The 60,948-nt window shown below is 53.2% G+C and overlaps 1 protein-coding gene and 1 long non-coding RNA gene across 3 annotated transcripts; one reads left to right on the forward strand and one right to left on the reverse strand.

The window, feature by feature from the left end:
• The first annotated feature begins 22,617 nt into the window (after positions 1–22,617).
• On the forward strand, positions 22,618–35,477 carry LOC119157336. Its single transcript, XR_005107496.1, has 3 exons — positions 22,618–22,777; positions 24,343–28,340; positions 33,918–35,477. It is a non-coding gene; the product is annotated as an uncharacterized LOC119157336 (long non-coding RNA).
• On the reverse strand, positions 25,636–55,158 carry LOC119157333 (Krueppel-like factor 5). Of its 2 annotated transcripts, XM_037408170.1 has the most exons (5): positions 54,988–55,158; positions 39,952–39,999; positions 36,066–36,969; positions 33,041–33,100; positions 25,636–29,582 (listed from the first exon to the last, which is right to left on the reverse strand). In XM_037408170.1, the coding sequence occupies exons 1-5, from the start codon at positions 55,150–55,152 to the stop codon at positions 29,404–29,406; spliced, it is 1,356 nt and encodes a 451-aa protein (XP_037264067.1). In that variant the 5' UTR covers positions 55,153–55,158; the 3' UTR covers positions 25,636–29,403. The 2 variants fall into 2 exon arrangements, 1 of the variants encoding a protein (XP_037264067.1); XR_005107495.1 differs by lacking the exons at positions 33,041–33,100; positions 36,066–36,969; positions 39,952–39,999; positions 54,988–55,158 and adding an exon at positions 30,034–33,011 and having other exon boundaries at positions 29,494–29,582.
• Between the last annotated feature and the right edge of the window lie 5,790 nt (positions 55,159–60,948).

The following is a 60,948-nucleotide window of genomic DNA, read 5'->3' on the forward strand; positions in this document are numbered from 1 at the left end:
TAATGCCAGATAGAGACCATTGTCACAGGAGAATGGGTCCCCCGCTGATGCATCAGCACCAAGGCAAAGCTGAGACACTTATTTTCCAAGCAGGAGATGCTCATCTTGTGACAGAGCTTCTTGTTTAATGACACTAAATGATTGATGCCACAGATGCAATCATTTGCTTCGTTGGACATTGCAGGAGCTGCGGCGATATACACCAAAACCCATTACTGAACTGCTCCATCCTCATCGTCTCTCTCGCACTACAGGACTCCTGCCTTGAACAGGCATCACCCCATCTATAAAACAACTCATCCAAAATGCATCTTGAGTCAGTATCGAGAGGGTACCTGACTGACTAAGCTTTATTTTATCTTTTAAAATGCTCCACTGGTCTGCTTCTCTTCTTTTTGCAGGGTGGCAATGTGTCCCTTGGAAGGTCTTGCACTCAAAGCAAGATGGTGGGAACTCCAAAACAACAGGCTTGTGCGTGGGGACTGCTCCTTGTGCAGAAGCATTGCACAAAACAATAAAACCTTCCTGCCCTGGGGGAGCAAAAAGCCCCCAAAAACTAATTTCTGCTGTGTAAATGTTGACAGAATGGGGGTTTTCCCTCTGTTTGGCTATGATGGTCTCTTTTTGGAGGACGTAAACTTTGAATCTGAGTAGATTTGCATATGTTGAAGGGCTTGTTTTCTGTAGGGAACGGCTTGGTTCTGACTGGACTCCAGACCTGCCCTGTCCTCACAAAGGTGCCCAACGCCCTTGGCTGGGGGCTGCCTACCCTGCAGAGCGTTAACAGCGTGTAATAATGCTAGAGAAGCAGGCAAGGGACTGGATATATATTTGTTATAGCAACACTGCAGCAGGGCAATCTGGTTTTAGACTTGCTTAAGCACCGTGTGTCGGGAAGCAGGCAGGAGTTTGGGCGAATTATGAGGGGTTTGAGTCTTTTCTCCCCATGGGTGCTGCTGTGATGCTGCTTTGGATAAGGACCCTGTGGGAGCCAGTGAGGCTCATATGCTGGTGTAGTGGGGTACAAGGTGCTCCACGCATCCCTGGATGCAGCCATGGGGATGCTGGGCTCAGTCCTATGTCTTCAGGTGCTTTTCCCTCCCTGTGAACCTCTCTGCAGGGGATACATCAGCAATGGAAGGAGGGAGGGAGGCCAGGACAACTTCCATCCAAACCCCTGCACCCAAGCCTCGCCAAGAGGCTGCACGGCCCTTCCCCTTGCCCTGGAGTGGTCTCTGTGCCCACAGAAACACAGACCCATTGCCGAAGCCTGGCAGCCCTTCCTCCTTCTCCTTCCTCCACCCTTCTGGAGATGACAGATCACAGTCTGGGTCACAGGTACAAGAAAAGAGCTGAGGCAACCCCTGGTCAAGGCTCAAAGCTTTGAGTTTCTTGAGGGCAGCAGGCAGCGAAGTGTCAGACTGGCCAGCCCTCTGTACCCCTGTTCTTTGCCCTTCTCAGCACCCAGACACATTGGCAGCTCTAATCCCCCAGCAGCTGAACGTCCTGCCTGGAGCTGTACAGCTGTGCCTTGCTCCCTCCATCCCTGATTTTGTAGCCCCAGCCATGAGGTGGCACTGGGTGTGCTGAGCCTGCAGGAAGGAATGGGCTCTCGGAGGATGTCTGAGCACAGAAAAAAATGAAAGAAAACAGAATATCCCCCTGAGCTAGCAACCCTTTGCATTGAGGTGCACTGGGCTATTTGGTGCCTGCCCGAGATCACAGGTTTAATGGGTCTGAGAGATAAGGATGGACCTCAGAGGCTTTGGGCTTGGTCTCCAGCCCACAGCTCCTCACGATGAGCTAGTCTGTCCATTCAAACCCCACCAAGCACCTCTGACAATATTCCAGAGCTAGAGCAGAGGCAGGTGATAAATACGATGTCTCACGTGAGCCTGGGTCCATAAAGCCTCTGTTCAGTTGTCACTTTCTGCACTCCTCCTCCCATTTTTGCTGCCAAGTCTGGAGGAGCATTAAACTATCACAAGGAAAGCTGAGAGCTAGAAGCTGCCTTGCCAGGGGTAGAGCTGTGGCTTCATTTAGATGAGCATCACCTGCTGCACAGAGCGCAGAGGGCTGAAATGAGCTGATGGATTCGCTGATGACAGAAGAGCTCTTGGTACTTTGTCTGCTAGAGGAAGCACTGGGAAGAGGGGCTTCAAGAGCTGTGGCATCCTTGCTTTGCCTCTTCCCTTAGCCAGAGACATGGGAAGTGCTGGAGGTTTGGCTGATGCAGAAATCCCATTTACTGTGAAAAAAAAATCCTTGGAATCTGCATTTCCACCGAGTATTTCTGGAATTGCTTTTTATTATTTCCAGTAAGCACAAATTATATTTTTAATATAACACAAGCCACGCACTGCCATCGGCACAGCACTGCACTCCCGTCAATACCAGCTAACTGGGGAAGCAACTTCCCCTGATAAAACAGCGCAGGCTGAGACACGCTGCAGTTCTTATGCAATGGGCCAAACTTTTTGCGTTGCCATTTAAAGTGATCAATGAGCCTGACGCATCCTTGTAATTAGATTTGGTTGCTGATATCTAAGCTTATACTAAATTAGACTAATCTCTTGCTTTCAGAAGCAGATGCGAGTTATCTACCATTGACGGCTCCTGAGTGCAGGAGGAACCAGCGGTTCCCAGAATGCTGATCTTGTGGTGCTTGTTTTGACGGAGTGATTCCCCGCAGGGAGCCGCCTCTCTGGGGTCTTGCAGTGTTTCTCTTTCCCCTGAAAACTCACAGATTTACAGTTCATGTGGTGCACAGCAAAGTACCAAGTACTCTGGGGGAGTTGCCAGCGGACCTGGCCAAAGGTGGCACGGCATGGGTTCTTCCCCTCTAGCTGTCTCAGCTGAGATCCAGCCCCTGGGTGTCCAGGGCTTGGGAAATTGCATTTTTGCTGTGGCTGTAGGTGCAGCATCCTGGAGATGCAGGTTAGTGACAGGTCAGTGATAAAGAGGGTTAACGGATTGCCAAGTGATCTTGCCATTGAGTTATTCTGAGAGTATCAAGTTTTATCTCCCTCTACTTTTGGGCTTATCCCTGCAGCGGTGCATGGGTGTTATCACCCACCAGCTCTCACCACATGCTTTCTGCTCTGCAGCAGATGTGATGCTTTCTTCCGTGGGGTTATTGCTGTGGGGTTGCTCTTTTTGGTCTCTCTGCTCTAGCCACCTCTTTACAGCAGGCTCCAAGAAACTGGGAACTCCAGGGAAGAAACTCTGCCAGAGGCTAGAGGACCTGCAGCCAGAGATGGGAAAGGCACAAGAGAAATCATCTTTCAGGATGGAGCTGAGGGTGGGCTCATAGTCTGCACCTCTGCTTGTAAGTAAATCAGCCGGGGTTCACCCCCGAGCCCTGGGGTCCTTGCCTGGGGCAGCGTTTGCATCTTCTGCTGGTTCCCCCCAGACAGGGCATCCTCAGCCACACTGACTTTTGGGAAGACACCCTGTTGGGATATGGGCTATCCTTTGGGAACGTGTCTTGCTGGGATAGCAGTCCCCAGAAAGGTAGCACAGCTCTGATCTGCCCCAGAGCGAACAAAACCAGCTCAGGCTCCGGAGGCAGGCAGGGAGGGGTGGCCATCAGCAGCAACATTCATTGCTATGTTTTTCAAGGTGTGTTATGTGATTTCCACAAACAAAAGCAGAACCCGGAATGGTTTAGAGAACAAAATAACATCTTCCTAGAGCAGTCAGAATTTCCCCTGCTGCGCTGTAAAGCAAACAATGTTTGGGTCGCAGCATTCACTCTCCACTAGCTTCATCTGTCAAAGGAAGAATCTTTTCTGACCCGGAGGCAATAACAAAAGGAAAAAGCCTTGGGAAGAGTTTACAAAATGTTTTGGAATAGCAGGAGAAAGGGCTGAGCTGGAAAGCCTCCCCAAGTCCTGCCAGCTCCATCTGGAGATGGGAGTCTGGTGAAAGGGACCAGAAGCTGGCCTGGGTGCCTAGCCCAGGACCAGGAGCTGGGGACACGCAGCTGGCTCCCAGCTGGATTTTGTGCTCCTCAGGGATGGGTGATGCCTCTGGCTGCTGGAAATTTTCTCCAAAAAGGAAGAGGAGGGAAAGAGACTGCAAACTGAGGTCAAATCTGACAAATAGCTCCAGTGCAAAACATGAGGGGAACCTTTCTGAAAGTGTCAGGACATCTTTTGTTGACGTTTCTTTAAGTGTTTCCATTTGATCTCTTAATGATACTTCATGATTTCTTGGCTTCAGGGCAACATTTTCTTCCTTTAAAATGACATCTGCTCTTTTTTCTTTTTAAAGAGCTCCATAAAGTGCAGAACTCCAGTAACCTCAGCACAGTGCTTTGCTTTGGGCCACGTGAAGCGCTCTGGGATGACACAGTGGTTTCCTCCTCCTGCTGTTGCCAAACAACACCACTCCCTAAATTCTGCTTGATCGACCCAAGCCTTCTCTCTTTCCTTGTGCCTTGGCTGAGGGGTCATGCTACTGCAAACTGAGGCTTCCCAGGGGGTGGGCAGGGTGTGAAAGCTGGACCACCTTCCCTCTGAAGTGATGTACTGCTTCCCATCATGGCACAGCCAGGGCATTCCCAGCAGCTTTCCCTTGCCCTGGTTTGCCAAGCCTTGGGATTTAATTATGAACCTGGAGCTGCCTTCAAGCACAGCTGGAAGCTTGTTTGGTCCCTGCAGCTCATCACGGTTTGCATGGTCTGTGGGGCTGAAGGAGCCCAGGGGTCCTAACCCGGCAGCTCCTCTCCCTCAGGGTGTGCACAGCAGGTCTACTCCGGCAGAGTATTGCCTGCTCTCGGTGTGTAGCCAGAGATAAAAAAAGTGAGAGGGAAGGAAAAGGGGGATGTGAACTGCAGGATCGTGGAGAGGCAGGATCATCCCAGCATCCCTGCCAAAAGCAGGGTCAGGAGAAACCACAAACCATCTCTGTGATTGCAACAGGGAGAAGGAAAAATACCCCAGATAATGTTCCTTCCCTGGATACATCATCTTCCCAGCGCAGAGTTGGGGAGGTGCAAGCAGGAATGGTGAAGTTCCACCAGCGGCACACATCCCCCTTCCACAGTCTCACCCATGGGTGCTGTGGGGTGCTGGGTTGCTCCCCACGGGCAGCTCTCCCTTTCTGCTTGTTTAACTGAAAACAGATCACCAAATTTGACCCAAATCTTCCTTCTCAGAAATGCAGGTATTTGTGCCTGGAAGCACTTTGCTCTCCTTGCTCCCTCTTACAGCCCCATCCTGCCCTCCCATCTGCGGTGACCGCTCATTGCAGGGTCCCCAGCATCCTCGTTAGCACCCTGGTGCATGCTGACCCACCTCCCCTGCGCACAGAGACCTCGAGAAAAGCCACCTTAATGATGCTGCTGCCGCTTTCCCCAGCAGACTCAGCCTCCACACTCTCGGGCTCCTGGGGGAGCTCCCACCTGCGGGTGCCCTGGGCAGGGTTAATTGCAGCAGGAGCCCCGGCAGCTTTCCGAGGAGGCCTTTCCAGCAGGGTGTCAGCACAGTGGAAATCAAAACCTTTCCCTGTCTTGGTTGCTTTCCATAGAGCTCAATTATTCACAGGATGGCTGCCCTGCTGCTCCTGCAGCACGGATGGATGAGGTACCATGCAGCAGACACTGCTGCAAAAAACAGTTTAGTGTTTAATTGAATTTACAATTTCCAGCCTGGATGGGTCTGTGCAAAAAGCTCCTTTCACAGCATTTCTTTGTAAAAAGAAGTGCAGGGCAGGTGAAAGGTTAAGTATTGTATATACTTGGATGATGACAAGGGACCAGAACAGGGAAGAGCCTTTTCTCCTGCCTCAATTAGACAATTCAGGTCACAGAAAACTGTCTCATTTCAGGACGTGCTACATGGATGCTCTTGGTCCTCAGAGAACATGCCCACCCTTCCCAGCTCAGCAAAACTGCACCAAATGGGGAAAAGAGGGTCCCTTAAGCCTGAGGATGCTTGAATATTTCAGTCTCCAGGACATCTGCAGAGATACACGGAGTTTGCCCAGACCTCTTGTCCTAAATTTCTCTTTTGTGGCCAGACACTCCCAAAGGAGCTGACACCCTCCCTCACCCAGCTCTGTCTGCATCATGGGAAGAACACTGTTATTTTATCAGCACATAGGTGATATCACGTTAAGTTAGAGAAATATTGGCTAAGGGAAAGGCTGGCAATGTGTCCAGTGCTGTCAGAGATCTAGGAAAGATACGGACCACCGCAGGTGTGCCCTGGGGTTAACTGGTATTCCTTGAAGTTATTAAATCTGAAAAAATACCTGTCAGGTGGCGTGTTGTGATTAGAGCTCTGCCCTCCTGGGGCGATAGGGATCTGTCAAGTGCTTATAGATTTGGAAATTCAAGAGCTTCTTCTGCTTCAGTTTAAAGCAGTCATGTACAGGTTCATCAGCAGAAGCTGTCTCCACCAGCACTGCCAGAAGTGGAGGTGCAGGTGAGCGGGGTAAGGGTGCTGGGCACGACTCCCTGTGCCAGGCAGAAGGTGAAGGCGCAGTGCAATGTGGCATTTCCCAGTCGAGAAGTTGAGGTTTTGGATGAATAGCAGCAGCAGGTAGGGGACAGGAGGTGCCGAAATGCTCTGGGATCAAAGCCAAGCCGGGCAAGGGCTCTGCATCATTCCCCAGCAGCGCACTGGTGCTGGGGGAGCCATAAATGCCACTCGTGCGAGCCGCAGTCCCTGATTTATGAACCTCACATCCCTTCGTCCAAGCGACTCTCCTTTTTGCACAAGAAAGCAGCCGCCTGGCCACCCGGGAAGGCAGTGGCTGGGTGCCACTGCTCCCACCGGCTCGACTCAGGGGACCCTCACCCAAAGCATCCCCCCCAGCTGGGTCCTGCCTGCCCCTCACTGCTGCCAGGGTCCCCGAGCAGCAGGTCTGGCTCCGTGCTGCATCCCAGACACGCTGTCTGGCCGCGGGGATTAGGCAGACTGGCCCCGTGGGTACCCCGACTGACCCCTCCACCTCCAGCCTCAGGCACGCTGCCAGAGCAGCTGACCGCCCCCACTGAGGAAAAGCCCTAATGACTGCTCGTACCAAATCATTTATTATTTATTACACTAGTAGCATCCTAAAATGCATGAGCAGCACCTTGCGGCTCTGCTCCGGACCAAGAGCCAATTGAGACTGCACTGCCCAGCTCTGCTTTATTATAGAAATCTTCTCAGGCGTGTTTATTCAATGAGGCTGAATGGTATCTGCTCCTGGGGCATTTAATTTGTCCCTGTTTAACAGCAATCGTCCTGGGCTCTTTCTTGCTTTCAGGGCTGTTCTTGCTGAGTAACCCTGCCGGATAGGCTGGCTGAGCTCTGCAAATGCTGTCCTGCCTTGGCGTTTTCTGAGTGAGTGCAGAGAGCAATGCAACAGCGCGTTGCAGTGCAGATAAGAGCGAGCTACCTGCAAGCTGGTGCAGGGGACTCTGCCCTTTATTTCCTACAGGCCAGCAAACAGAGACAGACTCCCCCCTGCTACCCCCCTCTTTCTTTTTTTTTTTTTTATATGCAGTCTGCAAGTTATGTCTCAATAAATACCAGGCAAGTGACAGTGGCTGTGGTTCAACTTAAAGAGAGCAAAGGTTTCTAACTACTGTGGGGACACAACCGCTCTGTAGGGAGCTGCCTGAGTTCCCGTGTGATGCCAGCAGCCTCTCATGGCAGATGTGATACACCCCGGTGTCAGCAGTTCATGGGGAGAAGGGAGCTGGAGCTGGTGCAGTTGAAATATTGGGATGAAGAAGCAAAATGTATTCCCAGGACCGCAGTCCCATTCGACCCAGAGAAGTGATGCTCCCTTCCGGGGCACATGGGAAGAGAAACACGTGGTCCTGCCCACCAGTGCAATAGGTCTTAGATGCATCATGTGGGGAGAATTCACAAGACAACCTGTGAGTCAGCCCAGGGTAAGGCTCCTCTAAAAACAGCACCTGCACCTTTGTCCTGCTCCAGTTAGCTGAGGAAGGACACCACCTCTTCAGGTTTCCCATACATTAACCCCTCCCAGACTCTCGTAGCAGGTCTGCAAGGGAAGATGCCAGGCTGCACCAGGGCAGCACATTGACTGTGATGTGCATGAATGGGAGCAGATGCTGCAGCACAGGAACACACACCCGAGAAGTAACGTCACTGCTCAGCTGCCTCGGGAGAGCTCTGGCACGTCCCTGCAGCCGGCAGCATCGCAAGGCAGGCTGTGGAAGCAACCCTAGCTTCATCTCCTCGTGGTGGCTTCTGCCTGCTGACACCAGCAGCTTAGAGAGGGAGGTCAGCCACACTCCTTGGCCCCGCGCAGCCACGGCCAGGCGGGAGCAGGTACCAGCAGATGTGGAGAACAGGCAGAGTGACCTGGAAATCCCAGCCTTTCGTTTGCAACAGCAGCACCCCAAAGAGGAACCGCACAGTCCCAGTGCCTCAGCTCTGCCTTCCCTCCCCGCTGGAGCTGTTGGAAGGACCAGAACACCCGTAACACGCTGCAGGCGGGGACAGGACTGCTGGCCAGCATCAGAGGAGATACCACATGGTGCCAGCCATGATGCAGCATGTCTTTCACAGGGTTACGGTCAAAATAACTCTTGCCAGCAAGGCCTGGTTGCATCGTTCCGGTCATCTCATGCAAATGCTTCTCCTTGCAGCGCGATCACATGAAGCACAGATCTTCCTGGGACCACCACAAGCCACTGCCCATCCCTCCAGCCTGCTGCAGTGCTGCCAGGCAGCTCTTGGAGCTGTTGGAAAGGGGAGGATGGGGTAGGATGGGGGCAGCCAGGAGGAATATATGGATGCCTTGCCCACCTTGCCCTCTCCATCTCAACCAAGAGGTCCTCCAGGCTAGTGCTTTCTGAAGCACCATCTGCAGAATAGCGCAGCTCCATGAAACAGGGCTCCAAACCCAAAGGTGTCTGAGTTTAGCAGGACAAGGCAGAAAAGGGGGTGGCTGCTGACCCCACAGACCTTCTGTTCTCAAGGCTGAGCACAGCAAGTGATGGATGGCTTGCTGGGTGCTGCTGGGGAGAAGCAGAGGGTGGAGGAAGGGTGAAGATGATTTCCATCACCCTGCAAGCAGTCCGCAAGGAGCTCACCGGGATCTGAGATGTTGGGGGTGGGGATGGAAAGTTATTTATTTGTTGCTTTCTTCCTCTCCACAAATCTAAAAATAAATCAATTGAAACAAATAGCAGGAGCAGATCAAGGCCAGCACAGGCTCCCAACACCTCTGAAGAGCAGCAGGAGTGAGCAGCTGATTTGGATGCAAAGCAGCCTGGCGGGGCTGGCATTTTACTGCCAACGGCCTTTAGCCCAGGATGTAAAGGTGACAGCGTCTGCTGCTGCTTTGTCTGCCCACCCCTCTTCCCCCTGCCTGCTGGGATGAAGGCTCGCAGGCAGGCTTTGATCTTTCAGCATTTCAAGCTGAAACTTCAAGTGTCTCCTCTTGGATGTGAACCCCTCCAGGGGAAAGAGCTGCTGCAGGCACCCTTGTGCGGGAGATCGCAGCACCTCAAAGCTGCCACCAGCCCCCCTGCAGGCCTCCCAGCACTGTCCCAGTCACGGGGAGGTGCCTACATCATTCCCAAGCCTTTCCCAAATCCCCTCACCCGTTCCTGGCGCTGTAGCCACCCCTTGACCTGGAGCACTTGCTTCTTCAGTGCATGCTGAGGGTCTCCAGCCCACCCTTCCCATCCAGCTCCTCAGGGAAGCCCCCAGAGGTAAACTCATCTGTGATCCGTGGTCCGTTACAGCAAGGCTCGTGATGGACCTGGAGCCCAAGGAAAGGAGAAAGTGAGAATATTGTCTTTTCTCCTTGCATTTTGCATAGTTTACTGAAAGCTGAACTTTTCTGGGATTTTGGAGAAGAACTGGCACTTTGGGAGTTGATGGGACAATGCCTCTGGCTGGTACATCTGCTCTTGGCTCCCAGAAGGCTTTTGCAAAGTGCATTGGCTCTACTGTCATTCCCCTTCCCCTGGTCAAACAGGGACCCAGGGATGTGATCCTTTGAGCACAGGTCCCTGGCATACAGCTGACTGCAGGCAGCAGTGTGACAAACCCATGGTGCCTCCTCCAGCAAGGTCAAGGAGATGAGCGTTAGGGACAGCACAAGGCCCTGAAGACCAAAAATCCTGGGGTTTAGTCCAAGATCTGGGGCTGAACTGTTGGCAAGCGCAACTATGAGTCCTTCTGCCACTTTCCCACTGGTAGAGAAAGGGTCTTGCTCCCTTTGTAGAAGACCGTTGCCACCTCTATAAATAGCAAAGGATCTTCTGATGAGCTTGTGCTAAGTGTCCTCCTTATGCCAAAGCTCTGTGACATTTAAACACTAATTCGCTACATGTATGTAAGGACATACATCGCTACGTTCTCGTAGGGGAACTGCAGTCTGTTACAAGGCTCCTGCAAAATCCTCCTTTGCACAAGGTGATCTAGCTGCGAGATGGGGGTGTAGGTGCTCCAGAAGGATGGCAGGGTGGGTACACAGCCCTGTACCACTGCCTCCCTGCAGGAATTCATTTGGATGCTCAAGACACAACTGAAGAGGTCCAGGGGCCTATTTTCCAAATCAGAACAAACACCTAGAAGCAGACACAAGAGATTTAGACGCCTTATTCCCTTGGCAGATGTGGATGGCAGGAGCTTCAGACTCAGAAGCAAGTCACTGGATTCAGATATTATGTCCCTCCTCTGCCCACAGCAGCACTAAACGATGCATGTTGCTCATCCCCATTTTCAGAAGTGATTTTGTCATCTATCCATCCGCGACTAGCAGTCCCACAAAGCTCAGGGACTTGGGCCATGGCCAGGAGCCCCTCTGGGAAGAGGAACCAGTGCCTCTTAGGAGAGATGCTCCCCTCTTGCTTCAGGACTCTTAAAGCCGCTGCCTTACCTGAACCTCAAGACTTCTTCAGTCACTTTTCTTGCAGCCTCCAGATTTCTGCTGCGGGTGAGATTTCCCAGCACGGCAGTTCATGCCATGGAGAAAACTAAAAAAAGTGGGAAACTGCCTTTTGGTTTCCATTGCCAGCAGTCCTGGGCTAAGCCGATGGTCGAGCACGGAGGCTCCTCTGCCTTGCCGTGATGTGGGGGGCAGGAGGCTTGCCTGAGGCACACGCAGCGTGCTCACCGTGCCTGCTCGCCGCTGCTCACTGCACATCTGCTCTCCTCAATAACTCTCCAGTAACTCTCCCTGTCCTTCCCTGGCACTGTGATTTGTTCTGGGTGTCAGCGCAGCACTCCCTGGGAACCATGAAGATGAATCTAATAAATATAAATACAACCTTGACAATTCCTCTGCCAGCCGAGGCTGGAAAGAAAAGAAAAAAAACCCATTTATTTTACATTTCAGTAGCACGGAGGCCATGCAGCAAATGGCACTGCAGTCGCAGGTTTCAATAGGAAAGGTCCCTGCTGTCACTCAGCCAGACACCGCTCCCTGCAGTGAGGGTCACTTGCCCTGCTGGACGTTAGGGGGGTCCCAGGCACCCCTCGTTATGATGGACCCCCTTAAGGCCCACAGCAGCGACAGGGTGCAAGGGGGGCTGGTTGTGGCCATGGGATGCAGGGAGCACCACAGGGATGGTCCATTCCCATCCCATGGTGACCTGCAGCTGAAAGGGGTTTATAGAAAGTCCCCAGGCTTCTGCCAGCCCCCAGGAGCAGGACGGGTCTGTTGCTACACTGTGGGAAGAGCTGCCTGGGCTGGGGATGTTGCTAATTACAGTTCTACACAAAAAACAAAAACAAAAACAAAACCCCAAAGTCTAAACCCATTCAGGACACGTGAAATACTTGGCTTTTTTACGTGAAATACTTGGCTTTTTTGTATGTTTTGACATCTACCACACTTAAAGCCAGACTCTGAGCATCTCAGATAGAAACACTGACATGTTTTCCTAAAAGTGCACTGAAGACCTTGAAGAGTTTTAGGGAGTTATTTCTCATGGGAGAAGGGTTGTTTCAGCCTCTTCTTGCCAACCTGAGATTGTCCCCCCTCCAGCCTCTGTGCACATCCACAGCTGGCCAGGCTGGTTTCAGTGGGACCACACAGTGGAGACATACTCTGAAAAATGTGTTGTTCTGATCTGCATCATAAAAATGCATGGATTAATGATGGATGGATGGATGGATGGACAGAAAGCCCCAAAAATGGCCCTTCTACAGAAAAAAGCATGCCTGGGTGGTATGAACATTGAGGAAGAAGGCTATCCCCATTTTGTTTGACCACATCTGGAATATGTTGTCCCGTTTTGGGCACCCAATACCAAGAAAGACATTGATAAACAGGAGTAACTTCAGCAGAGGACCATGGAGATGGCCAGGGGCTGGAGGCTTTGTCAGGTCATGCCCTGTGAAGGTGCTGCAGGACTGAGCCTTGCTCCGGCTGGAGAGGAGATGGCTCTGGGGGTCCTGACAGCAGACTTCTAGCCCCTGGGAGAAGAATTCCAGAAGATGGAGCCAGGCTACGACTGCAACATATGGCAGGAGAGGGAAAGACAACAGACACAAAAGAAACAAGAGGAGGAGACGCTGGATATAAAAGGCTTTTTCACAGTGAGGACCGTCAGGCAGTAGACCATGTCCCCAAAGGGGCTATGCTACCTGTTCCCCAGGAGGTTTCCAGGACCCAACTGGATCAAACCTTAAGCAGCCTGGTCAGACCTCACAGCCAACTGCCCAGGCCCTGAAGGCACTAATTGGCCTTAATGGCCCTGAGCTTTCCCCCCTGGTGCCTCCACCCATGCCCATGGTCCCAGGAGCCCATTTAAGCTCAGCTCAGGGCTGTCCCTCCCTCCCTGGGCAGCGCTGCAGGGGTGGTGCTCTACAGTTCTCCTCCAGCTATGCCTGTCCTTGGACACTGATACTCCTGATCCAGGTCTTGACCCATGGAGTGACTTCCCAGCTCAGCCTTGGACCTGCCTCACCACCATGAGCTTGTCTGTTGGGCTGGCTCCAGCTGATGTGCCTGTGGCTGCCCTGCCTGGAGATGGTGGGACTAGGTCCCTGCCCTGCTGAGCTATCCTCGGGCAGATCTCCTGGGGGGCTCCAGACGATTTTGTGCCTGAGACTTCTCCTTGCAGGAGACCCTGTCCTTGCTGCAGGAGGCAGAGCAGGTCCCTGGAGCTACACAGCATCTGCTCTAGCTCCTGGAACTGTCTCCAGAGACACAAACACAGGTGAGGAGAGGTACCACAGTGGGGGGTGCTGTGCTGCCCATGGTGGTGCTTCCGAAGGCGGAGAATATTTTAGACTGATGCTTGTGAGGTCTGGTTTTTGCTTTGCTAGGGTCACAAAGCTGCTGTAGAGGCGTTGGGGGGCGAAGGGAGTTTCACACTGGAGAGGGAAATGCAGAGCCCACTCAAGCAAGTGTGTGTTCAGAGAGACGATGGCAGCAGCCATGCCTGGTGGCTGAGGCTTTTCTGGCAGTCAGGGAGCACTTAAAGCAGTCCCACCACCTGCCAGGAAAGGGCTTAGAGCTGTGTGAGCTGTGCAGCCACTCTGGCCCCCTGGGGCTAAGGGCTGGATTGCTCTCTCCCCTGATGGCTGTAGTAATTAATACCACCAGGGAGGTAGTACACAGATATTAGTGTTTGATAGTGATTAATGGGTCTAATAGGATTCTAGCAGCCAGTCATTTTTGTTTTTTCACTGTGTCTTTCTGAGCCCGGCCAATATAATAAAAACTCTGAAGAAAAGACCATATTACTTTAATATTTCAGTGCTGTTATTGAAAACCATTAGCTGAGGCTTCTTGCCACTGTGGAGTCGTGCGCTAATGCAGCTCACCTCCCTGTGCTTGAGGGATCAGTATTTTCCCACCCTGCAGAGCCAGGAGCTGCTCCCACGCGTGCATGGCCAAACCACGGTGGTCCCTTTGATGTGAGCAGGGTTTGTGTCCCTGAGGCCAGAGGACCAAAGGGTACCTGCAAACTCAGGTCTATGAACCTGCCCTTCTGCAGAAATTCCTCCTTCTTCAGAAACTCTAAAGATCTTCACTTCCTCCCCAAAGCATATGTTAATCTAATTTAATTGTACCTAGTGATACTGAACATTAAGTCCTTGCTGAATTCCCACAGTGATTCTCTTTAGCAGTGCAGCAGCAGGGCTGCTCTGCTGAGCAACTCTAATTTCTCTGCTGGAGGCAGTCACCTGCTGCAAGTAAAACAGTTCATTTAATGCATAGCTCTGGGCTGCGTAGAACTCTTGGCAAGAGCTGGTCTCTGGTAAACACCACAGAAGCTGGAACCAGGGCGGTGTGGGAGTCTGTGCCTGCACAGCAGTGTTGCATGCTAAACACCTCCTGCTGAAGCACCTGGTGGTTCCGGAGATCATGTTGGTAAGTGGGAACTTGATGCTCTGCGCAGGAAGACCACCCTGGGCCAGCAGTTCTGCAGTGAAAGTACAGACTGGCCCTCTGGGGTCTGCATCATGCTGGAGAGTGATGCTTCCTCCCTCAATTTCTGTTGCAGTCTGGGTTTTGCATCGCTTGTCCCTAAACGCATCATCTGGCTCTTTCCAAGCTATTCAAGAGGAATGTGGACACATCAGCTCCAAAACTGACCTTCCCAAACTGGGACTGGGGGTTCCTGCAGGTGATGCCCATCACCCCTCCACCATGGCAGCTTGCTGCAGAAGGGGTTAACAGTAACCAGCTGCTGCCAGCAACTCCTTGCCCATATTTCAAAGCTGTCCGTGTCCTCCCCTAAATGCCATCCAGCTAAGATGCAGCCTAATTGATTCTTTCTCCAGCCCCTGTTTTGTTCCTTGCTGATGAGTGTTATTAATTGTAGTCTGCTCTCCCTGTGGGTACATTCCACAGTGGTGCCCTTCGCTCCATGGCAGAGCTTGTGAATCTTCTTGAAGGAGAAATGGGAAAGCCCTGGAGGACCACGAAATGAGCTTCAAAGAGAAGTTCAGGATGTTTTGCAAAACCTCCTATAGCCTTGGCGTGACCTTAAAGCAGTGGGGTGGGACTGGGATGGGAGCGCAAGCCTTGCATGCGCAAAGGAGACTAAAGCGTCTGAAAGATGGGATGTACATGGAGTCCTTTCCCCATCCTGCTGTTGGACAGTGAGCTTATCTTCAGAGCCTCCCCTATTAGTACATCTCACGCAAGCTGCTGTTGTTTTCTCCTGGTGCTGGTCTTGGCAGGACTGTAAGTGCTATTTGTTTTAGAAGGGAAGTAAAACACATCCCTCAGCCCAAGAGATACAATCTGCTGAGGACTCCCCGCTGTCTGCTGACCCCATGCAGCGCTCCCCTGCTCACCCCCACAGCCACGCAGAGCCTGCCGGGCTTCCCATGCTCGTCCTGCACCGAGCGATGGCTTGGGAATGCCTCAGGATCTGGCACTGGAGTCACCCAGGTGGCTCTCACAAGCGCATCAACCTAGTTCATCTCTTTTGGGTTCAGCCTTGAGTGCCACATGCCCGCTTGCAGCAGAGCTTTGCTGCACCCTCTGCATGTCCAGGCTGACACATTTCTGAGACCCCCTCATCATATCAAGGTGGGCTCTGAAGCTGCTTGTGGGATGCTGGTGCAGGTGGTCTGAGGAGGTCTCTGGAAGCCCCTCTCCAAGCAAAACAGGTCTCCAGTTCTCTTCCAGCAAATGTGTGAAAGTTCTGGAAAGAAGATCAATCAGCTCTGAAAGGATTATCCATGGGGCTTCGTGTTCAATTAATGCCCCAGATCTAACGACAGGGCTATTTTTCAAATGGGACACCCCCCGCCTTAGGAGTAATGCAATAGCTGGTACAACCTAATCACACTTCCCGATGAGCCCTGTCGCTGCTGGTGATGGATAGTGTTAATTACAGCAGGCCCTACAGCAGCCATGGCCCAGCCCAGGCGAGGGGTCCTCCCAGCACTCAGCAAGCCACTAAGCAAGGATATAAATGCTTCTTGCCAAAAAAACTGAAGCCATCAGCATCAGGGAGAATTGCCCTTGCATTGGCTGTGTGTGGTCTTTGTGGCAAGCTCTTGTTTGATGGGCGACTTTGGGATGTTTTGTTCTGCAGCTCTGAGGCTTCCAGTGTGAGGCAGGGCTTGTTCCTGTGCGTGAACTGGGGACATTTGCTGTGTCTCTGCAGTAAATGTCTGATACATGGTGGAAGAGGCTAGAGATTGCTCTTCTGCCCAGAAGCCTGTTACTTGACACAGTTGCTAATGTCTAAGAAAGTTTATCCATATTCGTGGCATCTCACTGAAATGAGGCATTTTGAGTGGCAGCATCTAACTTTGATGAGATCTCACAACAGACTTTTTCTGCTCGCTTTTAAAGCGACTCTTCAAAGCCAAACTCTATCTGCTGTAGATAAGAAAACCAATAAATCAGCTTTTCCTTCCACAGGAGCGCTGCTGGCTCTAGGAAAGCAAGACCTTCCTTCACCTGAAATCCTAACTGGGTTGCAAGGAGTCGCAGACCCCCATCTGAGCCAGAGCTGTCCCCTGCTACTGTTTTCCTCCACACGTTGCAGCGTTCTGCCCCAGATTCACCTGTCTGGCCAGATCCCAGTCTGTTTGCCCTGGGAACAGGGATGGGAAGCGCGCTCTGCCCTGGCACGTGCTGCCGGTGTCTGGCTGGAGCCGGGAGCTCTGCTTCAGTCCTTGGTGGTGGCGGGATGCACATGGGCTGTTTTCTGGTGGTGCACGCAGCAAATGCAGACCTTTGGAGCGGTCTGCATTTTTTTTTTTTTTTTTTGAAAGCAGATTCAATTATGAGAGCACAATGATGTTCCCTTATTAAGTGTTGCTCTCCAGGCAGCTTCTGGAAGCAGCCAAGCAATGGCACTAGCAGCTCTTCCTTGTTTTCCTGGCCCCCCTGGGTGAATACATGAACCCAGCGCTACCACAGCGTGGGGAGGGCTGGACTTGCAGTGTCCTGTCCAGCCCTGCCAGAGGGGACCCGACCTGCTGTCCCCTTCCCCCCGCTGGAAAGGGCTGTGGGGTAGAAATTGCCCCATAAGTGGGGTTATTCTGCCGCCGCTGGCCTGGGATATGTAAAATTAGAGTCTTGCTGGGGTATTGCAGGGGGCTGTGCTGGTGTCCCCAGCTCTAGAGGGATTTTCCCACTCAGGGAGCAGGGCCAGCATCCCACTAGATGGCACAGCAGGACAACTGGGGCCACCGCCTCCTCCCTGGCTGCCAGCCCCCGGCAGCACTGGGGGGGTGAGGTCAGGGCAGCCTCCAGACCCCCTAACTGCTCCAGCCCCCAGTTTCCCTAGCTGGGAAACAAGGAAGGAAAAGATCCCAGCCCCTCTGCATAAAGCTCTTCACTCTGCCAGGAGCCTGAGCAAACCTGCTAGCGTGGATGGGCACTGCTGGTGCCATCCATCTCCAAGGTGATGCTTTAAATGACCACACTGACCATGATTTGAGCCCCTGGCACAGCCAGGACCTCTTTCCACTTTGTATTCCTCCTTTTCCAGCATTGCATATTTATGCAATTTATACTTCTGACTGCTCTCCCACCCGGAGCAGCTGTGGGAGCCCGGGCAATGGGCTTTGAACATGGGGCTGAGTCCCTGATCTTGCTGGGGCTCTTCCTGCTGAAGCTGCAACTCACGGCGCTGCTTTCTGTGATGATGCTGCCCCGGCGCTTGTCCGAGCATCCTCCTGCAGAGCTCTGCTGCATATAGACCCAAGTGGAAAACATTGCCCACCGTCCTGCCACTTTCCACACCTCGCTCGGAGCCGGGCAGAGAGGAAGAGGAGCTCCTCGGGCAGGTATCACCCCTGCTGTCCCCACTGCACGAGTTCCCCCTGAGCTGGCCCAGCTCCCCGGACTACGGCTGAAGCTCCAACCGAGAGCAGGGTTCTGCTGCCCCAAGCGCTGCACAGACGAACGGCATCGGCAGCCCGAGCCGGGAGAGCCAGAGGCAAAGCGGGGGAGTTTGGGGAAGCTGAAGGAGCTGGGGTCTGGCTTCTGGCTCATCCTTGCCCCGGGCCAGCCAGAGATGTGGGAGGGAGACAGATCGCCTCTGCTTGTCCTCCCACCGTCACTACCGGCAGACGCATGTGTCCTGAGCACAGAGACCTGTCATGGCAAAGGGGCTGGCATCACCCCCAGAAACGACACCCCCTCCCAAAATGTACAGGCATCGAGCGGGGATGTCACCCCTTCCTCCGGCACCGTGAAACCGCAGCCCCTGGGCTCTGTCTCACCGGGACGGGCTGGAGGATGTGCAGCCCCATGGCCGGCTTGTTTGATCAGGGTGATCAGGGCACATTTGGCTCTGTGTCCCCTCCCGCGAGGCGTGCTGGCTCTGCCGCAGTGCCTGTTTGCTTAGGCCTCCCCCTCCGTGGCAGCTCCGGGCACTGCTGTGCCCAGGCACTCCGCATCTCCACCCCGGAGCTGTGCCAGCATCCCTGCCCTCGCGCCCAGCCCTTGTCTCTTTTGCAGGTTCCTTCCCCAAACACCAGCCCAGGTCATCTGCAGCCCCAGTACAGAACGAGGAACCAGGAGAGACAGAGATTACTGTGACCACTGGAAAAATTTGATTCACCAGTGCAATGAGTTGCGAGGTCTCTGCTGAACTGGTGTCTGGTGGAAGGTGGACATCGCTGTGAGTGCCCAGGATGGGCTGCAGGGGCTGAAGTGCCCTATTGCCCTGGTGAGTCAAAGGAGATGGGGGGAGTTAAAAAGGAGGGTCCTGTGCAGGTTGGGATGAACCCTTGCTCATACAAACTGTCAGGCAGTTTGCTCTCCTCTCCCTGAGCCCTTGGCAGTCACGGGAGAAAGCCTGGGGTGTTCAGAAGGCGAATGGTATGGCAAGGGGTTGAATCATCCTCTCCTGGCATGTGTCCCCTCTGGGCTACACAGGGACTCTCGGGGACGAACGTGGGCTCAATGTGCTGCTCTGCGTGGCTGTAGGGAAGCAAATGACACCCTGAATGTTTTGCATCCTCTGATGATCTCCAGCTCGGGGTGTGTGTCCCCCTTTGCCATCTTTCTGGTGCTTGAGACAGCTCTGATATTCAGCGGGGCAGTTCTCCATCCGGTTTAGAGAACTCACAATCTTCCTGTTGCTAGCAGGGATTTTTTTTCACCAAAATCTTACCCAGTTTGATTGCACTCAGCCACATCTCTCCCCAACCCACCCACAGTGGGGTTCAGGCAGAGCAGACCTCCCACCCTGGCAGATCAAGGTCCCCATTTTCTTCAAACCAAAGCCAGCCCCAGGGGACACCCCCCACCCTTGTGGGGCCACAAAAACACCCTGGAGGAAGGTGCTTTGGTAAGCGGGGATGGTTAAACGCTGCTGATGCCTGGGCCAGGGGAATCAGTATGGGAATGGGTTGCGAAGCAGGAGGATGGGGTGGGCTGCAAGGAGGGTGATGGGGCTGTTTGCTGAAGCATCTCCTCTTTGGAGGAGCAGAGCAGCCATCTCTCTGGTCCTGCCCCCAGCCCTGCTCTGTCCAGCAGGAGCCTTTGAGGTGAGACAAAAAGCGACCCGCCTTGGCGGGGATGTTGGGAACCAGTTATCCTGCTCCAGGGGCCGTCTGCTTCCCACAGTGCCAGGTAATGCTCAGATCTCTTTGGTGATGGATTATGGGATTAGAGGGTTCAGGTGAGCCCTCCTGCACAGATTCGGTTACTCCCGGGAATGGCATAATTTCAGCGTGCTGTGGGAAGCCTCCCCGTTGTTGTCGTGTGCCCAGGAGGGACCATGCACCAGCCGAGGGAAGGACCAGGGCAGTGAAGGATCCGTCCCACTGCCTGATGCTGCGGTCATGGGTGCTTGGTGCTTGGGTCATGTCAGGTTGGGTCATGTCATCTTCAGGCCATGCACTGAAGAGCATAGGGCTGTCTCTGCCCTTCCCCACCTCTTCCACCCTGGAGCACACAGTCATGCCTCTGTGGAGGGCAGGGAGGGAGGGATGTACTCGTGGGGCTGCAAAAGCCACCCACACGGCTGGGGCTTCCCAGTCACTCCCTTCCCATTGCACTGGCTGCTCACAGCAAGCCAAAACCAGTGTGAAATCAGTGCTCCCAGTACTTCCCTGCACTGGAGATGATCCAGGCCAAGCACCCACAGGGATGCGTCTCCATCACTGCAGGCAGCAGCCCCGCTGTTCCTGCACGCCCGGATTCACTGTCTTGGGGGGCTTTGCCTGGCTGGTGGCTCTGGATGGGGCTGTGGGTCTATGGGCAGGGACAGGGCATCCATGCATTGGGTCACACACCAGCAGAGCTCAGTGCCTTCAGTGCCTTCCCACCACCCTGGCATGTCTCTCTCAGTCAGACTCTGTCCCCCGGTGCCTCAGTGCTGGTCCTGCAGCCTGGGTGTTGCTGCCTACCTGCTGCCTGAGCCTTGCATCTCATCAAAAGCCACCTGCTTCACCAGGTCCACATCCTTTACAAGGCTTTCACAGACTGCCTTCATCCTTCTGCATCCCATCACCACTCTTCATCATCCTTCCTGAAGGCCCTGGACACTTTCCTTTCTCTTCTGCTCTCCATGGTTTTCCCAAGGTCCTCCCAGAGCTGCCTGTGGGTTCCCCATTGGGATCCTCCTCCAAACCTCGCCCCGGGGCTCAGGCTGTGCAGACTGCCCTGTCTCCTCACAACATCCCCACCAGTCCATACAGCCACTGCCACAGCAGCGACACTGAGACCGCAGCATGTCTGTGTGCTACTCGAATTTCAGCAGGGGGACCTGGGATCATTTTTATCCCAAACCAAGTGACCGTAGTGGCTGTGAGAAGGGTCCCTTTCTCATCTCAGCTAGCAGGTTCCCCTGCCTTACAGCAGTGACTTGCATGGGGTCTACTCTGGGGAGAAGGGAGAGAAAGAAATGGTCTTGGGAGTGGAGAAAAAAGGATTTATGGAGAAAAAGCAGTGACTGGTCTGGGGCAGAGTTGGGACTGGGGATCCCTCTGCTTTGGGGATATTCAGCTTCAGAGCTGAAGATGGGTGATGCCCCTCTGTGACCCAGGGAAAGGTCTGGATGTGGATATTCCCTACCCTGGCTCCTTCTTCTACCTGATACCTGCATGGATGTTGGGCGTAGGGAGTGGGACGTGCAGCCATCCAGGTGGAGATAACATGTGGTTGGAGATACAGCGTGGGTGTGTGCGTCAAAGGAGAAAATGTCTGGAAAGGGAAGATTTCTCCCCGAAGTTGCCCAATGACAAAAAGAGAGGGGAGAGCTTCTAGGGACCTGCCCTCCCACCAGTACAAGACAAACCCCCTGTACAGGGCTCCCCATGTGCTGGGGGGACACTAAGGTGTCCCAGCCGCTTGGCTGCAGCTCAGCAGCCATCGTGGTCAGGGCTCTCCCATCCCACCTCCCTGCAGCACTGTTTGCCATCTGTTATTTAAGCATTCATCTTGTTTAAGCACCACTTTAGCGCTGCGGGGCTAGTGATATCTTGTAGAAAAGAAACAAGAGCCTTCCTCCTCCCCTCCCTCACTTTCCCCCGGGGGCCTGTATTACCCCAAATAAACACTCACTTTGGGTAATAGTTAACTTTAATGGCTCAGTGCTGGCTTCGGCTGCATGATAGGGCACCATGGGGACACTCGAGGGGTTGATAGCCCTCAGGATAAAGCAGATAAGGTCTGGGTTTGAAGGGCAGCACTCAGGGCTGCTGTCACGGCAAGCACGGCCATTCCCACAGCGGTGGGCGCAGCCACCAGCACACTCACCTCTCCATCACCCTCCCCAAAATCCAGCCTGCCTTTGGCACTCCCTTCCCAGCCTTTGTGTTCTCCAGGCAATCGGAGCGAGGGAAGATGGCAGCACCTCGGGAGCTGGTTCCCTTGTCTCCCAGCTGCCAGGCACCATCCCAGCCCTGGGTGCCATCGGAGGCTTTGCCGTGCCCATCGGTAGCCACATCTCTGGCCCACACCACGATCCTCTGCTGAGTTGCAGAGATACCTGAATAACCCGCCTGGCAGCTCTTTCTCTCCTAATTGTGTTTTCCCCAAGTCAATGGATAACTTTACAGCCCGGGCCATGAAAACATCAAACAGAATAACCTTGGGGAGACAGCTATCTGCCGCGGGGGAGATGCATGGGTTAGTCACTTGCAGGGGAAGGGACAATAAAGTTCAAAAATAAACCCATCCTGAAAGTCATTGCCGTGGCCAGCAGGCGCCCACGGGCAGCCGGCGCTGGGCTTGCTGCAAGGCCAGCGCTGCTCGGCCAGGCTGGGGACACAAGGTGGGCATCTACGGCATCTCCTCCAGATCCCAGGGGAAGCTGAGTTAAGTTTTCTCCCATCCCGTCCCACCCGACCTTGGGCATAGGGTGCTGCTGTGCAGGCACTTGGCTATCCCGTAGCAGTGGGACCTTCCAGCTTTCCCCTCCAAAATCACTCTGGAGGACACAGGGAGACCAGACCCTCGCTGAGCCTCTCCCAGCAAGCCTCGCATCTCCACCAAGCCCAGCAGACCCTCTGCCACGGCGACTCCCCTTGCTTGCTGGGTGCTAGGCACGGCATGGTGGCATCAGCATTGTTTCTGGATGCCAAGCTAAAAAAAACAAAAGGACCCTCGGCTCCTCTCCAGTTGGTGCCTTCACCTCCTGGCCATGCCACACGAGACCATGTGGCAGGACCCCCTCCAGGATTTCACCTCTGGTTTTTATCCCCCCTCTGCCTCCTCCTTCTCTCCCTGTCCTTGACCAGCTGCGATCTTGGCATTCCTGCACCTTTAACAGCCCCATAACTGCGCAGGAACAGTCAATGCGATCGAACCAGGGTTTTACAGCAGCATTGCTTCATCACCGGAGCACAAACAAGGCAAAGACAGTACTGGTGGCTGGGGGAACACAGCAGGCAGTGAAAGTCATGGGGTGAGTAACGGGGGTCCTCTCCCTGGCCAGGTCTGCAGAGAGAAGGGCTTTTAGCAGGATGAGGTCCTGCTCTGCTGAGGACCCTTTGGGGGATGAGCCTGAACTTCCAGCTCCGCTTTGAGCTGTGTCCCAGATTTGCCACTGGTTGGAGAAAGAAGATTTATTTTTAATTGCTGCCTTCTCCTCTGTGTTTCGGGGAAAGAGCTGATCCAAAGGGACCTGAGCAGGGTCTTGCATCTCCCCCTCAGGGATGCCCAACACAAAACAGCTCCCCAGCACCCAAAGGGACTGTGTCCTCCCGGGACATCCCAGCCTGACTTTGAGATGGGCTCATCACCCCGGGTCAGCAGGTGACCTTCAGAGTGGAGCAGGCCTTTCTCAGGTCCGTGATGCCATGTGGTGAAACAGAGCATCATCACCCCCAGGGTAAACGACCAGGGCTGGGAAAGGGTCAGGATGGGGAACCAGGGGATACGCAGCCCTGTGCCCCAACAGTGACAGTCCATGGGCACCACCACCATGCTCCAGCCAGCCCATACCTCAAAGCTGGGGATGGTACAAATCACTTTTGGCAATGGAGGTGGGGACGAGCGAGCACACAGCAGCGGGTGGGCTCAGCAGGCTGTTTTCCAAAAAAGGTGGTTTGGAAATCTGACTGGGACTTTCCTGCAGGAGCATTTTAGCTTGAGTGACCCAAAGGGTGAGCCTCTCCCACCACCCCCTGAGTTGTGTGTCCTCCCCAATTCCACACACACATGCACTGTGGCCCATGGCTACAGGAAGCCCTTCTGGGACAGGAATGTCCCCATCCCACATGACAGCAGTGCCACCAAGGAGAAGCAGCCATGGCAGCCCCATCTACGCTCTCCTCTGATGCCCTCTCTGGAGTTTCCCCTGATGTAGCTCTGTTGAGGAAGGACATTTTAGTTTCACATGCAATAAAACAGCCACTCTCTGGACTTTCCTGACGTCATGGCAGATCTCTCCCGTTATTCGCTATCTCAGTGATCTCGCCAGGAACAGCTTGGCCAGAGCAAAGTCCAGAGCACAACAGCGTGCCAAAGGACACGCTGGGTGGAAACAGAGGGTTCAAAGAGGTGTTCAGGTGTTCCATGGGAATGTGTTTAGCAAAGATGTATAGCATCCTGGCTCCATCTATACTGGCCAGCATGAAACCAAACATTACACACAAGTTTCCACAAATATGTGCAGGGCAGGAGATGGCCTCAAAGGAGGCATGTTGTAGCTAGCAGTCAGTCCACGATGGGTCCATGGTGATCTCAGCCCGCAGACCTCCCTAGCAGCTCCAGCCAGCAGCCCACGTCTTCCTAACACCTTGCTCTGCAAAGTACCCATCCCTTTTCCAGTCCCAGACCTCCCTCCCTGGCTGCAGGTGGCTCTGACATCCCCATGCACAAGGATGGGGGTCCCCGCCAGCATCCCCTTCCTCCGCCACCTCCACTTCTGACATTATTTGCAAGCAGAAAAAATTGCAAAGGTAAAACTGAGGCTGTTCAGGAGTTGAACTCAACAAATAACTACAGGTCTCTTCTCCCCTTTGCCAGCTGTGCAGGGAAGGATCGGTTCCTGGTGCTGGTTTCTCTGACCTCCCTTGCCTATGGGATGCCCAGGTTTGCTGCAGCACCCAGCATCAAACACGCCATGGAGCGCTGCGGCCGCATCCTGCCCAGGCACGCCGCACTGCCCAGCGCTCCCTCTGGCTCTGCACGGGCGATCTGCAGCAAAACTCTGCGACTGCAGGGAGGTGACCCCAAGAGAAGGTGTCCTCAACGTCCTGCCCTGCCTGCCCCCCTAACCTTAATTAGGTCACGTTCCCCCAGTTATTTTTTGAAGTGATGGTGAAATCTGGAAACAGCCAAGTGAGGAGAAAGACTTGGAGAGTAAACCAGTGCGGTGCTTGGGGACTGCCAGCAGGTCTAAAAGCCACAGGAGAAGGATGTAAAACAACTTGCCTCAGCATCGCAATGCAGTTCGACCTAAGAGAACCTAATCAGTAGGGAAAGAGGATTTTCTTTATGAAAAATGTAGCTGAAATGCAAAACCTTTGGAAAACAATAGGGAGTTGTTGATTTTAACATGGAGTAAAACTCACAATCCTGCAGGCATAACCAGGCCAGGAGGGGACTGCGGGAAGTGGTCACCAAGAAGATGCTGGAGAAAGCAGGTGGGATCCTGCCAGGAACAGCTTACAAAGAGCTGTTTAGTTCAGTCTGTATAGAGAGGGGGGGATGGGGGTGTTGGTAGGTGTTTGCATATGTGCGGGCAGGCATGTGCATGCAAAAGGCTTGAGCTCAACAGCCCTCACTGAACCCCTGCTGCCTGTTAGCCTACGTACAAATGTGTGTCCGTACACACTAGGGCACCCAGCAGGGATCCTGCGCGCTGTGTCCCCAGCCCAGCACTCCCTCCTGTCCCCCACTTCGCTTCCCCTCTGCCTGGCCCGGGGAGGGATGAGGCTCCCACCACCAGTGCCCCCTTCTCCCCTCACAGGGCAAAAAATGGGAGCACATAGTAAAGGCAGAGAGGATTAAAACCCAAACGTGTCCTGCCCCTCCTTTTTCTCCGCACGGCATTGCACCGTGGGTTTGAGAACGGGCTCGCCGTTCCTCCAAAGCACCAGCTTAGGCCATGTAACAACACTAATAGCATTGCCTGGCACTCCAGGCTTATGCCATGTACAGATCCTTGCTCAGATACCCATTTTCCTAATCCAACCTAATAAAAAAGCTTTTTTTTCCCCTTTCTTAAGCCTGTAAAATCAACACACGCACAGGTAGCAGCGGGTAAAGGCAAAAAGAGCATTTACAATGGGAGGGAACAGACGAAAGGCCACATCCCCGTGTGATAAAATTTTATTACAAAATATGAGATGGATTAATAGTTGTAGGGGAGGTTCAGGGAGGGGGGGGGGGTATGTAACAAACAAAAGCATCACTGGAAAAATAAATCTTCCACCCAAGTTTTCCAGGTCCCAATTTTTTTTTCACATTGTGTTCATCTCGGACAGTAAACAATCACTTTCAATCCACGCAGACCCGCGAAGCGATACAGTGCTCTTTTCCTATTTACAGCAATTTATTTCCCCCCCACACACTACGATACAGGCGCAGCAGACTGGCGTTTGTTCTGCACCTAGCACAGGCTTGCAAAAGCTCCCGGGTTTGCAATGCTTGTCCAATGTCTCTGTCACCTAAGTGTCCCAGGGGACTGGGGGTGGAGGGACCTTCATTCGGCTGGGGTTCACACAGCCCAGCTATGTCGCTCAGCTCCAAGCCATCCCTCCTGTAGCAAAGAGGGGCTTTGCTCCACCAGCATCACTCCCTGTCTCCTGGGGAATAGCTGCCCTCGGCCACTGAGAGCTGCAGTGAAATGCAAGGCACTTCTGTACACACAAAAACTGAGAAACAAAAGCCAAGGCTTGTTGTGGTTTTCCTTCAGTCTTTTTTTTTTTTTTAAAGTGTTGCCTTTGCACTAATAAAACATTTGCATGTCAGCATTTTGCATACAGACCAGTGGTGCTGCTTGGGAAGCAGTACTGGATTGGAGTGGTTTTTTTGTTAAGACACTTCCTCCTCTGCCCCCCATCAAATGAAAAAAAATAATATATATATATATATATACACACATATACACACACACACGTAGTCTATGTGAGGATGAGCAGATCTGTAGTGAAAAAAAAAATCATCAGGAAAATTATTTAAAATTCTCCTAAGATTTAAAGCTGCCTGTTGGTTGTTTTGGCTTTGTACTTTTTTCAGCAAACAGGATTTGGGCCCCATCGGCACAGCAGGGGAGGGAGAACTGGGGGGTGGGGGGCGGGGGGGGCAACAAGGGAGGTTTCCTTCTCCACAAAAATGAAGGGGAGGTCATGAGAGCCCTCTAAGAGCGCCCTGGGGGAGGGCTAACCCCATGACCAGCTTGATGGCCCACACGGTGGCTGAGTCAACCCTCTGGCCTGTAGCTCGGCTCACACATTTAGGAGGTTCAACCACAACAGACAACCCCCAAAAAAAACATCTTCCCACACGGCGGGTGCAGTCACAGCCATTGGGGGCTGCTGGGTCCCAGGGGGCTTGGGGACAGTGGTGCCACAGGCTCGCCTTGCCAGGGGCCACCTCGCAGAGGAGCTGAAGGGCTGCCAGTGTAGCGGGGTGGAGCCCGGCAGGTCCCAGCATGGCTGCGTTGGGTCCCCACCAGCCCCACCAAGCCAGCCTGAGCTTCCTGGAGACACTGGCGGAGACTGGCTGAGGCATCTCCACACTATTCTGAAATTCCTTTGACGTGAGCTCAACCCGCCCGCGCCGGCAGACACGCACGCTCCTACGCCCTGCACCACTGCTGTTCTCCAGGGGGATTTTCCATAATCAGAGCCCTTCCCTGAGGCTCTCCAGACCCATCTCTAAGTAGAAGCAAGAAGTCAAACTGCTTCAGGCCATGCACTACTCATACCCTCCCATATTTCCAGGGGGAGATGGCACTGCACACCCTTCTCACTCATATGGCTCAACCAACCTCCAAGGTGAGGTGGGAAAAAGAAGGAGCCCAGGTCACAGTGGTGGCATTGGCAAGGTCCTGCTCTGTGCCCTGAAAAGGAGCCAGACCCCACAGTCATCAAGGCAGATGGCAAACAAGCCCATTTGCTCCAGCACCTGCCGATCCCCAGCGAGCTGTGATGACAGGCAATGAAAGAGCTGGAAAACAGGCATGGAGCACATGCACATGGTCAGAAAAAGCTGATTTGTAAGCCAGACTCTCCAATCCTCACTTCAACATGGTGTCAGGAGGGTGCCATCATCAAACCCTCCAGCCAGGCCAAGGCCCTAGTGCTGAGGTCTGGAAAGCCCTTCCCACACACCATTGCGGAAAGCCACCCAAGCCAGCTCCCAGCAGTTCAGCCGCCCAATTTCACCCTTCCATTCCCACCCTCCCTGGTGGCATGGAGAAAGGAGGAGGCTTCTTGCCAAAGAGCCACACAAAGGGCTCACTGCAGCACTGTACCACCAGCCCCAGGCACATTATCCATTCCAAAGCCTACGCCACACCATGTGCCCCCCCAACCCCCTTCCTGCCCTCCTCTCCTGCCCACGTGTGCTGCAGGTGTGACCATTTTTATTTATCCAAGGAAAAGGACAACAAGGAACCCAGCTGCAGTTTTCGGCTAATGCGCAGTTTGGCAATAGCAGGGAGGGGTGGCTGTCAAATTTCCACCACCTCAAGGTGCCCTGGTTCGGCGTGGCCTTTCGTTTCTTGCTGCAGACACGCGTCAGTCTGCGCATTACTTAAATTTGTTCAAGAATAAAAGAGGATGACGGCGTAGAGGAAATCAATATTCTGTTGAAGGCACCGGGCCCATTATTTGTTCCTGATTTATTTATTACCTGCACGGCTGCTGTTTAAACTGGCATGGCCTGGTTCTTGTTCTGCCTAAGTTTAACCCCCGGTAGCCTTTGAAGAATGGCTGATGTGCCCCACGTGTCACGGCACCCCACAGAAGAAGAGGGAAAGTGCCTTACGGAGCCCAAGGCGGTGAACCTGTGAGGTAGGTAACATGAGTACAATCTGAACAGCAGGATTTATTGCAAAGATGCTTTTTTCTTTTCTGCCTGAACGTGATGAAATGGCAACAGCAAAGGGCTGGTGTGATTGCTGATGACTGATTCCTTGTGTGCATGTTCAAGGCTTGAGCAGAGCCTGCCCAGTGCTTTTTGAGAAAGGCACAGCATATTATGGCAAACCAGAGCTTTACCAGCGGCTTTTTTGCAGTCCCCTTGGGTGGTTTTAAGACTGATGCTGGTTCACCCAGAGACGTCTGAAGTCAAAATTCATCTAGGAAGCAGAAATGCTAAGGACACAACCAAAAAACCTGGCCGAGCAGGGCAGATATTTGCAGCTCCGAGCGAGCTGGCTGCCAGGAAGCCACAGTTGGGCTCAACAGGACACAGATGATGGCTTTTGTCATCTGCTTTTGTGCTGTCCCTTGCTCGGAGGCTTGTCAGGTGAGTACGTCAAAGGCCCTTTCTTCTATGCCCCCATGGAGACTGGGATTGTCAACCCAAACAGCCCTGGGCATGTGCTGTTCCCACATGTCAGAGGTGCCACAGCCATGCTGTGGGGCAAGGTGCCACATCACGGCCATGCCGTGGGGCAGTCCAAGAGGCTTGCACTGACAGTTTGGAGTGGGACCTCTCACACACAGCCAGGCTACCAACCCATCACAGCCCTCCTCAGGCTCACCGAAGAGACCGCCCTGAAAAGGGGTAGAAAAAATCCTGAAGAGCTTGAGATACGAAGGACAGTTGCTCCTGAGTGACAAATAAATAGCAGGTTTGCTGGAAGAAAGCCCTTTGGAATCCAAGGTCCATCGCTCCAGTGCCGCCGGGAGCCTCGTCATGAGATCAGTCTGTAATTATAACTCTTTTTTAATGAGATTTCTTTTAAAACCAGAAACAGCTGGGGACAGGGCTTGCAGAGGGGGCTTGCTCGCCACCCCTGCCGGTTGATCACAGCATGGGTTTGTTCCTATGTACGAGAAGAGGAGAGGCCCCTTGGAAAAGAAAAAGAGTTTCAGCTGCTCTTGGAGAAGTGGCAAACGTAGGCGGCTCCTAGTTCTGGTGCCGCTTCATGTGGAGAGCCAGATGGTCGGAGCGGGAGAAGCAGCGGCCGCAGGCTAGGCACTTGAAGGGTTTGGCACCCGTGTGCTTCCGGTAGTGCCGGGTCAGCTCGTCGGAGCGGGCAAAGCGCCAGTCGCAGCCTTCCCAGGTGCACTTGTAGGGCTTCTCACCTGCGGAGGAAGAGCCACAGGTCACGGGCACAGCACAGCCCCGCCACGCCACAGCCTACACGGACACGCGCCTGCCCTGCCTCCCAGACACCCCGTCCTCCAGCAGGACCCGGGGGGGCACCCCGGGCTGCCCTGCCCCAAACAGGGCTCGTGGCCACGCTGATGCTTCCCGCTCCCAGGGTGTGCTTGCTGAGCACAGCCCATAGCCACCACGGGACCATCATCAGTCACAGAGCTGCAGTAAGCCAGGGCTTGTCCATGTGCCCCTCCCCCACCCCCGCTTTGCTTTCTAGGCTTGGTTCCTAGTACTGTTCAAGTTCCTGTTGGATTTTGGAGCATTTCTGGCTAAAAAAAAATCTATTTAAAAAAAACCCAAAAAGCTAAGAATTATATTTATTTATATATATATAAAATATATTAAAAAAACAAAGGAAAGTGTTGCTGCTCATACAGGTGTGGGGAGCATCAGGAGGAAGAAAGGGGGTTGTGCCATATAGATTTTCCTCAAAACCTCACATCTTTGAAAGCACCTTCTAACCCTCTCTGCCTCAAAGTTCAGCCCTGCAGCAGCTCACACAAAACACTGTTTTCTACAGGACATGTAGGTGACGTCATGCCTCTGCCCTCTCCTCCCTCCCATCCATACACACCTATTCCCGAACTGAAATCAATTAAATTGTGCAACTTCTTGGCCAGCTGGGAATTGGGCTGGAAAAGCCCATGCCTTCTCCCAACTGCCTGTGTGCCCAGGTTGTGGGGCTGAACCCTGGCTGCAGCCCTCTCCGTGCCTGGGTGTGGTGCTCTCAAATATTAGCCCTCACTCTTAACAGCCTGAACAAGCAGGCAGAGTTCAGGGAATGTGCTGACTTTCCCGACCTCAAATATTTACCATTTCATCGGCCAATTGCTGAGCACACCATCGCGGCATGAATGCACGTACACATGCAGCATGCGTGCACAGGCATGTATGTTGTGCTCTGACACGTTTCCCAGTGAACGGCTGTTCCTCCCTGCAGCCTGTGTGCTAGGCAGGCGGTGCATTTGGCCAGGAAAATGAAAACATTCAGCCACAGAAACACCTACAGTGTCTTGCAGTCACCAGACAAAATATGAAAGCACAAACACATGACCCTGGAGGAGCCAGGGCACCAAGATCATCTCCAGCTCCTCAAAAAAACCCTGGGCTCTGCACCACAGGAAGGGGAGAGATGTGGTTTTTTATGGCTCAGGTAAATGGGGAACTTAAAGTCAATTTATGAGCAGCACACTGGATGTTTTACAGCATGCTGGGGATCTCGGGGTTTGTGTTAGCATGCTAAGACAAAGACGGGATTTGCACTGTGCAGCCACAGACATTGTCCCAGCCGGGTCACCTGGCTGGGTCAACCCTACCAAGGCCCTTTAGTTTCAAACAATAACAGGTTGATCTCCAGGATAGAAACAAAATGCTTTCCATTGTCCCACGAGCTGGCTCCATCTCCCAGGACAGCACGGCAGGGCAAGCTCAAACAAAGGAGCCAAACTGGCATTCCCACCCCCGGGAGGCGGGTGAGCAGCCACCGGGTTATATATTTAATCTCACAATGGCACCCAGGAAATGAATGGTGTCTCCAGGAGATGAATACAGCCCAGCCCATAGCAACGGGCAAACCACAAGAAAAGATCTTGGAGATCATGTACTTCTCAGCCCAGCTGCCATCAGGCGAGGAATCGAGAGAAAGGGCATTATTAACCCTTCAAGTGATGGGGCTGAAGCAGCATCGAGCTTACTCAGCTGGCAGGAGTTGGGATGGCCCTGCTGTTCCAGCTCCGGTGCTGTGCTCAGCGAGGTCGAGGCCTCAAAAGCAAAATGCAAAGCTTCAAAAACTGGACACAGACACCCCAAGCCTGCCTGTGTATGGCTCTCCATTTTGGGTTTCCTTCTTTTTACCCACCCCACAACGCTACCAGTTTTCTTGCCTACTCAGGTCACGTCCTCCTTCACCGCTCTGCCCTCCCCTCTTATAGCAAGTGAAGTGGAAGGAGGCAAACACACTTGGATTTCCAGCCCAATTACTGGGAAACCTAGAAAAATGACTGCATTTTATTGGGTTCAAAAACTGCCCAAGTTTGCCTGCATACATCTTCATATCATGACTTGAAAGGACGTTGCCTGTCTCAGATGGGTCACGTCCCCAGGCACAGAGCTAAGCCCTGTGCTCCGAACAGGAGAAAAGAGATATTCAATTTTAAAGCGAGAGCCCTGCCATAGCCCTGAATACAAATTGCTGTTGTGACAAATGCTTATCACCACCAGCTCTCAGAGCTGGGACAATGTCCTTCCTGTTCCTCGCTTCCACCCCTTCCGTGTCGCTCTCCAGCCTGCTCCTACCCAGGCTCTGCCAAAAAAATATTGTACCTCATGCACAAAGAAAAATTCTTTGCTGGCTTGTTCGAAGGACTGATAAGATGAAAACGGAACAGAGCCAAGTGCAAGAACTGATTCCCAGCCTCAGGATGGGTTTTGTTCGTTGTTAATAAAAAAGAAAAGTGAACTCTGGGCCAGCTTAATTGCTTTCAGTAAAGATCAGCCCTTCTATAAAAGAGATTTATGAGGGCACTGATGGTTCCTGGACTACCTGGGGATCTGATAAAGTTTCAGGTATAATAAATGCCTTAATGAGAAGACCCGTGCTTGAATGCACGAGTGCCACTGAGCTAGGTTTACCCCAGGGAAGCTGGCTGTGGTGAGAGTGGTGGGAGCTCCCCTGTGCTAGTGACCCTGTTTACACCAGCAAGGGCAGCCCATGGCACCTTTGCCCTCAGGGATGAGGGCACAGCCCTTCTGTACATGTATTCAGAGCCCTCCTGTTACGTGTATTCAGAGTCCTGTACCTGTATTGATGTATTCGGCAGCCCCAGCGATACACCACTGGCAGCTGCCAAGGGGACAACCACTAGGTGCGAGTGGTGTACGTGGCTGGTACACAAGGAGAAGCCAGGGGTTCCTTCCTCTCCCTGGGAACCACAGCAGCCCTTGACGCAAAAGAGACAGCCTTTGTCTCCTCAGAGGTCATATGTATGCACCACGTGCCTTGATGGAATCTTTCTGTAGGCTAAGCAGGAACAGACCTGGCTAGGATTTGAGAGATCTCAAAGGAAGAGCTCAGAGTAATAGAGGCTCTGAGGACACCTCCTCCTCCTCCCAATACATAGACTCGAGAGCCTCCAAGAGTTCTCCTAAATTTTAGACCACCCCTCCAGAAGGCAAGCGAGTGCAAGCAGCAGTGTACTCTCGCTATAAACCAGTGCAGCCATTGGACTTTTTTTAACATTAACATCAGTAGACTTAACCACGCTCCTTACCCCAATAACCACCCTAGATTAAGCTAATCAGCTATGTTATCACCCCTGTTAACAGGCACAGTATAAGACGTGTAGGCTGGCAGTTTCCCCGATGATGTGGTGCTCGCTCTTACCTGTGTGAGTCCTCTGATGTGCCTTCAGGTGGGAGCTCTTGGTATAAACTTTTGAGCATCCTGCAAAAACAGAAAAGACAATTTCCCTGTGAGAAAGGGGCCCGTGCTCGAACAAATCCAGAATATTTATATTCAAAGTTAGGGACAGAGCAGGCCTGAAAAGCACTCCAGGCATCTATGCAAATAAGCCTGGCTACGCCCGTTTTGTTTCAGCAGTAACTCAAGGGCATTTGTCCTCCAGGACAGACAGACCTTTACAACACACCATCTTTTGCCATGCAATCCTGACACCCATGGGCATGGGTGCTGGGAATTGGGAGGGAGGGGGAAAGATTCAGGCACAGACTTTCAAATCCCCCCTTCCTCAACCATGTCTTCAAGGCAGGATGAAAGCATTAAATTCACCACTGTTAGCTGCTAGCTTTTTGCTGCTATTTGTCTTTTCTGGATTCCAGACAAGACGCAAGTGATACTACTACCACAGGGCTGGAGGAAAGATGTATTTTGTAATAGTTTCAGCCCCAGCAGAAGTGGTAGAAACATTCCGGGAAGTGGGAAATGCCAGGTATACTGTGGAGCCAGAGTCTGGCTTTCAGGATCCAGAATAAAGCCAGTGGGCAGTATTTTCAGAAGGTCAGCAACAAGAGGTTTAATCAAAGAAAGGCTCTTACAGAAACACCGTGACTTTGGCAAAAGTTTCAATAACAGGCGTCTTAAAATTAATCATTGCAAGTTCCTCATTTCAGTTAGATAGTTTCGAAAAGCTTCTCATGCTGCCTTTATGGCCCTGCTGCATTGTGTTTTGACAAGTACATTAAATTATCAATTTGAATTTTTATGACCTGCATAAGCAACATAGTCGTATTTTTCATTCCAGTGTTTCCACATGGCCTAAAGAAGCTTCTTGCAGGAGGTCAGCTCTCCGTCCTGTCCTACTCAGAGGGGCAGGAGCAGCCTGCTGCCTTGCCCCTCCCCACGGCAGGAGGGGTGAGGGCTGGTGACCCAGCTCAATTTTGCTTCTGATGCTCTGAAGCCTTGGAGGTCCCTTACACTCAGAAGAGAGAGAAGTATGGATGAGCCCAAGGACTGCCCCCTTGCTGGCCATGGAAGCGCAGCCAGCTGAGCACCCAGAGCAGTTCCCAAAGCTAGAAGGAGCAGCAGAAAAGAAGCCAGAGCAGGGCATGGCTGGGCTTCATTTCCCCGTGAGCACGCAGAGGAAAAAGTGCTGAGCCCACCACCTGGAAACCCGGATCGGGGCTTTGCAAACAGGTCTCCCCTGCTCATCCGGTTACCGGTGTGAATTTGGCATGCCTCCTGTCGCTTCCTCAAGCAGACCACGTCACTAAGACCTGCTGCCCCTGCCATCAGTCCCGACTGGTTTCACCTCTAGCTGAACCTCACTGTGAAGTATTAGAAGAAGCCTTCCTCTGTCTCTGCACGTACACACTATCGAGCCACCCGGTGTTTATTCAGCACAGGTTGTTGGGGGGGTTTTTTGCACCACAGATGTGTTCCTGCCTTTCCACGCAGGCCAAAATCCTGCCGCAAACAGGCGAGCTTTGCTGTGGTAGTGCATCCTGCAGGACGAGACTCTTGCTCTGACCAGTTCTGACAAGAGCAGAGGGGTCTGTCTCAGAGCACTGGTCTGCTTACAGCCTTCGTCTGGCTCCCACCACAACCAGCAGAAGGTAAAAAATTCAGCGCGAGCTGTTAACCACAAGTACATGGATGCAGGTTCTGGCTCAGAAAATCCCTAATCCGCAGCTTGCCAGAGAGCTGGAAGGTGCGAGCACAGAAGGATGTCCCTAACATCTCATATTCTTGTATACTTCCTTGGGTCACTGCTGGAGACAGGATCTGGGCTAGACAGGCCTCTGGGCTGACCTACAACAGCCACTCCTGTGCCAGGGAAAGAGCACATCAATCTTGCAGGAGGCAGTTAGGAAATCACTTTCCTCAGTTCACACCCCCCCATGGGAAAACTGTTTGCTGATCCCCAGCAGCTTGATGGCTGGGGCTCCGTCCAGGAAGCGGGAGGTGTGTGTCCCTGCACGAGGGCTGGTGATTTTCAAGCCCTCACGCTGCTGGCACTGGAGTCACCAGAGGGACACGATTGCTTCTCTCCCGTGTGGCATGAACGAGCGTTTGCAGCTGTGGGTCCCACAAGCTCTCTGTGCACAGTGCAGGGAACCCTGCGAGATCTCCTCCCGCCAAGGTATCCCAGGTCTTTAGATGGACACGCTCATGCAATGAGGTGACACACAGGGAACAGCCTCAGCTCTGGGCTGATCATTACCCTGAAATGCCTTTGGGAGATCCACATCTATACCGGATCTACAATTAAGATATCACAGTGTTTTTCCTTTATGTTTTTTAACTGAGTTATACTGCTATGAAGTTAAACGTTACATAGCTACATAAATACAGTTGGACTTGATGGTCTTAAAGGTTTTTTCCAACCTAAATGATTCTATGAAGCCACTGAAGGATATGACAGAGACACTCAGCTTATTGACTCTTTGGAAGAAGGAATTGGGGCTACAGAGAGGGACCGTAAAGGCTGTTTATGGAAATTACTGGATGGTTTGCCATCCATTATGGGAGAGTGGGAAAGGAAAGGTTGGTGAGAAAGCCAGCATGGTTTCACCTGCAGAGAGCATGTGGCAGCTCAGGGTTAGGCAAGATCAGAGCGAAATAGGCAGCAGATTTCCAGGAGCATCCCTGTGCATTGCAGGAGCTCTCTGCCTCGCAGTTAGGCTTGCTTTTGCCAGAGTGGAAAGGGGAAAGGGAAGGGGAGAAAAAAGGCATCAGCTAGTGCAGACAGGATCGACATCTTCTGCTCCCTTGGTGGTGGTAGCAGCTCCACTTCTCTGGGCCTCTCCACCCAGCTCCATAGCTCCCTTCATCATGCAGACAAAGTGATTTCAGATTAAATTCCTGCAGAGGCCCAGGGCAGCCCCCAGCCTCAGCATGTCAAGAAGAGACCCCTGCCAAAGCCAAGTCAATACATCAATGATAAGCATACCTGGGTAATCGCAGTGATGGATTCTCCTTTTCTCCAGCTCAGGGTTGTTGCGTCTGTTGTATTTGGGGGTCTGCATGACGATGTGCCCTTGGGAGAGGGTCCCAAGGCCATTGGGGACTGGAGGGACCTGGGATGACTGGACTAGCTTCAGTCCAAAAGTGGCTTCATAGGATGGTGGGGGAGAGATGGTGTTGATGAGCTCGGGTTGATTTTCTGGGCTGCCAGGCTGTGAGTTGGGGGGTGAAGGGGGGAGGTTCACCCCTGGAGCAGGGTAGAACTGCCCTGAGATGTTGAAGTTTCCCTGTCCCTGGGAGACATGTGGGTACTGCTTAACTGGCCCTCCTGGCTGGACAGGTCTGTGGACCACACTGGACATGGTGTTACCTGTGGACATGGTAATGCCACTGAGACTGTTGATGGCTGTGGTGCTGTTGGAGGAAGATGTCAGAGTGGTAATGTCAGCGCTTCCGTTGCCAAGAGGCATCTGGTAAAGCTGGGATTGCTGTGGATTGGTGGATAAGGGGATCTCAGAGGGCATCTCCTGCTTGATGAAGATGTTGTTCACTGCCACTGACTGGGGCATGCTGAAGACACTGGTGAAGTCGGGCAGGGTCTGCGTGGAGCCCGAGGCAGAAGAGCAGGGCTGGGCAAAGCTGGTGCCAGGCTCTGTTTTGATCTGTGGGAATGGCGTCATGGGTTTGGGTGGCCGGTAAAGTCCAGTGCGCAAGTGTGTCGTGTCTGGCAGAATCACGTTGATGTTGACGCTGTACGGCGTGGAAGTGGGCTTCTCTGTGGAGAAGTACTCATCCACCACCGAGGCGCTCTCCCGGCGGTACTTCTTGTCTGGTATCATCGGGATGGGTGGCACCTCATTTGAAAGATACTTATCCATTTCGGACCGTGCCTATGGCAAAAAACACAGACAAGAGAACTTGTGAAGAGTGCCCTTGACACACTGGTGGTGGGAGTCCAGCATTCAACAAGTGCTTCAGCTAGCAGGAAACAGAGAGCCGAGAGTCACAGGCTGCAGTGATTTAGCTTCAGTCTCTGACTCAGCCAGACTCCCCAGGAGTGAATCACCGTCCTTTGTCCCACCTTCCTCCTACCTGTCTGCACTGGTAACAAAGGGTAAGCTAGGCAGAGGATGCAGTTAGGAGAGAAATACAGCCTGATAAAGAAGAGACAAGGTTTAGGTACAGAGCTTTGGTCACACAAACAAGAGAATTTAACACTAGAAATGGGATGAAATCAGAAACTCTGCTCCGGTCAGCCTCACACATTGGGCGTGTTGGATCTGCAGCCCACCTTAGACATGGTGACTCTGATCTCCTTTAAACTCAACAGCCTGAGATGTACTGCACCTTATTCTAGGGCAATACTTTTAATTAGCCGAGAATATTCTAGGACAGTATCTTTAGTTACTTGAGAATTTCTGGCTGTAGCCCCAGAAATCTCAGTGAAGTTGCCACTAATTCAGTGGACTGTGAGCCTAAAATGGAAACTGCCAGGCATATTATCACTGTCTTGGTAAAGTGACTCAGCCCTCACCCGCCCTTTGGTTTAGTTCTAGATTTGTAAAGCTGTTTTTACACGTCTGGGTCCTCCAAGCTAAAAGGACCTCTAGCTCAGACAACCACCACTTGCCAGGTTTCTTACCCTCCTGGTTCATGTCTGGTGTGGCATCCCACTGGATCCAGGCTCAATCATTCAGCAACCTGATAGAGCAATCCACTAGGAAATTCATCCTGTGGCATTTGAGGACTCAAGTTCTGCTCTCTGTGGTTAAGGATACCAGTGCTAATGCTCTTCTATAAAGCTAACAGCCTTTAATTATGTGGTTACCCATGTGTCAAGCTCATTGCAAAGCCCTTGTAGACTCATTCATATGTAGAGGAGTTGGCAAAATCACCAGGTTTCCCTGGCAGGGCCTACAGCGCACTTCAGGAGAGCAAGCTGATCTCATCCCACACCCTGCATGCTTGAGCCGAGGGTTTTACAGCTCTGAACTATGTCACTGGAGTGCAATGGGCCAAAGTCATCCCTGCTGCAACTTCGTTGCTCTTAACAAAGCTGGACGGGATCCAAGAGATTTCCTTGCCCTTTCCAGCGAAACACACCACCTGCGCTTCCAGCTAATTCAAAGAGCCTTTGCACCTCTGCAAGCCACACTGGCAACGCACGGGTAAGCTGGCTTCCACCCAAATACAGGTACGTGCCACAAATACACCCTCTTTTACACAGGTAGAAGTTTGGAGAAGCTGGACTTGGAAGTGCTACGCTGCACTGGAACTGAGCATGCTGCACTGGGACTGTGTTTTCTGTGCTGTGCTCGCTGTACTGGTGTGTGTGTACACACTGTGCTGTAAATCCCACCCATCACCATATGTGCAGGCCCTGAAAAGTACCTGCCCTCATTCAAGGAAGCTACCTGTTGACACTACAAGCTCACTTTGTGTCACACCCTCATCTAACCGCCTTTTCTCAAGGCAACCCAGCAACCCCCACCACCACGCTCCAGTGAGGAAACCTGTGCTCAGGCATACCCTAAAGCTAAGGCATCAGCAGGAGCAGGGAGAAGAATCGGAGACCCTCCACTCAGTCCTTGAAGGCTCATCCAAAACCCTGATGTATCTCTCTGCTCCCCCCCTGCAGCATCCAGCTTGGGTTCCTGCCTGAGGGAGAACCAAGCCGGAGCTTTGGAGCTGAACCCTGCGCACCCATGCTGGCACACTGCTGCTACCCTTGGGAGTCAGCTTGCTCTAGGCAGTACCAGAGACTCGGAATGCCGTACATACCTGAGCAATGAAGTGACCCACTTGCCAGGAGTGGGGGCAGGGGAAAGTTGTTGGATGCCTTTTACTTCTACACTTCCCTTATCTCTGGCATTTAACTTTCTCACCTTCAGTTCCCAAGGGAAGGTCTCCCCTCCACAACTCCAGTGGGTCCTTGTACGGCAGGCAACCAGGCAGGTATATTAAATGTAGAAAGGCATGGAGGGCCCTAATTCCTGAGCCAAAACCTGCATTCTCAGCCAGAGTCCCCCTGTCCGCTGCCTTTCCCCCTTTCGCTGTCTCCCAGCCTCCTTTTCTCTCACAACCACCCTTACCTGCAGAGCAAAGTCTTCTTCCTAGCATTCCACTAAAGCCTGATAAATCCACTTCTCAGCCGTACCAGCCCCGGGGTCCTGGGGAAGGGGGGTGTTAAGGGGCAACTTGTCAGCAGAGCGAAAGCAATGTGTTTGCACCAGACAGGGAAGGACACCAGCCCTGTCCACAGCTGCAGCCCCACCGGGGTACACAGGACTGGGAAGGCGAGGGCCCCCCACGCTGGCACCCAGCCTGCGGTAACACGGGTCCTACAGGGCCGAGGGGCCCAGCATCCTTTGAAGAGGGACAGAGGAGCACTTTGCGTGTTTGTGGGCCAGAAATGCCCAGCAATCCTAGCCCCCACCTGCACTGCTCATGCAGGGTGCTGGCACCTAACGCCCTGAGCACCCCAGCCCGTCCTCTATCCAACACCAGCTCCTAGGCCCACGCACAGCACAACCGGGACGACTCGGTGCTGACGTGGCTGGGTGGGATCCAGCTCGAGTGTCCCGATTGCAGGTGTCTCTGGCTGCCACTCATGGCTCCTTTCTGGAGCCAGTTAATGGAGACACACAAGCCACAAAGGAGATGGCTGGACCGGGGGCGGGCTGGCTTGCACAGGTGGAGACACCAGAAGCGGGAGGAACACAGCCCGGGTGCCGCCATGTCCTTGCCCATGGATCTGGGGGGCCCGCACTGGGGCCGGGTGAATCCTGGCTCAGTGTTTCAGGGGCTTTAGCGGTACCTCTCACCAAAGGGGGAAGAAGCATGTGGAGGAAGGAATGAGAAAAGTGCTTCACCTCAAGAATGAGCGGTGGCATCCGCTGTTCCATCCTCATCGGGTGCAGCTGTGGGACAGACAGAGCTGTGTTAGTGGGACAGCCCCCCCCCCCCCGCCCCCCCAGCCTCCTCAACCACCCCCCGGCCATGGAGGGCCTCACCCCCTGGCTCCCCAGCCCCTCACAGCCCCAGGGCCTCTGGCTGTCAGCGGCAGGTCCCCGCCACCCACCCTGCTCCCTGACATGGAGGCAGGGGACCGTTGCCCACGCCGGTTGGCAGCGCGTGGCCAGAGCACCCTGCCTCCGCCTCACACCAGCAGGCAGCAGGGCCCACGGCGAGGGGGCAGAGCCCTGAGCCATTGCGGCAGCCATGCTTGCCCCAGGGCACCTGGAAGGACCCCCCAGCCCCCTGCCCCGGCCTGGGGGGGACACTGCCCACCCCCAGGCTTTGTGTGGGATGACGGGACCCAGAGGCCACAGGAGGAGCAGGCGAGGGCTCAGCTGGCCCACCCTGTGCAGGGATCGCCTTCATTTTCCTCCTGCCCTCAGGTGGGAGCAGCACCCCATCTTCAGCATCACCACTCTGTTCATTGACAGGGATACTTTTTTCTTTTATTTTTTTGTTTTCCTTTCCTGTTTAACACCACCTGTCCCACAGGGGGGTGGGAGGAGGGACGGAGCAGCCCACTGCAGGGATGAGCCGGGACTTGCCCCCGGCTCACAGAGCCAGTTTCTGGTTTTACGTCTTAATCCCCACCGAGAGGCACAGCGGGATCTGCCGTGGTGTTTGGAGCTTGCCCAAGGAGGACGGCCTCTCGGTGAATGCGGGCAGAGCTCGACCTGGCTGCAAGGTTTGCTGAACTCTGGGCTTCTCACGGGGAGAGAAGGGATAGCTGAGAAACACAGAGCTCTCCAGAGGAGGCTTTGAGGCACGGCGCAAAGACCTTCAGAGATTTCTTAGCCCAGTCAAATCAATAAGTTCTCGCAGTTCCCATGGGGCTCCCATCCACAAAGGTTACCATAGGGTGGGCAGAAACATTCATGCTGTGTCCTGGGAACAGGCTGGAAACCACCAGAGCAGGTGTCAAGGACTGAGCCCGCAACATTCACCCACCCAAGTCATGTACAGGGGGTTTTCTTGGTGCAGACCTGGGGCTGTGGCAAGCCCAGGCACCCACCACCTGGAACCGGCACCCACCACAAGGTGCTGTGATAGCCAGGAGACACCGTGCTCAGCTGCATGCCCAGGGCCTCAGGCACAACTCCTCTACCCAACATCTAACAAGCTCCCTGTGTCACAGCATCTGCAAGAGCAAGGGTATGAGAAGCTTTCCCCAGGAACAGCCTCAGCCACACAACCTGGGCTCAGATGAACCACGGCAGATGTGTGGCAGCACGACAAGCTCGATCCAGCCCCTCAGAGGTGAAACTCTCAACATCACCCCACTGACAGGCTCCTACAAACTTGGGGGAATCCCACCTCATCAGGCACAGAAGCAGGCAGCCCAGCCACCCCTGGCAGTGGGGTCCCCAGGGACCTGTTCGGCAGTTGGCCTTCAGCTAGGCCATTCCTGTGCTTCGCAATCTCCAACGTGGGAAGACTGCCAGAATTTAAATCTCTTTTATCGTTCCTCACAACCACTACAGCGTGCTTGCAAACATCCTGCACACCTCTCCTCTCCTGCCTCAGTTCCCCCCAGCTTTCCACAGAGGGCTGATGGCTCTTCTCAGATCTCTCACCCAGACTCGGACTCTTTCTCCAAGGCCAGTGCTCAAAATAGGCTACAGTACTCCAGCACCAAGTAAAGGGGAAGAGTTATCTCCAAACCCCAAAACAGTAATTATCTGCTTTCTGTGGGTTCAGCGTCAGCCTGTGCCCCATTCTCATTCCACATCCTTCTGCTCGCTTCCAGTTGGCCCATTTTCTCCTCCACAACCACTAGCTATCACCCTAACCTCTACCATTTATTTTGTTCAACAAGACTGCAGTAAAGCCTTTTCTCGCCCTCTCAGTTTGGGGTCATGCACATATTGTCAGGCTGGTCAGTCAGACCAGCAAGGGCTAGAAACCAGTACAGGTTTCCCTCTTGCTCACAGAAAACCAGCAAAACCAACTCAGTGGGCTCAGATTTCCCATACTTGAGGTGTTCGTATTTCTGGAAGTTGCATCTAAATGGAGGATGTTCCTTGCAAGGCCATGATAGACCACAGAGCCACATGGCCTTGAAAGGACGGATGCCAAACAGGCTGGGGATGCTGACAGCTGCCATCCCTGGAGAGCCACTGTTCTCCATGTGGTCTTCATGCCTGGAAGCATGAGATGCTTAAATATGAAATTGCCAGGTCAGAGCTACAAGGGCATTGGGGTTGAAAGCTATGTCCCGTCACTCCCACCAACTGGAATAAACAGCTTCAGAAGCACCCATATACTTCAGATAAGCTCCTTTGCAGGTAATGCTTGATCCTGCAAGTGGTGGTCCAGCCACTGGATCCCTCATGTTGAGATCAGCTACACCAGGAGACCAACAAAATGCTCTACATTTCCAGCAGTCTGCATTCAAGACCTGCCATGGTAAGCAGCACAAATACAAAAGAAGCGATTGAGAGCAAAGCGGGCCCCGCCGGGAGGAAGCCCTACGGACACAGGGTTTCTGCAGGCTCCTGGGCCAGCCCCAGGCAGGTCCTGGCAGCAGGCTGCAGCCCTGTCTGGGGCAGCTCTTGAGAGGGCAGCTGAGGACACTGTGGTGGGCTCACACAAGACAGCAATGACCTGGAACAATCAGCCCATCCCTTCCACCCTGTCTGACAGCCACAGGCAGGTGATTAACCATTTTCTTGCTTTTTTGCAGAGGACTGAACTTACCACGTAGCCAGGGAGCTCAGTTTATCTCAATACCACAAGAGATACCCGCCATGCCTTGATGCAGAAAGCCTCCGGGACCTTCTAGCTGAAGAGCCACTGGATCTTCAGTGGGTTCAGCGACCAGGTTTCCCCTGTACTCACTAGCAATGCCATCATTGCAATCACCGGAGACAAGGGTGAGATTCAAGGTCTGGAGACTCCACTAACTGCATCAACAAGGGCTCCAGCAGCCATCACAGGAGTCATACATCAGTAGCTTAAAAGTGAGCAAAGCAGAAATACAGGCAAAGCAGACATCAACAAAACTTCTGTAGTTTAGTCCAAACTGGGATCTTTGGTTTGGCCAGGAAGGGAAAGCCAATAAGATGCTGTCCCATTGAATAGTCTGTCATACAATAAAAGCACTGAACTCCTGCGGTGTTTTCCCCTCAAAGTCATAGTACCTATTTCTGACTATGGAGGAGGGTCTTTTCAACTTGCCATAGAAAAGAAAGCCAAACAAAAAAAACCTAATCAGGGAAAGGTTAGAATAAGCACTATATCCACTCCAGACAAGGCCACTGGACACCAGTTTGTGTTACTGGACCAGCAGGACCATGTTACACTCAGCACTGGCACATCTGAACAGGGACTTGGTGACCAAAATCCCCTGGAGGGCAACTTGCTGAGGGCAAACCTCAGCAGCCTCGGAGAGCTGTGTGTTGAAAAGCACCCAGCATGGTGAGATCAGTAAAAACTGAGCCAGTTGCTCTACGAAGAAAGCAGATGATGAAGCCCTGCTTCCCCCAGCTTCCTCCAGAGTGGCTTCTCCCATGGCTAATAGGCATTGACATGAGTCTTCCCCCTCTACCATCTGCCAATTTTCATAAATCCTACAGGAACCTCCTGCTTTGGAGACCTCTATCTCTCTTTCAGATATTGTCAAAGGCAGGGGGAGGCATTATCAGGACATGGATCAGTACACGTAGAGTTCAAGACAAACATTTCTTGGGAGGAAACAGAAAAAAATGGTGCTTGAGCCAACCATGCCATTTTGCCAGTGATTCACCACGAGCATCGTTAGAAGAGTGCTAGGCACTGCAGGCTGTCAAGGCAGGAGGTGGGACGTGTCTTTCCCATGATTAAACACTTTCTAATCTGAAGTTGATAAATAGCAAACCGCCATAGAAACATCAGATGTTGTCACCACACAGGCAGCAGCAGAGAACAAGGAGAGAAATCAATGTTTGCTAAACAGGCAACGAGCTTGTAAAGTTGGCAGAGGGAGTGGCTGCGGGGGAAAGGGCTCAGGACAGGAGAGGAGTTTCTCCAGTTCTTGGCAGCCTTGAGCCCTGCGCTAGCCCCTGCCTGGCCGCAGCCCCCGTATCCTGCTCTGCAGTGCCGGGAGGCATCAAGCCCACTTCTCCCCTTCCCCAGCTGGGTCTCAGGCTCTCGCTCACAGCCAGCCCCAGCTGCAATGCTGTGCTGCTTGGAGATGCAAAGAGCTTTCAGGAAAGGGGTGCAAGAAAATAGCCAGCTTCATGCAGGGAAGGTCAGCCAGCAGCACAACCCTGGGGCGTGGGGGTTCAAGGGACAGGGGAACGGCAGGAGCCCCCCACCTCGGGGCAAGGAACCCTCCCCGAGCACAGGCATGTGCGGGACAACGGTTGTGCCTCCTGTCAGGGTGCTGGGATTACGCAGTACAACCTGCTTTCTCATACACGCACCTGCATGAAACTCCAGCCTCCAAGGGAATCAGCAAACAATGGGGAGGATAATCATCAATCAAACCCCATGGCAAGTACCTGGCAGTACCCCTTTAAAGGCACACATTATAAATAGACCATATTTATATACAGATTTGGTTCAATATCAGCATTTATTGTCTCCTAGTTAAATATTGACCTGAGTAAATATTTGTTTCTCTGATCATTTGGGTTTGATACTGACCTCGATCGACGTTATTTTCTGTTTGTTCCTCAAGTCTTCTGGAACTCTCTGCAAAACGGGATTAGCAAAGAAACCCCCAGGACTCTTCCTTTCAAGTACACACAGGGCCAAATATTTAACTGCTGTAAATAACAAGGCACCGTTGCAGGCAGCAGGGCCAAACTCTGTGCTTACGCAGGTGGGTGCTGGGCTGCAGAAGGCCCAGGATGGACTCCTCTCCTTGCTCTGTCTTAAAGAGCTTGGGAGCAATGCCAAGAAACTAGTGCTGCTCTCAGAGCATTCAGCTGTGTCTGCATCACAGGCAGGGGCAAGAGTCATCATCACTAGCTTTGGCCACCTGGGAAGTGGGCATCTACACAGAAGTCTCTGTGCAAGCTCTCTCTGGAGTCTTGGAAGTCTCTGGAGTGAGGAAGACCACCAGAGGCGATCTATCCCAGCAGCTTTCCATCTTGAAGCTGTCACACCTTTCCACCTACAAAAGCAGCTCCTGGAGCAGGACAAAGATACACCCTTTCTCCAGGTTTCTGCCTGGAGCTCGCAGGTGGCCCAGGAGCTGAGCCACACTGCTCTGAAGGGTTGTTGCTCTACTCTTTTCTGCCCTTGTGTTTGAACTACCCAAGGTAATTGTCACCTCTCAGAAACACAGAATTTCCTTGAGACCTAAAGCCACGATCAAGGCAGATGTGGCCAGCTGGGAGCCTGGCTGGCCTTCTGGCTCAGCCAGTAGGCAGCAACATTTCCAGCAGACTTGCTGACTCTGTTTGCTATTCCTTTCCTCGGACAACTGATAAAGGCTCACTCAAAGGCAATCTACCTTGGTTATTTATCACAGAAATCATGCCACTACAGTCAGCAATCCCAAAGGCCAAAGAAACCAGGAAAAACACCCTCATCCAACTCCAAGGTCAAGTGCCTGGAAGAAGAGCAGTTTGGAACAGCCAGGTTCCGGTGGGCTTTAAGAAAGCAAGCAGAAACCTTTATAAAAATAAAGCCATAAATGGACTGAAAAATAACTAGCAGGGTAGACCTTGGAGACATGGAGCTTGGAGAAAGCCCTGGCCCAGCCTACTATCTCCAGGCCTCACTGAACACAGGGGCCATTCTGCCCATCCAGCCTCAGGCAGGTCCAGATGAGGGTGGGGGGTCCCAGTTTGATATTAGAGTAGCTCCGCACTGGTTTCCCCTACAAGCCCAACCTCGGCACTGGATGGAGCCCGAAGGCAGGTGGGGAAACGGGGACAGCAGCCTCTCCTCACCCATTGCTCCCCACTCTGCCCTGGCAGGAGGGAAGCTCTCAAAGTGTGGGAGAGGAAGACATGAGGACTTAAAGGAGTCAGGTCTTCCTACACAGCTTTCTATTTCTGAGCTGCTCTTGCTCGGCAAAGGCTGGGGTCAAGCCCATCAAAGCCAACTGGAGGTTTTCTGTCAAGCCAAATGTGCACCCACTGTCGGAGGCAGGAGGCTGATCTGGGTGGACTTCTGGCATGAGCTGGTACAGCGATTTGGATGTTTTTTCTAGAAAGATGAAATGATCCAATGTTCTTTCAACTCCTGCAAGATCAAGAGGCTTGGAGCTACCACAGCCCCCACCAAACCATGCAGGAACTCAAGCGTTCCCTGGGTTGTGCATACATACAATCAACAGTTGAATTTGGCTAGCCGTGCAGCCCCTGCTGGTACCACCAACTAGAAACAGGCCCACCTGCAGCTCCACTTCTCCTCGGCTGCAGCATCTGCTCCAGCTCACCCCTTCCCCTGAATCTGAGAAGACGGAGGCTCTCAGATGTCACCATTCCTCCCCAGGATAACCTGGACCAATTTATCCAGCTGTTCCTAGCGTTGCCATGGCCGTAGGACTCTGGGCTTGTTTGTCCTTGAGTCTTCTGGCTCTCCTCTGGTTACACATCCGTGCCACAAGTCCTGAACCAAGCGTGACATGGGAGAGGCTGTTAGAGCTCACAGGGAGCCTCCCCAGCTGGGTGATGGGTGGGATTCATTCTGCCTCATTCAAACCATCTAAAAGCTTACACTCGTCACCTCACCGCCTCTGATCAGAAGAAAAGCAGCACATTCCCTGGGCAGGGTCTGACAAAGGCAGAGTGAGTCATCCGCTGCTTGCTGGGGCTTGTGAAGTCCTCCTGGCATTCAGCACGCCATAAAACAGACCAAAAAGCCTGTTCTTCCCAGTACGAGGTGCAAGGCAGACCCAATACCCCATGCACGACCGGGAAAAGCAAGGTCAGGTTTCACGTGCGGACAGCAAATCCCACCGTCCTTGTGGCCCTCGACTGTCTCACCAAACCAGTTAGCAGAACAAAACAAAACAAACCCTAAGGCAGGTGAAAACATTGTGTTTGAACGAGTAGGGTTTTGAGCCAGCTCCTTTATTCCAAGCTTGCACAGCACCTAGCACGGTATGAGGCCAAGAAGATACTGCCAGTATCAGGGACGGAGCGGGGCATCGGAGCAGGTCCGCCTGGTGCAGCCCCTTCTGCTGTGATGCTACCCCATGCATTCCCTAGCACCTGTGCTGCCGGGAGGGTCCTTCTGTCAGCCTGAGAGCAGAAAGCCTCAAAGAGTTTCCTCAAGATCCATTCAGTTTAAACTCCCTCTTTCCACATTTTCACTGTATATAAATGAATTGCCAATTGCCGTTAATTAAAGGAGACCGATTATGGCAGAGGCCAATAAAGGCAATTGACAGTTCCTGTGGAGAAGGCACCAAGCCCTGGCAAAGCTCCAGCCAGAGAATTTTGGAGCCTGGGGTTTGCCAGCCCCTGGGAAACACGAGGGCTGTGACACTTGTCGTGTTCCAGAGGTGAAGTCAGTCAGCCAAGCTAATTGTTCTGAGCTCTCCCAAAAGCATGACGCAGAACCACAATAACACCAAATACTGAAAGTTGCTCAAAATGAAATGTTAGGTCCCAAAAAACAACAGTGTTTTGAATGATCAGTTGGGAAGGGGAGATGCCCCAGGTTTTCCATTCAATTTAACAAACCTGGGTCATTTCCACATTTTAGAGAACACCATCAAACCTCCTATTCATTGTGGGAAGGATTTTCATTTGAATATATTCAGCCACCCCTGCATTCAGCTCCCTGAACTGTCCTTGAGGAGCAGCAAAATGATAAATGTTGTACTGGCAGCATTAAAATGATGGGCTGGATTCACTGGTGAGTAGGTACCCGCATATCTCTGCCCTCTCCAGGATGGGTTCACATTCACTAAATTGCCTTAGACGTGACAGAAGTGATAACGGATGGATAATATTATTTTCTCCTGCAAGTGATAAGTACCAGTGTTTTCAGACCAGCTATACTGGGACCAGTTCTCGCCATTCTCTCCTCCTACTTGTACTGGAAATACTACAAAGAGTTAGGTCATTAAATGCATTTTAGTACTTGCAAATCCTATCCTCAGTAGAAACTCGAAGGTTCTTATCACATTAAAAAAAATTAAAAAATAATAATTTTCAAAGAATTCTCCAAGCATTTCTGAACTTAATGAAAGATTCTTTGTTTGAGTTTCAATCTGAGCTTGAAAGGGGCTGAACCTCTTTGATGTGGTAAACAGCCCATGGGGTTTTTTTGAGAGTTTTCATGCTAGCTCAAGTTCTGAGAACATCTGAATTGTAAACATTAATTCTCCAATCCCTGAGCACCAACTGTACCCTGTGACTCATGTAACTCACCAATGGAGCACAAGAAGAGCAAATATTCTAATCAAGGGGCTCAGCTAACAAGACGGTGGTAAGTGTGATTATTTGCAGTGGATGGGTTAGATAAAAGAACTCACTGGACCAGGGAACGAGAACAAAATAGCGTCGGTAGCTGACCAAACAGGTTTGAGAGGGGAAAATTCACAGTGGATGATGCACCGGCCAGAAATGCATTACCCTAGACCTTCGTGAGTAATTTCAGATGACTGTGTTTGCTTCCCACACACCATTCAGGAAGAGCGATAAAGGGAAATCCGTTGCATTTACTATGGAGTCGGAGTCCCCTGCTCATTTCCTCCCTTAAATACTTGCGTTTTCAGTGTTCAAAAAAAACCAACCAAACCAAACAAAAACCCGCCACCCCAAAACATGCTTTTCTAGCTAGTTTGCAACCTCTCCCATGTTGGCAAGTGGAAACTAGGTTCCAGCGAGGGCTGCACAGGAGGACAAGGAACAGCACTCCTGTAATCTTTCTTTCTCGGCACTGTCCCTTTCTCTCGCTCCCCACCTTGCTGAGCCAAACTTCCCCCAAGCAGAACAATCAGCCTTTGTACCACCTGGACAAAGCCATTGTGCACCAGCGAGCTCAAAGTTCGGCCAAGCAGTTTCATCCTACACCTTGTCTGCTTCCAGCAACGCTTGCGTGCGAACCCACACACACATGGGGAAGTCTGTGGGTTTGGGGGATTAAGAATAATGAAAAAACAAACATGGTGGCTGAGATCCCCCAGATTTCCCAGTCTCTGGCTCACCGGTAACCGGTTTTGTCCAAAGCCTGCTGAGCTCCGCACTGACTTTGGACCCACTCCCACAACAGGATCTGATCTGCAATGAGACCCACCACCCCGACACGGCTGCGGCGGATGGGCATCCTGCCTGCGCGCTCTCCCTGAGGGTCTTCCTGCAAGAGCAGAGGAACACATTCATCCTTTCTGGAGCTTCTAGTTTAATTTCCCTTGGCCATGCAGACACCTGCCAGACAGAAAGCCCATCTGACTTGCAAATCTGCGGGCTGGTCCTGAAGGCATCAGGCTTCAGCTGATCCCAAAGCAAAACAGCCCCAGAGGATCCTTCCCTCCCAGGATCCCTCTAGCCAGAGGCCACACAGCGCTCAGCCACACCAACTGCCAACCCACCATCTTGGCTTCTGCTGAGAATGATCAAGTGAGCCTGTTCCTCCTTGCCCAGCCTTTAACTTGACTTCTCTGTATCCCCAGTCTTGTCCTGCACACCTCTCGAGCCTGCACAGGGTGCTGGCACCCTTTGAAAATTAATTTTGCACAATTCCGCAGAACACAAGGACATTTTTGAACCCTTCTGCAAAGCCAGGAGGATCCCAGAGGGCAGAACATCCCAGCCATGCAAGGGGGAGTGAAGAACCATGACTTCACACTGCCCACAGAAGCACATTACATGGACCGGGCAGCTCAGAAGGAAGAAGAAGGGAGCGAGCCACTGAATCCTCAGCAGATCATGCCAGCCTGCTCCATCTCCATGCCTTGCACAGCTGTAAATGGGGATGCTGGCAGAGGCCTGAGCTCAGCTCCCTGCTCAGCTGGTGGAGTAAAGGATGGGAGCTGCTCCTGCCAGCGTTGTGAATCATGGCTTGCCTGACACGTGGCAGTGCAAAGCCTGCGCGGTTCCCTTGCATCGTCACGATCCAGCAGAGAGAAGGGAATACCTTCACATTGCAACACCATGAGCTCAAAGCCTGTCCTCAAACACGGGCACAACCTTAAAAACTGGCACTACCCTACTGGGCTCGTGTCTGTGGGCCAGGTTCAGCAGCGTGACAGAGCATGGGCACAGGCTGCCCGGAGAGGCTATGGGGTCTTTGTCTCTGGAGACATTCACAACCTGCCTGGACGCGATTCTGTGCAACCTGCTCTGGGTGAACCTGCTTTATCAGGGGGCTGGACTGTGTGATCTCCAGAGGTCCCTTCCAACCCCCACCACTCTGTAATTCTGTGACCTTCTTCTCCTGAGCGTGCTGGGCACACAAGGACCCCAGGAGAGAACACAATATTTTCAGTCCCCTCCAAGCATCCAAGGAGTGACATTAAACTCCAGAAAGATGCCCAGGCTCAGCTACCCCCAGCCACAATGAGCTGTCAACATCTCATTATAGGCCAAGAGCAAAACTCCAAAGCTACCATCTACCCTTTCCCAGCAGAAAAGCTGAATTAATTCATTGCATGCAACTCCTGACAGCCCAAGGAAATCAATCACTCCTTGACAGCTGTGCTGTGGACTTCTGCATCTCTAGTAATAAATAAAGTGGAGCAGGACTCCTTCCTGGCCCTGATGCAAACCACATCTGTACGAGCCAGAGCCATCACCCTGGTTCCAGCTGGGCCGTCAAGATGCTGGACCACTGGGGAGCAAGAAACCCATTCCTGGTCCAAGAGAAAGCCACCACCCAGTCGTCAGCCCAGCACAGCCACAGTCATGACGAGGATGTGGCCAGAGGGGCTCAGACCAATGAGATGCAGGACACAGGGCCCTGCAGGGACAGAGCAGGATTGAAACAGCTCCTGCATTGCCCTGAAAGCTGAAGCGTACCGAAAAATGCTTGGTCCAGCTTCTCCTGTGACACTGGGAGGAAAATCCCTGCCAGAATAAAGTTAGAGAAACGTCACAGCACCTACATCCACCCCAATGAAAGGGTCTGGGAATGGCTGTTCATAGTACTGAGAATCCAAAGTGCCAGGAAAAGCTCTTGGGGGAACAGCACCATCCTGATACCATCTCATCTGTTCCAGCACCTCCCAGATGCTGGAGCTGTTTTCTTGCTATGCAAGCCCCCCACCCAGCCCTCGGGCAGGGCAGAAGGGAGTTGTGCCAAGCACAGTGGTGAGAAACTGCCCGTGGGGTAGGAACTGGGCTTAGAGGACACAAGGGGAGACTTTCACTGCTGTTTTTCAGCTTGCAGCAGCATAGCCCACCCAAGGAAAGCAAGGCAAGAAAGGACAAGCTGGCCTGGGGCTACCCCCAGCCACACTCACCAGGATCTTCCTCACCACCCATGACAGCCTCTGTCCCCACTGGGTGCTCACCGGCCTGACACAACTGCCCATGGGGCTCCTGATACAGGTAGGCAATGGGTTAAACCGGGGTCTTTACTCCATCTCTCCTCCCTAGCAGCTTCTTCACCAGGTGCTGACCTCACCCAGTGGTGCTGCAAACCCAAGTGACCCTCCAGCGTCAGACAGCAGCTCTGAATTCATGGCAGGCACAACCCATCAAGACAGGCACTGCCTTCCCTGAACCCTCGAGGGCAGGGCTGACACTCTCAGTAGCCCCCATTCTCCTCCCCACCCCTTAACTGTAACATGGAGGTGAGCACAGGCCGCCCCTTCCACCACCTCACCAGCACCTTGAGCTCCTCACAACTGCAGGAAAGCCCACCAGGAGCCAGCTCCTGTTCTGCGCATATTGGGAAGGGAGCAGTGGCCATGCCATCTCCTTCCCGACCATGCTGGCAACCTTCCTTTAGAAACAGCCCCAGGATCATGGAAACCTAGGTCTGTTCTCACCATCTCGCTTTCCATCCCCGCCGCTGTCTGCCCAGGGGCAGCTCGCACAAGAAGGCAGGGATCGGGCCGAGGACCACACTCACACCCGAGGGAGACCATGGCATAAAGCTACGGGTGGCTTCAGGAGCAAGGGGGTGACTCACAGGACTTGGCAGTGGGGTGGCTCATCTACCATGAGCTCCAGCCCAGCCCAGAGGGACAGAGTCTCCCATCTGACAAGCAGCAGATGGTCCCAGGAGGGTTCCCCAGCCTCAGGTAACAACAAGGTGCCCGGGAGCTGCTTTGGCTCACCAGACCTGGAGCAAAGGGCAACAAGGTGGGAGCAGATGAGCCCCGGTGCCCCCCCAGCCCCCTGACAACCATGCAAAGGAACCAAATCCTCCTTTCCAGAAATGCCTTGCTGTATTGCTTTTCTTCTGTTTATTATTGTTTTTCCATCTAGCATCAGCCTCTTGGGATTTAAAGGGGAAAATTGTGCTTCTGGCCGATCTGACTCAAATCAGAAAGGAAAAGTGCTTTTCTGTCACAAGCCTCTCCTTTTTTCTCTTTTTGTTTGTGTTTGTTTTGTTGTGTTTTTTTTAATTTGGGGCAGGGCAGCTGGAAAGGCAGAGAAAAGGGAAAAACTGATCATAAACTCCACAAAGGAACTACTTCCACCTGACTCAGACTGAATAAAATTTTCGACAGCAAACAGCTGCCACCTTCCACTCTTGTTTGAAAAGTGATTTGGGGAGGGCAGGAGGGGCTTTGCAACCAGCAAGATAAAGAGTTTGCTCTTTTCTTTGCCCAAGATCAGGCAGACAGCAGTCAGGAGAGCTGGAGCAGCAGGAAATGCCCTGTGGGCGATAGCCGGTGCCGGAGCTCTGACAGGTCACAGCCTTTTCCATAAGTCTTGTCAAACTGCTCTGATAAACACCCTCCTGGAGCAAAGGGTTTCCCAGACGTGCAGCCATCCAGCTTTTCCACCCTCCAGCTACGGCAGCTTCTTCAGCATCTCTTCTACAGCGACCACAGCCTTTGGCATTCGTTAAGAGAAAAGGGGCCAATGTATGGAAAACTCCTCCCCAGGAGATGTGGGGTCCAGCCCTGGGCTGTCGGGGTTTTGCCACCCATAACGCTTCACCCTGGGTGGGTTTGCAAAGAAGTCCCGGCGCAGCTGCTGGGGGCTGAGCCACAGAGTGTGGGTGAGCTGGTACTCAGCTCCAGCCGGCTTTCCAGCCTCCATCCCCCATACGTCCGTAAAGGGACACGGGGCTCTTATTGGCAAAGGGAGGACATCTCTGATCGGCCACCCTGAGGCCCACCCTCAGCTACCTCTGGGTGGGCAGTGGGTTGGCACTGCCCCAGGGCCCAAAACCGGGGTGAAGGACCCCTCTTCCCTTTGAAGGGCAGCAAGGATGGCATGGTGGAATGAAGGTGTTTCTGACCGCAGGTGGGCTCTGCATCCCCACAAGGAGGACAAGAGGTGGCACAGGGTCCATGGCTGAGGCATGGGGCGAGCACCAGCCCTGCTGCCTAATCCCACCCAGCAGCCAGGGCTACAAAGGGGGAGAGAAAGCAAACCTCGTCCTTCCCCCAGACCAAACAGGGAGCTGCCGCCCTTTCCCACTGGGCACGGGCCCCAGAGATAACCCACATCTTTCTGAAAAGCAACCACCTGACCCTCCGACTTCAGATAACCCACCCGAACCCGGTGTGGAGGGGCACGGGCTCTGGCAGCCCGGCATTACGGGAGAGGCGCTGAGCCAGGACCACCACAGGGGAAGGAGTAGAAGGGTTGCATGGCCCTCTCCCCCCATTCTGAGCCCCACAGCCACCGCTCACAGCCCCTGTGGATGTTGGATCACCAGGGAAATACGGCAACAGAGACGCTACCTTCATCTTGCCACCTCCCTTTGAAGGGCAGAGCCCCAGAACCGGCCCTTGGGGCATCGGTGGTGCCAGCAGAGGGAAAGCGGGCAGCAGATATGCAGCCCCAACCCCTGCTCCGTGCCGAATCGTTGCTGCCCACCATGGGGATGCCCTCCCAGCGGTCCCCAGAGGAACGGCAGCTGGGACGAGGGTATCCCTGTGGGGTGGCTGCGGAGCGAGGGGCCGGAGCCGCCCTCCCACCTTGATCAAAATGGCGCTGGGGACGTGGGGCGCAGGGTTAATCATTAGCCGTTGGCAGCACTGGGCACCCCACGGCCCAGCTCGCTCCATTTCTCCAGGGGGGAAAAGGTGCCAAAACCTTGGCAGCAGGATGGGGGCCAGCCTGGCTCACCCCTTTTCCCACCAGGAAGAGCAGCTGAAGGCTTTTCATGGTGGGATGAGGGGTCCATCACCCAAAACACCATCGAGGAGCCTTGCCCCCTCGCCTGTGACAGGCAGCAGGGCTTGAACGTGCTTCTGCCATGGCCCAGGACAGGGGTGGGCATGCAAGAGGGGTGGGCGTGCAGCAACAGCCCAAGGTGGCTTATCCAGGTCTTTATCTCCAGTGCACGGCGGGGACGCCGCTGGGGAATTTCAAGGAGCATTCCTTACCCACCATGGCGGCAGAAAAAAATAAATATAATAAAATAAAATGGAAAATAAGCTCCCATTTCCCCACCACCACCATCACGCACAGACACAGCGATCCCGTTGCCCACGTCTCTCCCAGCGAGCCGGCCCGGCGCAGAGTCCCTCGGCACCCCCTCACCTGCTGGCCCTGGGGAGCAGGATCAAGCCCCGGCTCTGGGGAGTGAGAAAAACCCCAGGCTCTCCTCCAAAACGGGCAACAAGGCGTTTTGAAGAAAGGCAGGAGAAGGAAAAAAAAAAAAAAAAAAAATGAAACCCAACACGCCCAAGAGAAAATCCGGCGGAGGGGGAAGCACGAGCGTACAAAGCGACGGAGGTGTTTTAGCAGAGTGGAAAAACAAAGCAGAATTAAGTCTAAATCCCGCAAATACTAGCAGCCTCCGTGCACCTGAGCGGGCGAAGCTTGGCCCCTTCCCACTGCCCCACAGCAAACTGCCGGCCTCTGCCTTACCTGCGCCAAGTCGGGTGGGTTATCCAGGGGCCGGCTGGGGGGTTTGATGTCCTCAAAGACGGGGGCGTCTTCGCCGTGTTCCCCCGACATGGTGACGGGCTTCAGCGGCGTAAACACCGAGGTGTCCTCGGGGAGCGGGGTGCGCAGCACCAGCCCGCTGCTCATTCCTCCCGCACCCCTCGTGCCCACTTCCCCAGGGGGAAAACAAATCTTATTTTAAAATAATACTTTAAAAAGGAGGTGGGGGGGAAAAGTGAGGAAAAAAAAAAAGGAAGGGGAGGGGAAAGGGAAAAATAAAAAAAACCTGAAGGCAGAGGCGAGCTGGAGCGAGTTGCTAATCCTGGGAGGCCAGGTGTCGGGTCACGGGAAGGCTTTACCTGGGCTGCGGGAGGAGGAACGCCAGCCCGGGAGCCGCGGCGAGGCCGTGCCGAGCCAATCAGGCTCCCGCCGGCGGCCCCACCGGCAGCTCCACCGGCCACCGGCAGATAAAAGCTGCTGGGAGCGAGCGGGTGGCCGGGAGCGTCGCCATCAGCCATGCCCTGCCATCAGCCATGCCCTGCCGCGGCGCTTTGGCTCTCGCCACGACGGAAGGACTCGGTGCCACCCCAACCCTGGCTGGAGCCCACCTGCGGGGCTGGGGAAGGGCTGAAACAAGCCACAGCAGGGAAACGATCTCCCAGATCAAGTCGTCCCGTCCCCCCCCCAAACCATGGGGTTTATTTTAGTTTTTAAAAGCAACGGCTTTTTATTTTTTCAATGAGAAAATGCCGTTTATCCAATGAATGGCTGAATGTTGCATGAAAACTGATTTTTAGAGACAACAAGATCCCTGCTTGCTCGCATTTCTCATTCCCAGGGGAGAAAAGGGGAAGGATCAAAAATAAATAAAGGGGGGAAGGTATAAACCTTGGGGAAAAAAAACCAAAACCCAGCACCCAACAACAAAGGAAAAGCTTACAAGGTACAGATAGGAGGGCACAGCACTTTCCAGCTTGGCTCCTACGGAGAAACCAAGCAACTGTGTTTGGTTTTCTCTTTTTGAGACAGGAGGAAAAAAAGGAGGGTCACAAGGCAGAGAATAAAAATCACCTTTCAAGGCGGGTCGGGGGGAACAACAAAAAAAAAAACCACAAAGGAAAAAAATAAATAAAAATTTACATAATAATTTTTTTCCTCCAGACACATCCATCCCCAGCACCTTTCCGAGGAGCTGTACTGTGTCAGGCTGAGTAAAAGCCTGGTCTTCTCCCCTCTCCACACTCGCCCACCCCAGAGCAGCCCCGAGCCCCCCCTTCCCCACCTCCTGGTGCCTCCTGGGCAGGATCCTGCACAGGCTGCACCCTCGCAGGGGGGCTGCTGCTGCCACCCCTCCCAGGACATTCCCAGCACCTTCAGGGGGCTCGGGGACCACAGAACTAGGGTGAGGTGGGGGGTAAAACTGCTCCGCACACCCCGGCCAAAGGGAAGGGAGCTTGGCTCCCACCAGGAGATGAGAAAGCCTGTCCCCATGGGGTTGCTGATCCCCCACCCCCAGTGAGCACGCGGGAGCCACGGGGACTTCACACCAGCCACATGCTTGGTCAAGGCCCATGATCTTTCAAACGATGCCAGGAGCCATGGCTGGAGAGTTTCGGCATCGTGCCACTGGTGTTCCTCCATGGCGCATCCAAGCCAGGGTCTGAAAAGCATCAGGTGGGGGGCTGAGCATCCCAGAGAGCGGGGCAAGGGGCACTGGCTCCCAAACACTGCTCGGGAAACACCTTCCCCGAGGGCACCAGGTCTATATGGCTGGCATAAAACATCCTCTAGTTGTGAGAAAACTTTGCCCTGAGCAGGATGAGGCCCTTGATAAACACAGGATAGCAGCGTGGGACAGGGACCAGCCATGTTTTAACAGCCCCCGGCTTCTGGCAGCACAAACACACCACAAACACAGGCAGTTTCTGTCCACACAAGACTTTGGACTGACGTCCAGGTCCTCCTGAAGAGTTGCTCGTGCTGAGCAAGGGGAAGTTCAGCTCTCATGGCAGGGGGCCAGGACAGCCAGAAAAACGGAGCCCTTGGAAAAGCAAACAAGGGGGAGCAGCTCATGCCACACCAGAAGCATCTTCCCCGCATGGCTTTTCTTTCCAAGGCAGCTGTGCTGCTGCCGGACCAGACACCAGGGTGAGGGTGGGCCCCTAGGTGATGCCATGGAGATGGGGGACACCTCCAGCAAGCCTTGCAGAACCACGCGTGGGAAGTGAGACCCAGCACCCAACAAAAGCTTGATGCTTGCAGCTGAGGGTGGGGGTCTGGGGGTGTGAGGGGCACAGGGCTGCGCCGTGCAAGGGCACGTCTGGGGCTGGCCCTGCAGCACCATCTTTGGAGGAGCTGGTGACAGCAACTGAAGCTCTTCTCGGAAAGCAGCGAGACAACGATCAACATCACACCCTTCATCGCCCAGCCCTGAGGAACACTCCGGTGTGTTATTATGAATATAAGAACTTTGGGTAGAAAATACTAGAGTTAATGCCTGATGGGAGCCTGGCTGCTGAACTTACTCGGTACTCAGATGCACATCTAGGCATTAGGCTCAGGAGACAATTTTTGTTCTGTTTATCTTGCTTAGAACTTGGGGACAATTGTGTTATTGAATTTGTAATATCCTATGGAACATGGGTAAAAACTCCTGCTGCATACAGACCACCGAACGCATCCGTTCTTTCATCCTCACCCGAGCACCACCACAGACCAAGATGATGACCTATTCCATCTCATTCTCCTAGAAGAAACAATTGTTCAAATTCCCTATGCAGAGGATTTTCATTCTCTGAAAAGTGACCAACGTCCACCTTACACATCCTTAAGGACTGTGATTCACAATCCTGAATCAAAATTTAACAAGAACTGGAAAATTTCTCAGTTTCCTTCCTGTCACCTATAAAGGACTGCAGGCCACCTGTGCCAGTCAGAGGGCAGGCCCTGCTGCTACCTGCATGCTTACACGTACCAAGCGCACCTTATATGCCAATTTTTTTGTGCCGTTAAAAATAAATAAGAGGCATCATTATTCATCTGGTCACACATGCTGACTACCTGTATAATCTTTTTGAGTCTGGTATTCTTTATGGGAAAGGCAGCAACAAGTCCTGGGGTGCTGGGGAAGTGCTGCCCCGTGGAGCGCAGCTCAGTGCCCGCGGACGGGAGGTGTGACAGGGCTATCAGCCCCCAGCAGCAGACAGCAAAAACTGGTATCCACATCAACAAGGATACCAAGGAACCATTCCTGAGATTCCACCTCAGGAATGGGAACAAGACAGAAGATGGTATCTCAGGGATAATGGATACCTGATAAATCCCGTGAACGTGGACTTGACTGCGGCAAGGACCCAGTTGATAAGAGGCCCTCACTGGACTAAAGAAGAAAGAACCCCCTCCAGCACCACCACAAGTACCTGTGACTCATCACCCCCATGCGCAGGGAATTGCCTGGGAAGGGGGTGGATGTATGAATGCAAACCCACCACAATGCACTGGCACAAGAACTGGAGCCGAGGCTCTCAAGATTCTTTACAGGTGCCAGAGCCAGCAGCATTCCAGAAACTGAAGCAAGAAACGGGAGATACAAGAAACAAGGAAGAATTTCAAGCAGCCACCAACAGAGCAAGTGTAGCATGGGGACAGTAAAACAGACACCCCCAAGGAGCTTCCAGTCACAAAACAAATTTGTAAGGCCTGCTGTGACATCCAGGAATGATTTATCCTTACCGGCCTCTGGAGCAGCATGCCAGTTCCACAGGGACATCCTTAGCAATAGCACAACAGGGGAGCGCGTCTGCACGTATAGAACATACACCTATCACAGTACAGCGAGAAGCGTCCCCATGGCCGGTCATATTATTAAATGGGGTTACCAGGGGCTGCTTTCTTGTGGACAAAACTCCTAGAAACACTCCAGAAGCCAGATTGGTGGTGGGTTTTCCTCAGTTTTCAAGGAAACCCCATAAAGCCTAAGTTTGCTTGCCCAAATCTCAAGGCATTGCTCCATGGATTGTCCTGGGCATCGCTGGATGTCTCTGCAGCTTTTTAATCATGTTCCTTTTAATCCGAATGCAAGTCACTTTGTTACTGTTGGGTACCTGGATTGCAAGGGTTTCATACCTGCACGTCCCCCTGTACTAAATGGGGATTGTCCAGAGAACTGCACCTCAAAGCAGCGCTGCAAGAAAACCCTGTGTAGGAACAGCAAACCTTGCTGCTGCCACAGAACTACGCATGGGACCGACTCGTGGTAGTGTTGCACCCCACAGTGATGGGCTTCAGGAATATTCCTGAGAGGATTTTGCCTTAGCCCATTTCTCTTGTCTTTATTATCTGCGTTACTGGTTCAGTATCATAGGAAGCAATCTGACCGTATTTTTACTTTTGCTTACATGGATGATTTGGTGGTGGGGTGTAAACCCCCTATTCATCTTCCTGCAGGGGTCCATGGTATTTTTCATCCTTCATTGTCACTAGGAATAAGTATAAATAGAGATAAAAGAAAATTTTCAGGGAAATACTTGTATTTCCTTGGTTACCAGCTTGGAAGCTGTGGAATTTTACCTAGCAATGGTAAACTATATAAATCAAAAAAATTACTTTTCTCTGTATCCCGTCACCAGAGCATGGGCTTGCTGCAACAGGGACAGACCCTGCTCCTGGCAGCGGGGTGCACGCCAGGCTGCCCCTGCCCAGTGCAGATCAGCCATGCAACAGTTCCCCAAGGCAGAGCAGCTTTTGCATCGGGGACGGGCCAAAGCCATCCGCAGCACCCTTATCTGCCACCGGCCCTGCGGGAAGGGAAACAGCCTTGAGTCTATCAACACCACCAGGCACTTTGCTCCGTACACCGCTGCTGCAGCCTCCAAGGAGCCAGGAGAATCCCAACAGGCACTGGGCTAAGGTCCCCTTATGTCCCCACGTGCCACACAATGCCAAGGACAGCATGTCTTGCTAGAGCGAGGCGCAGCGATAACAGCAGCTCCCCCATGACCCAGCTACGCAGCCCACTTCCATCCTCCCTCGGGTACAGGGTCCCCTTCTGCGGGGGAAGGCTGACACCCAGGTGCTGAAGGGGGCTTGGGGAAGGGAGATCCTGGGAAGCAGGTGAAGGTGGGTCCATGGTGGAGCTGACTGGGGCTCTGAAACCCAGGGCTGTAGCCAAAGCCTCCTCTTTGCAATGCAAAGGGAGGGGGATGGGCCTTGCTGGTGGTTGGTGGGGGGAGAACTGAGAAGCCAGATCCTGACCCCCCCTCCCAGCATCAGGCAGGGATCGAGCATGCAGGGTTCATGGGAATGGCGAGGAAGGACACCCACGTCCTCCTCTCACTGGCAAGCAGACGGTGCAGGAGCCTGGAGGTGAAGCCCTGGGCTGAGTTACCGAGACTAGAGCCAAAAGGCAAGAAAGGCTCCGAACTTTGAGAAAACCTGGATGAGACTGGGAAATAAATCTCAGCTCCCACCTCCCAGACCACCTCACCTCCCAGACCATCCCAGCACTGCTGGCTGCCAGCAGTGCCCCCAGGCAGTCCCCAGCAGCATGGGCTGAGCCCCAGGGGCTCACACACATCCCCAGACCTCACCAGTTGATGGGGACAAGCCACCATAGGTTGGGTCACCAGGGAGCCCGAGGAGCCACCCTGCAAGGGTGACAGCTCAGGGTCACACAGCCCTAGCCCCAGCCCAGCTCAGAGTCCCACAGCACATCCCACCAAGGAGGTGGTGACAGGCACATGGGGCAGGGGAAGGGGGGACAGACCCTGGCTGGGGGGTCAATGAGCCTTCCTCTCCTCCTGCAGCAGCTTGTCCTCACCCTTCTGCAGCCCCCAAAGTCGCCCATCCAAAGCCAGAGCAGCAGCTGCAGCACCCACCTCTCGCTGTACCATGGTGGACATCTCCAAGTCCTCTCTGAATCTGCCTCCCTGGTGCGAGGCCACG

Source organism: Falco rusticolus, chromosome 14 (assembly GCF_015220075.1).
Source record: "Falco rusticolus isolate bFalRus1 chromosome 14, bFalRus1.pri, whole genome shotgun sequence".
Taxonomy (NCBI): Eukaryota; Metazoa; Chordata; class Aves; order Falconiformes; family Falconidae; genus Falco; species Falco rusticolus.

What these genes read in the sequence shown, in the direction of transcription:
- LOC119157333 (XM_037408170.1), bottom strand. Translation starts at nt 55,152, where the DNA reads ATGAGCAGCGGGCTGGTGCTGCGCACCCCGCTCCCCGAGGACACCTCG. An exon ending in ACCCACCCGACTTGGCGCAG is followed by an intron (nt 40,000 to 54,987) that starts GTAAGGCAGAGG and finishes TCTGTCCCACAG; the next exon opens with CTGCACCCGATGAGGATGGA. An exon ending in CCATCACTGCGATTACCCAG is followed by an intron (nt 33,101 to 36,065) that starts GTATGCTTATCA and finishes CTGTTTTTGCAG; the next exon opens with GATGCTCAAAAGTTTATACC.